The sequence below is a fragment of the Schistocerca nitens genome, chromosome 5, assembly GCF_023898315.1.
Source record: "Schistocerca nitens isolate TAMUIC-IGC-003100 chromosome 5, iqSchNite1.1, whole genome shotgun sequence".
NCBI classification, from domain to species: domain Eukaryota; kingdom Metazoa; phylum Arthropoda; class Insecta; order Orthoptera; family Acrididae; genus Schistocerca; species Schistocerca nitens.
This window is the reverse complement of record NC_064618.1, coordinates 688,849,675-688,921,763: the sequence shown is the minus strand read 5'-3', so window position 1 is coordinate 688,921,763 and position 72,089 is coordinate 688,849,675.

The window sequence follows — 72,089 nt, the reverse complement described above, 5'->3', positions numbered from 1 at the left end:
GTCAACTCACAGAGCAAAGAATTTGGTAATCTATGTGAAGTCATGGATGCTTTAAAGACTGAATAGTAAAGCAGAGGATTTGAAATTAGACTTAAGGAAAGAATTAAGCAATTCATTGGACATTCATGTAAATCAACTGTTCACTGACTTTAGTCAGAAACAGAATGATCAATTACAAGATTTAGCAAAAAAGTTAGAGTTTGATGAGGAAAAATGTAATACTGTAGAATCAGAAATCAATGAAAAGTTAAGATCATTTAAAAATGTATGCAATTTAAGTTTGATGCTGTAAAGCAGGGATTGCATACTTTAAGAGATAGTGTTGAAAAGCAAGATAAGTTAATGCCAACAATCCAATAGCAAATTACAGGTGTAAGTATGCGAGTGCATAATGTAGAAAGAAGCTTCCAAGAGAAGATAGCAAACCCTGATATATTAAATATAAATAGTTTGGAGGAACAATTTTAAGGGATCATAGATCGAAAAGTCACTGGAAGAATGACATCCGAGAATGTGTCACCTATTAGAGAATCATCACAAAATCTTTATTAGTTTCTCACATATACATATATCCCACAATTGTTAATTAATCTAAACACAGTGTAACTTCCAATTCAGAAATATGGTGGACTGTACAATGTAAAGAGATATTCTGTGTTTATAATACAGTGTGAAAAAGCAAAATTAAAGTTTATAGGATTAAATCTAACCTACCATACAAGACAAAATGTAAACAAAGATGCTGTGACTTACCAAATGAGAAATAGACACAATAAAAAACACACACACAAATTTCAAGGTTTCACAACCCAAGGCTGCTTCATCAGGAAAGAGGGAAGGAGAGGGAAAGATGAAAGGATGTAGGTTTTAAGGGAGAGGGTAAGGAGTCATTCCCATCCCGGGAGCAGAAAGACTTACCTTAGGGGGAAAAAAGGACAGGAATACACTCGCGCGCACATACACACACACACACACACACACACACACACACACACACACACACGCATATCCATCTGCACATACTGGCCTTACCTTAGGGGGAAAAAAGGACAGGTATACACTCGTGCACACACACACACACACACACACACACACACACACACACACACACACACCTATCCGCACATACTGGTCTGTATATGTGCGGATGGAAATGTGTGTGTGTGTGTGTGTGTGTGTGCGCGAGTCTATACCTGTCCTTTTTCCCCCCCTAAGGTAAGTCTTTGTGCTCCCGGGATAGGAATGACTCCTTACCCTCTCCCTTAAAACACACATCCTTTCATCTTTGCCTCTCCTTCCCTCTTTCCTGATAAAGCAACCTTGGGTTGTGAAAACTTGAAATTCGTGTGTGTGTTTGTGTGTTTTTTATTGTGTCTATCTACCAGCTCTTTCTTGTTTGGTAAGTCACAGCATAATAGAGGGAAACATTCCATGTGGGAAAAATATATCTAAAAACAAAGATGATGTAACTTACCAAACGAAAGCATTGATATGTTGATAGAGACAATAACAAACACAAACACACACACAATATTCAAGCTTTCGCAACCCACGGTTGCTTCATCAGGAAAGGAAGGAGAGGGAAAGATGAGAGGATGTAGGTTTTAAGGCAGAGTGTAAGGAGTCATTCCAATCCCGGGAGCGGAAAGACTTACCTTAGGGGGAAAAAGGGACAGGTATACACTCACACACACACACACACACACACACACACACACACACACACACACACATATCCATCTGCACATATACAGACACAAGCAGAGATATGTAAAGGCAAAGAGTTTGGGCAGAGATGTCAGTCGAGGCGGAAGTACAGAGGCAAAGATGTTGAATGTCAGGTAAGGTATGAGCGGCGGTAACTTGAAATTAGCGGATGTTGAGGCCTGGTGGGTAACGGTAAGAGAGAATATATTGAAGGGCAAGTTCCCATCTCCGGAGTTCTGATATATATATATATATATATATATATATATATATATATATATACATACACTCCTGGAAATGGAAAAAAGAACACATTGACACCGGTGTGTCAGACCCACCATACTTGCTCCGGACACTGCGAGAGGGCTGTACAAGCAATGATCACACGCACGGCACAGCGGACACACCAGGAACCGCGGTGTTGGCCGTCGAATGGCGCTAGCTGCACAGCATTTGTGCACCACCGCCGTCAGTGTCAGCCAGTTTGCCGTGGCATACGGAGCTCCATCGCAGTCTTTAACACTGGTAGCATGCCGCGACAGCGTGGACGTGAACCGTATGTGCAGTTGACGGACTTTGAGCGAGGGCGTATAGTGGGCATGCGGGAGGTCGGGTGGACGTACCACCGAATTGCTCAACACGTGGGGCGTGAGGTCTCCACAGTACATCGATGTTGTCACCAGTGGTCGGCGGAAGGTGCACGTGCCCGTCGACCTGGGACCGGACCGCAGCGACGCACGGATGCACGCCAAGACCGTAGGATCCTACGCAGTGCCGTAGGGGACCGCACCGCCACTTCCCAGCAAATTAGGGACACTGTTGCTCCTGGGGTATCGGCGAGGACCATTCGCAACCGTCTCCATGAAGCTGGGCTACGGTCCCGCACACCGTTAGGCCGTCTTCCGCTCACGCCCCAACATCGTACAGCCCGCCTCCAGTGGTGTCGCGACAGGCGTGAATGGAGGGACGAATGGAGACGTGTCGTCTTCAGCGATGAGAGTCGCTTCTGCCTTGGTGCCAATGATGGTCGTATGCGTGTTTGGCGCCGTGCAGGTGAGCGCCACAATCAGGACTGCATACGACCGAGGCACACAGGGCCAACACCCGGCATCATGGTGTGGGGAGCGATCTCCTACACTGGCCGTACACCACTGGTGATCGTCGAGGGGACACTGAATAGTGCACGGTACATCCAAACCGTCATCGAACCCATCGTTCTACCATTCCTAGACCGGCAAGGGAACTTGCTGTTCCAACAGGACAATGCACGTCCGCATGTATCCCGTGCCACCCAACGTGCTCTAGAAGGTGTAAGTCAACTACCCTGGCCAGCAAGATCTCCGGATCTGTCCCCCATTGAGCATGTTTGGGACTGGATGAAGCGTCGTCTCACGCGGTCTGCACGTGCAGCACGAACGCTGGTCCAACTGAGGCGCCAGGTGGAAATGGCATGGCAAGCCGTTCCACAGGACTACATCCAGCATCTCTACTATCATTTCCATGGGAGAATAGCAGCCTGCATTGCTGCGAAAGGTGGATATACACTGTACTAGTGCCGACATTGTGCATGCTCTGTTGCCTGTGTCTATGTGCCTGTGGTTCTGTCAGTGTGATCATGTGATGTATCTGACCCCAGGAATGTGTCAATAAAGTTTCCCCTTCCTGGGACAATGAATTCACGGTGTTCTTATTTCAATTTCCAGGAGTGTGTGTATATATATATATATATGGTTATAATAGAGGGAAACATTCCACGCAGGAAAAATATATCTAAAAACAAAGATGATGTGACTTACCAAATGAAAGTGCTGGCAGGTCGACAGACACACAAACAAACACAAACATACACACAAAATTCAAGCTTTCGCAACAAACTGTTGCCTCATCAGGGAAGAGGGAAGGAGAGGGAAAGACGAAAGGATGTGGGTTTTAAGGGAGAGGGTAAGGAGTCATTCCAATCCTGGGAGCGGAAAGACCTATATATAAACAAAGATGATATGGCTTACCAAACGAAAGTGCTGGCAGGTCGACAGACACACAAACAAACACAAACATACACACAAAATTCAAGCTTTCGCAACCAACGGTTGCTTCGTCAGGAAAGAGGGAAGGAGAGGGAAAGATGAAAGGATATGGGTTTTAAGGGAGAGGGTAAGGAGTCATTCCAATCCCGGGAGCGGAAAGACTTACCTTGGGGGAAAAAAGGACAGGTATACACTCGCGCACACATGCACACATCCATCCGCACATACACAGACACAAGCAGACCAATTAGGATAATTTTTCTTCGTGGCAAAGTGATATTTCCAACAGAGAGTACAAGTGTAGGACAGTAAATGTTTGACAAGGGCTGTTTAGTTGAATCTGGGAGTGGGGCTAAAGGTGAGGCCTTTGGATAGGACAGAGGTTTCGGATTGGGAGAGAGGTTTGGAGGAAAGGTTAACTACTGAATTAGGGTGTTGTGGTTCCAGATTGTGTTGATTGGAATTTTGAGGTTTTGGAGGGAGTGGAGCTGGAAGTGGGAGATTGAGTAGATGGGAGAGACTGGGTTTGTGTGCAATGAGAGGAGGTTGAGGTTTGCTGGAAAGGTTGTGAAGGGTGAGTGAGTTGCCTTTCCGGAGGAGGGAAACCAGGAGATTGGATAGTTTTTTGAGGTGGAGGGTGGCATGCTGTTCTAATTTGCGGTTGGCCTGTAGGAGGATGCTCTGAACAGCCAGTGTGGATGTGGGAGAGGAAAGATTGAGGACTTTTATTAAGGATAGGAGTTGGCGGGTGTGTTCATTGGCTGAGTTGATGTGTAGGTGAAGGATTAGGTGGGTGAGGGCAATGGATTGTTCAGTTTGTAACTGGTATAGGGACTGATGGAATGAAGGGTTGCAGCCAGAGATGGGAACTTTAAGTGTGAGGCCTTTGGGAGTAATGCCAAATGTCAGACAAGCCTGAGAAAATAAAATATGGGAGCGTAATCTGGCTAGGGCGAAGGCATGTTTGTGGAGGGAATGTAAATAAAACTTAATGGGGTCGTTGTGCGGGTGTTGTGGGGGTGACATGGTATTAGAAGGTGGAAAGTGTAACATGAGGCTGAAATGAAAATGAAAATAAATAAATAAATATATATATATATATATATATATATATATATATATATATATATATATATATATATATATATATATATAACAACTTATGCGTTTCATCGACCACATAGCCGGCGTAAAATTCTCCTATTTCATAGCAAATATTAAATTTAATCTTAATATCAAGGAGTAAACTCCTTAAATGTAATAACTTGTATGCAGTTAATAAGAGAGAAGAATGCTCCTAGACTGTTCTTCTCTCCCCTACTCTTTGACTGTTTCTAGTAATAGGAACCAGACATATTGTACCACAAAAATAATGTAAGCATTTGTAATCTTAACTTTGTTAATATAGTATGTGTTTTGTGAGGTGTGCTGTTGCTGATTCTGTGCTTTTCCCTGCTTGAAATCCAAACTGGTCAACAGACAGTAAGTTGTATTTATTTAAATAATTCATTAGCCTATCTTTCATAATAGTTTCTAATATTTTTGCAATGTATGAGAGTAGAGTAATTGGCCTATAATTTTCAATTTTTCCTGCATCACCTTTTTTGAAGAGAGGTAGTAATTTAGCATATTTTAAATAGTCTGGAAAGTAGCCCTGCTTGAAAGATTGATTCATAATATCTACTAAAGGTGGAAGTAGGCTCTTGATACAGTCCTTAATTATAAAAATGGGGACTTCATCCAGACTAGCTGAGATTTTGTTTTTCAGTTTGCTGACTGCTTTGTAGATTTCTTCCTGTGCTGTAGAGAATAACACCACTGAGTGTGATACACCATTGTTTGGCTTTTTGACCTGAGGAGCTGTTAGAAAATTTTCGTGTAATTTTATTCCTATGCTACTAAAATAATCATTTATACAGTTTGCCAAATATATTGGTTGTTTTATTAGAGTCCCTTCCTCTTTGATTTTCAAGTTTGACAGATTCATTTTCCTGGTACCAGTTTCCTGCTTTACAGTTTTCCATACTGCCTTATTTTTATTTTCAGCAGAGAGCACCAATTTGGAGTTATGAGCTCTCTTTGCTGCAAGCAATATTTTCCTATAAGTTTTCCTATATCTTTTATAAAACAGTTAGAAAGCAGGATTAGTTTGGCTGTGTTTTATGGAGCTCAGTTACTTTAGTGTTTCAGACAATTTTTTGATGCCTTTTGTGACCCACTTGTTTTTTCCTGCTGTTGATAATGGACGTAACAAAATTTCTTCAAAATTGTGCCAGGAGGAGACCCCCCCCACCCCTCCCAAGAGGGATCATTGCCGATAAAATTTTATTAAAATAATTTTTTCCATTCATAATGTACTGCTGTATCCGGCTTGGGTATACTGTGGTGGAAGGTGCTGGCTGGAAGACCATGGTCGGCACATTCCTGCCACGTGCTCCTTGGTCAGGCTCTAGTCCCACGGGTTGGTTATGCTGACGAGCGTATGCTACTAGCAAGGTGCGTTGGCGGAATCAATCCTCCAATCAGAGACTAGTCGTGTGATTGCATGGGGACACTGCCGGGAGCGGCGAGGGCAGCTTGGAAACAGCTCCGCTCTCTCTTAGCTTCAGACCTTGGCCCTGAGTAGTAGCTCCTCTAGCCTCTGCCTCTCTCCTCAAGCCTCCTGATGAAAAGACGGCAACCCCTCTTGGGGCTGCTCAGCCCTATGTAGACACCCATATACCATCTTTACATGAATAAATACTTTTAATTATTCCAGTGCCAAGAGACAAGCAATTCATACAATGTTTTGGATAGCTATATGTGTCTTTCAACAAGTGGACAGTGAAGTGTGGTAACATTAACATACATGTGCAATTAAATAATTTCTGAGTATTGTGTCTCACAATGCCTGATGGGTCAATAAGTGAACTGTAGTTATTCGAGACAATACTTACCTCATCAATGGATGCTGTTGGCCAGGATTGTCTCTACTGAAAATGTGAGTGTGATAGGTAATAATGATGCCCAGACTGTCAGAACGGAGATCTTCTGCCACACTGTCAGATTTACAACAATAAGCACACACCCACTGCACCCAGAATGAAGGCAAATGACATGACAATTCTTTAATGTGTAATACTCATGTGGAGGTGTGACTCTCAATGTGAAATCAACACTAAGAAAATGAGTGCATGCACGTGCAATGGTAGCAACTAGCATATTGACCGTTAGCGTCTCATGCTTAGCCGTCAAACCTATTAGTGCAGAAGTGCAAAACCCTGCAGCAAGGCCAAAGCCAACTGAACATTATTGTCAGTGTACTAAATTCAAATATGTAATGAACTATCATATTATGCATATACTCTTACAATTTCTAGTAGAACTTTAACATACATAGGATAAGCTGACATATCCATTCCATTGAATAAAAGAGAAGCCAACAAATAAAGGGCATCAACCATTATCAAAAAATGTAAATATAAATATGTACATGCAAAAACACTGTACATCTCCATACCTTGGCAATGTACAGTGTGGGGGGTAATTGTGTAGTTACATGGTGAAGACCCCCTGGGTATGGTAAAGTTAAAATTGATTAAAAAAAAAAAAGAAACAGCGGTCATTCATAAGTATTGCAAAGACATTAATTATGAATGCGCAGTAAGGCACAGACAAATGAACAAAAAAATCATTCACTTTTCTTTGTACACAATTTTGTTTCAATCTCTCTCATATATAGAGGGTTGGTTAAGATGTATTGCCCGAAGTCTTACCTGCTACAAGTGTTACATATTATATGTGATTCTGAATAAGAGAAGAGTAAACAACAGTATTAAGCATTTTTATTGAAGTGAAGTGGAGCCAAGTTGGGAGGATTTTCTTCATACTAGACTTTAATTTTTTCCATTTATATATATATTTTTATTTATTGTAATACATCTGTCCTAACAAAGGCAAAGTTGCACATGGCACTGTTGTAACAATCACCTGGGAAGCCAGCATCTGAAACATAGTTTGTGCACGTAATGTAGAATAAATGTCAGCATGATGAAATGCAGGAACTTTGCTCTCCTCATTATGATTTTCAGTATGCACGTGTTCAATGCATCTCACTTTAGAGGCAAAGCCAGAGTCTGCAGTCACATGTTGCACTGTCGAGTGGCGAAAGTGTTGACTCCAGGTGGTGGTGAAGGGATGAAATGTCCCATTGTAGGCGCAGGAGTTTTGATATTCAAGTGCTGCACAGCAGGATATATGGCCAAGCTGAACAAATCAAGGCATGAACAAAGCTGGTGCCCGCAAAAATACTTGCACTACGAGGAAACGGTGCACAGATTCTTACTCAGGGTCACCACTGTGGAAATTCAGTTGAGTTGTAGCCCAAGGAAACACATTCATTTCTGTAAGACTCAGTATATTTCATTACAGATGCCCACATTACAACAAGTTGTACAGCCAACTCAACAAGCAAGATGCCATGGGCCAGTAGGTTAAAAATGTCAAAGAAATTGCGATGGCAGTGATATGTTGTTCATACTTGTCGATGCCACATGCTAAAATCTTTGGCCCCTGAAAATTTCACTGGCATGTCTTCTATTATAGGTGGTCTATTTCTTTCAGGTACAATTATTTTATTAACTGTCTTCACCTTTAATACTAGTCTCTCTGTTCCATCTGGTTTATTAACTACTACTAATGGATTGTTACCACAATTATCAAAGGGTTCAATGATATTCCACTCAATCATGCAGTCAATTTCTATTTGTACTAATATATTAAAAAAATATGCTGCCACTTACCAAACGAGAGAGGGCTGTTAGATAGACACAATAAAAAACACACAAACACACACACGCTTCAAGCTTTCGCAACCCACAGTTGCTTCATCAGGAAAGAGGGAAGGAGAGGGAAAGACAAAAGGATGTGGGTTTTAAGGAGAGGGTAAGGAGTCATTCCAATCCCTGGAGCGGAAAGACTTATTTTATGGGGAAAAAGGGGCAGGTATACACTCGCACACACATGCATATCCATCTGCACATATACAGACACAAGCAGACATATGTAAAGGCAAAGAGTTTGGGCAGAGATGTCAGTCGAGGCAGAAGTACAGAGGCAAAGATGTTGAATGACAGGTGAGGTATGAGGTGCGGCAACTTAAAATTAGCGGAGGTTGAGGCCTGGTGGGTAACGGCAAGAAAGGGTATATTGAAGGGCAAGTTCCCATCTCCGGAGTTCTGATAGGTTGGTGTCAGTGGGAAGTATGCAGATAACCCGGACGGTGTAACAGTGCCAAGATGTGCTGGCCATGCACTAAGGCATGTTTAGCCACAGGGTGATCCTCATTACCAACAAACACTGTCTGCCTGTGTCCGTTCATGCAAATGGACAGTTTGTTGCTGGTCATTCCCACATAGAAGGCTTCACAGTGTAGGCAGGTCAGTTGGTAAATCACGTGGGTGCTTTCACACGTGGCTCTGCCTTTGATCGTGTACAGCTTCCGGGTTACAGGACTGGAGTAGGTGGTGGTGGGATGGTGCATGGGACAGGTTTTACACCAGGGGTGGTTACAAGGGTATGAGCCAGGGGGTAGGGAAGGTGGTTTGGGTATTTCGTAGGGATGAACCAAGAGGTTACGAAGGTTAGGTGGATGGCGGAAAGACACTCTTGGTGGAGTGGGGAGGATTTCATGAAGGATGGATCTCATTTCTGGGCAGGATTTGTGGAAGTCGTATACCTGCTGGAGAGCCACATTCAGAGTCTGATCCAGTCCTGCAAAGTATCGTGTCACAAGTGGGGCACTTTTGTGGTTCTTCTGTGGAAGGTTCTGGGTTTGAGGGGATGAGGAAGTGGCTCTGGTTATTTGCTTCTGTACCAGGTCAGGAGGGTAGTTGCAGGATGCGAAAGCTGTTTTCAGGTTGTTGATGTAATGGTTCAGGGGTTCGGGACTGGAGCAGATTCATTTGCCACAAAGACCTAAGCTGTAGGGAAGGGACCGTTTGGTATGGAATGGGTGACAGCTGTCATAATGGTGGTACTGTTGCTTGTTGGTGGGTTTGATGTGGACGGATGTGTGAAGCTGGCCATTGAACAGATGGAGGTCAACGTCAAGGAAAGTGGCATGGTCTTCATGGCAAATGAATCTGCTCCAGTCCCGAATCCCTGAACCATTACACCAACAACCTGCAAAACAGCTTTTGCATCCTGCAACTACCCTCCTGACCTGGTACAGAAGCAAATAACCAGAGCCACTTCCTCATCCCCTCAAACCCAGAACCTTCCACAGAAGAACCACAAAAGTGCCCCACTTGTGACACGATACTTTCCGGGACTGGATCAGACTCTGAATGTGGCTCTCCAGCAGGTATATGACTTCCTCAAATCCTGCCCAGAAATGAGATCCATCCTTCATGAAATCCTCCCCACTCCACCAAGAGTGTCTTTCTGCCGTCCACCTAACCTTCGTAACCTCTTGGTTCATCCCTACGAAATACCCAAACCACCTTCCCTACCCTCTGGCTCCTACCCTTGTAACCACGACTGGTTTAAAACCTGTCCCATGCACCATCCCACCACCACCTACTCCAGTCCTATAACCCGGAGGCTGTACACGATCAAAGGCAGAGCCACGTGTGAAAGCACCCACGTGATTTACCAACTGACCTGCCTACACTGTGAAGCCTTCTATGTGGGAATGACCAGCAACAAACTGTCCATTCGCATGAACGGACACAAGCAGACAGTGTTTGTTGGTAATGAGGATCACCCTGTGGCTAAACATGACTTGGTGCATGGCCAGCACATCTTGGCACAGTGTTACATCGTCCGGGTTATCTGCATACTTCCCACTGACACCAACCTATCAGAACTCTGGGGATGGGAACTTGCCCTTCAATATATCCTCTCTTCCCGTTACCCATCAGGCCTCAACCTCCGCTAATTTCAAGTTGCTGCCCCTCGTACATCACTTGTCTCTCAACATCTTTGCCTCTGTACTTCCGCCTCGACTGACATCTCTGCCCAAACTCTTTGCCTTTACATATGTCTGCTTGTGTCTGTATATGTGCGGGTGGATATGTGTGTGTGTGCGCGAGTGTATACCTGTCCCTTTTTCCCTCAAGGTAAGTCTTTCCGCTCCCGGGATTGGAATGACTCCTTGCCCTCTCCCTTAAAACCCACATCCTTTCGTCTTTCCCTCTCCTGAGATTTACTGTAAATTTCTTTGTTTCATAGTGTCCATTCTATTTCAAATATCATTGATCGACCTTTTATTTCATCAATAATTGATGATAGTGCTTTGGTATCCATATCTGCAAAATATCTTTACTTTTCACTAATCCCTTTTTTTAAGTTTAATCCTTTGAGTTAAATTGTCATGGTCACATTTGATCTTATGTACATGTTCTATTTTACAGTCTAGCTTCTGTTCAATGTTTCCTAGTCATTCACCTATTTCTGCAACATGACTGAATCCTAGGTCTAATCACTTTTTCAGCCTACTCATCTATGGTTACGTTGGGAAATGAAAATTTTTAGTGTACTATCTATGGGACCTAATGTGATTTGATCCTTTCCAAATTGTTATCTGTTTCTGTCAATCTGTTATTCATTTGAGAAAACCGGTGTAATACCAACTGCTTATCACCTTTTATGAAAGCCATGTTACATTATTTGATTTTGTAGCTAAATCTAAAGTGTAGAAATAACTATGCATGTTACCAGTTATCTATAGTTTGTGATTAACCTTCATCTACCTCTTGATATCAATTTGTGATTAACATTTCTGGTTCTTCATGTAGCATTTTGCTGTCATTGTGCTTATGATAATAATTCTCACACCATGTATTTATTTGCACTTCAGATCTCATTCCTTGTAGCAGTATACTTCACTAACTGGCCACCATGTGTGAGTTCCATGTGTATCACAAAATCCCCTTCTGATAAGAAATCACTACACCTCAAACTTTAAATAAAAATTCATCCACTGGTCTTAAGTCACAGTGAACGTGTTCATATTGTTTTGCATCATGCTGCATTGCCAACTGCCACAGCCACTATGTAGCATAGCTGGTGCTTTCCTTTTGCTGCTGTCTTGTGGTGAGGCACCATCATCCAAAACCACCGACTGCCAACCAAAGCTGATATGCTTGAAACATCAGAAGCACAAATTGAACTTGTTATCTCTTGGGTGATGAGACTGTACAGTTATGAGTGTAGCACCCTTTCAGTGTCCTCCGCCAATCCCACCTGATAAGGATCCCACACCGCGCAGCAATATTCTAACAGGGGATGAACGAGTGTAGTGTAAGCTGTCTCTTTAGTAGACTTGTTGCATCTTCTAAGTGTCCTGCCAATGAAACACAACCTTTGGCTCGCCTTCCCCACAATATTATCTATGTGGTCTTTCAAACTGAAGTTGTTCGTAATTTTAACACCCAGGTACTTAGTTGAATTGACAGCCTTAAGAACTGTACTATTTATCGAGTAATCGAATTCCAACGGATTTCTTTTGGAACTCATGTGGATCACCTCACACTTTTCGTTATTTAGCGTCAACTGCCACCTGCAACACCATACAGCAATCTTTTCTAAATCGCTTTGCAACTGATACTGGTCTTCGGATGACCTTACTAGATGGTAAATTACAGCATCATCTGTGAACAACCTAAGAGAACTGCTCAGATTGTCACCCAGGTAATTTATATAGATCAGGAACAGCAGAGGTCCCAGGACGCTTCCCTGGGGAACACCTGATATCACTTCAGTTTTACTCGATGATTTGCCGTCTATTACTACAAACTGCGACCTTCCTGACAGGAAATCAAGAATCCAGTCACACAACTGAGACAATACCCCATAGGCCAGCAGCTTGATTAGAAGTTGTTTGTGAGGAACGGTGTCAAAAGCTTTCCAGAAATCTAGAAATACGGAATCAACTTGAGATCCCCTGTCGATAGTGGCCATTACTTCGTGCGAATAAAGAGCTCGCTGCATTGCACAAGAACGATGTTTTCTGAAACCATGCTGATTACGTATCAATAGATCATTCCCTTCAAGGTGATTCATAATGTTTGAATACAGTATATGCTCCAAAACCCTACTGCAAACCGACGTCAATGATATAGGTCTGTAGTTCGATGGATTACTCCTACTACCCTTCTTAAACACTGGTGCGACCTGCACAATTTTCCAATCTGTAGGTACAGATCTATCGGTGAGCGAGTGGTTGTATATGATTGCTAAGTAGGGAGCTATTGTTTCAGCGTAATCTGAAATGCACCTAGTTGGTATACAACCTGGACCTGAAGACTTGCCCGTATCAAGCGATTTGAGTTGCTTCGCAACCCGTAAGGTATCTACTTCCAAGAAACTCATGCTAGCAGCTGTTTGTGTTTCAAATTCTGGAATATTCCATTCATCTTCCCTGGTGAAGGAATTTTGAAAACTGCATTCAATAACTCCGCTTTAATGGCACAGTCATCGGTAACAGTACCATCGGCACTGCGCAGCAAAGGTCTTGACTGCGTCTTGCCACTTGTGTACTTTACATATGAGCAGAATTTCTTTGGATTTTCTACCAAATTTCGAGACAATCTTTCATTGTGGAACCTATTAAAGGCATCTCGCATTGAAGTCTTGTAGTCCATGCCAAATTTCACGTGTCTGTAAATTTTAGCCAATCTTCGGGATTTCGCTTTCTTATGAACTTTGCATGCTTTTTCCGTTGCCTCTGCAACAGCATTCGGACCTGTTTTGTGTACCACGGGGGATCAGTTCCATCTCTTACCAATTTATGAGGTATGAATCTCTCAATTGCTGTTGCTACTATATCTTCGAATTTGAGCCACATCTCGTCTACATTTGCATAGTCAGTTCAGAAGGAATGGAGATTGTCTCTTAGGAAGGCTTCTAGTGACACTTTATCTGCTTTTTTAAATAAAATTATTTTGCGTTTGTTTCTGGTGGATTTGGAAGAAATGGTATTGAGGCAATTGGTTTTTGTTGTACAATTTTTTTTTCAAACAGATTCTTATATTTTTCTCTAAAATTTTGCATTTTTCTTCTATAACTCTTGAATTATACAATATTGTTTTACAACTTGTTATGAAAATGAAGGGAAAGAAGTAAACAATATTGTGTATAAATTTCATTGATTTACTGTCAGCAGTTTTTGAGAAAATGTTCCTCAAAGATGAAAATTTGAAAGTTAAGGGAAATGGCTTCCTAAGTTTTTTAATACATTCCCACCCCATATGATGGATTATCAGCATCCTCTTCTTTTTCCTGTGTTAGTTTGCTTTTCACTGGTCTTTTCTTCCCTTTTGCTGCATGTTGTAAACTTTTGTCTCTTCTTCCTGCACCTCTTAGTCTTTCTTCGTCAATTAGGCGCATTGTGGAAATGGTGGTGTGTCCTGGTTGGAAACCTAAACGTTTCAGCACATCATATTTGCTAATGTTTCCTTCATTGTATGTTGCCACTGCATCATACACACCAAAATGTAATGTTTTTATCTGTACAAACACTCTTTTGGGAATCCTAATCCAAATTAAATTATTTACACTTTCATTTGGATTTTGTGTTTTCCCATGTAAACACTTTTCCAATGAACTTGGCTGTGATAGATCTCTGAATATGGGCTTAATTACATCAATTACAGTATTTGGCAAACTGTTTTTATGGGCGTATTACTTTTCTGATTAGTACTTACACCATGAGTCATCACCTGTGTGGCACAGTGCATGTTGTGGGTGCTCATTTATTGATGCAGTATGAAAAAATAATGCCCGTACTGCTCTCCTCATATGCTCAAGCTTCTTTTTGCCTAATTGCCTAATTGCACACCCATAATACCTCTGCAATCTATCAATTGCTTCATCTGTCAATCTTCCTCTTCCTCCAAGGGTCTTACCATCACTAAGCTTCTGGGATCCTAATGTCTGCTTTAGTTTGTGCGTGGGAGCCCCCAAGAGCTTCTGCACATGTCCAATGCACTCCTGTTTTTTGATGTGAATTTCATTGCCATAAGGTTTAAGTTCCTCTACAGCTTTATATCCCTCAGAATCACCATCTCCTGATAGTTAGTGTATCATACATTATACCACTCCTGTGATCTAGAAAAAATTGCTTTCACTCCCTCTGCCTTCATTGCTCTGCTCGTGCCGTGAAAATTTGCTTCACAACTTTCACTATGTTCATCCTTGGTATTGACCTTACGTTCGCAGCTCGTGGTCTTGCGGAAGCATTCTCGCTTCCTGCGCATGGGGTCCTGGCTTCGATTCCCGGTGGGGTCAGGGATTTTCTCTACCTCATGATGACTGGGTGTTGTGTGTTCTTCATCATCATTTCATCATCATTGACTTGCAAGTCGCCGAAGTGGTGTCAAGTAAAAAGGACTTGCAATACAGCGGCCGAACTTCCCCGCAAGGGGCCTCCTGGCCAACAATGCCATACGATCATTTCATTTCATTGACCTTACATCTACAATGTTTTGAGAGAATAGCAACGTCAATTACTTTACAACTGTCTCCACTGCTAGCTGTCACTACTCCATTTAGAGATTTATGACCTCTACGTTGCCATGATACATCTAAGGCAACAGTTAAATCTCTACAATTCCTATTATCTGTCACAGCTTCTACCACTGCTTTCTTCATTGTTGCTTGAGTAACATCTTCAGCAGAAGATCCCACCAGTTCATTATAAAATCCAAACATGGTTGGTGGTTTGGCAAGTTCATAATTCCACATAACATTGTCCCTGCAGCAGTGCCCTTGTCAGTGCAATGCAAGCCATACACTAGCCTAACATTTATATCATATACCTCCTTTCTACTATTACCACAATGAGGAATACTGTTAGAATTAGAAAATGAAACTTCTGCAGCACATTTGTTACACTCCAATAACATTTTAGATTCCAAACCAATGTGTGAAGTTATTTTCAATTCCAGTCCTCTTTCTTTGCAAACTTGGCATAATACGTTATGTTTCAAAAAATTAGAGAGCAAGGAAATTTTAATTATTTCATTCACATCATTACTGCACTTTCATTGTTTCCAAATTTTTTGTTGTTGTCACAAAGTTTCTTGTTGGAAGTAGTTCTATCACATTCATTTGGAGTAGTCGGTGAAGCAGTCTGAGCAGCATCTCCCTTTGAAGCAACAAAAGATTTCTTCCTCCTCTCATTGTGCTGTTTCTTAAACACTCAATGGCTGAAATGGGGCATACTGATATCCACAAACCAAATACGTAAAACAGGCATGAGCAAAATTCATCAAATATGCAAAATTGAACAGCTAAACAACACAAAGCAAACACCACAAGTCAACACACATGGTATAGCATTTATGTTTAACAATATGAACAGTCACTTGTCACAGAGATAAATCCATACAACGTTGGAAAACAAAACACTCTCTAATTTCACAAAGATACCCTGCTTGCAACCAGCGAGCAGCACCGTCAGAGGTGACACACCAAGTCGCTACAACCGTTTATGTGGTGCATGATCTTTGCAGTGATAAAAAACACACTTAGGATTAACTTAGAAGGGTGAAACTTGATTTGTTTTATTCAGAAAACTCCAAATAATTTTCATCATTCTGGCTCCCCTTAAATGGTCATAACTTGCCAATAAATGTTTTTTAAAAGAAGTTTATGTCACTGCCGTGATGTTTTAATCATGGTGTCAAAATTTTGTGTTTTTTTGAAACTTACACACCTTTGGGTACTGTACTGCAGATGCACTTTCTGTGTTTTTTATTGATATTATTCAGTAGTGACTGACCGATGTCAAAACCTTGCTTGGTTCTCCATGTAGCACTTTGTTGTCACTGTTAATATGACAATAATTCTGACCTGATGTATTTATTTGCACTTCAGACCTCATTCCTTGTAGTAGTATACTTCACTAACTGGCCACCAAGTGTGAGTTCCACAGGTGACAAACACCTCTGTGTTGAGTAAAAGTCAATGGACCCCTGACAGATAATCCCTAATTAAACATAAGTTAGCAATTCTACTAAAAAAGTAGTCCAGTAACATGAAGATAGATGCACAATTTAATGTTCTTCTGAAATACAGTAACTGACTTGTACTGAGTCTAACGTTTAAGTGATCAAATAACATCATCACTAAAACATCAGTCTAGTTGACATTAATGTCCATCAGACGTTCAGGTCATCAATATTCCTCTGAGCAGTGCACAGTGCAGAGGTCTCTTTGCTGTACTATTAATGATGACTTCAGTCTTTGCTTGACTAGGTGTTGCATAAAGCCTGACAGAAATACCTTAGGTAGGCAAACAAACAACAACAGAATGCAATCTCAAGTAACATTAATTTCAAATAGAGACAACTTTAAATCTTGAAAATATGATACTATCCCACCTCACACAAGCTCAAATTTTGTCATGCTTGTTTATTTACATACTATGACTGTACGGAAGTTTTTGGTAAGTCCACCAACTTTAATCAGAATTATTACTGATGAAACCACAGAAAATCTTATATCCCTGATGAGCTTCTTGAGGTGTACATCAGCTTCTCTTTTTTTATTAATTTCACATCTAATTTCAATTCAACTTTTTAATCTCAGTTTGCCCAAAGTGTTTCTGCACACAATTTGCAGTGCTGTTGATTCCTTGGAGAATAATCCTACAAACTTTTTCATAATCTTAAATGCAGCTAACTTATCATTCACAAATTCCAGTTACTTGTTTGACATTATTCCACATATGTCTGTTATTGCAGACAGATTCTGTTCATCCCAAGTGTCCATCTTGTCTGGGCTCATTTCTGCTCTTGAAACCTGACAGCATTTCTTCATTTTCAGATAGATTTCCAGATACTTGTTCCAGTTCCCATAGTCTCTCCATCAGACACTGGTATTTTAATGTCAGCCATGTCCAATTTCACAAAGCACATTTGTTGAATAACAGTTTTCCTTGTAGTTCACAAGTGAGCACCACTTTTCTTAATATCAGTTTTCTTTTATTTAACAACTGCAAACTGCTACCAAGTTTAGAATAATTATTAATGGCAAGCCAAATACAATGCACATCCATCTTTCCACAAAGAACACATTCATTGCACAGAATGTACTAAATGTTGTATACACATACATATATACTCATTGTTGAGATTCCTCTTAAAATGGTCCATGTTATTGATATAAATGTTCCACATTCCAACAAAAACAATAACTGAATAATTTTGAAAATGATTTCCTCAGTGAAAATTAATGTTGGACCTATGTATAACAAAAAGGTCAATAGCTTTTAAAAATATTACTGGAAATTGACAGTTTAAGATATTTCATCACAGAAGTGAGAGACAATACAATAATACAATCACAAATGCTGCTTTAAATTTACATTGCCCTGTGAGTGGTAGGAGACTATTTCTGGCACTGTAAACTGTATCACAGACTAGCTCACAGCTTCAACTTGCCACTGGCTACTGCCTGTTCTTTCCAATCTCTCCCAACAAGGGGCGTTTGAAAAGTCCATGCAAAGTCCGAGAGATGGCACCACCGGCATGTATTGAGGTCATGTTTAGTTAGTAGCATCTTTGGAAAGAATGCACACCAATTTTCAGCGATATTGGTCTATTTCTTTGCGTTTGGCATTTGTGTGAATCAAGGAACTTGAGTGATTGTCAAAAAATGGATGAAAAAGGATTTCGTATGGTGACTAAGCATTACTTTATGAAAGGCAAAACGCCTCAGGAGACTAAAGAGAAGCATTATAAACATTATAGTGACTCTGCACCTTTGATTAGAACAATTTACAAGTGGTTTCAAAATTTTCGGAGTGACCATATGGGCACAAGCGATGCTGAACAGTCTGGATGCCCTGTGGAGGTTACGAATCCATAAATCATTGACAAAATCCATGATATGGTGGTGGATGACAGAAGAGTTAAGGTGCATGAGATTGCTAGTGCTGTGGGGACTTGAATGAATGGGTACATAATATTTTGCGTAAACATTTGGACACGAGAAAGCTATCCACAAGATGGGTTCCGCGATCGCTCACGCTTGACCAAAAATGGAATCATGTGAACTGTTGCAAGGATGGTTTGCAGCTGTTCAGGAAGAATCTGCAGGACTTTAACCATCATTTTGTCACTGTGGATGAAACACAGATACATTACTATCCTCCTGAGACCAAAGAACAATCTAAACAATGGTTTATCAAAGGAGAATCTGCAGCAAGAAAGGTGAAGACCATTCCTTAAGCCGAATAGGTTATGCCAATGGTCTTTTGGGATTCGCAAGGGATGATTTTCAACCAAGCTGCAAGAAAAATGCCAGCGATTGGACTGCAAAAAAGTCCTTTTCGATCACGACAATGCACCAGCACACACCTCAACGGTTGTGGTCACAAAATTAATGGAAACAGGATTCCAACTCATTTCACATCCCCCCTATTCTCCAGACTTGGCTCCCTTGTACTACTATTTGTTCCCCAATTTGAAGAAATGGTTGGCAGGACAAAGATTTTATTCAAACGAGGAGGGGATTGCAGCAACTAATAGCTATTTTGCAGACTAGGACAATTCCTATTATTGGGAAGGGATCAACAAATTAGAACAGCATTGGATGAAGTTTATAAGGCTAAAAGGAGGCTATGTCAAAAAAATAAAAAAAGGTTTATTTTTGCACGGATTTTTCAAATGCCCCTCGTAAGTCTCTGTGAAATGTGTGCTTTGAGTAAGAGTCTGAGGCATGCCCAGTTAAGGCACTGGTAACACAGTAAACATATAAAAAGAAGTATCCTGGTCTAAGTCCCAGTCCAGTGTACAGTTTGCAATTGTCACATTTCACCACACACTCTACAAAAGAGGTGAAAGAGTTTATTTTTCTAAATTACAATTTTTCTGTGTTCTCTTTCACTGACTTTCATAAACTACATGTTTTTTTAATCCAACACCACTATCAGTTTCACTGATATGTAAATCAAACTGAGACACAATGAAATGGGTGACCAATTGACTTTTCTTACTCTGTTTTACAGAAAGGATATATATATATGAGTGAAAATCCTCCTTTCTGTATTCATTCACTAAAACTGAGATTCTCAGTTACTGATAAATGTATTACATTTCAAACTACATGGTAATGACAAAAAAGATAGAAGAGAAACATAAATACAATAGTACAAGTCTCAGAGTGTATCATCTTTGCAGTGGAATGGCTATGGTGTGGAGTCCATACTCATGAATTTTTCTTTGCGACTCACATATCAGTGTGGAACACATTTGTTTTGCTTTATGTGTACTGACACACAACATTAATGACCTCACCTTTCTATAGGGTAATTCAACACAGAAGATTTCCACATACATTGTGTTCAGAAACTCCTGCTACAAACTTTCAAGGACTTGTACAGGGGAGTGAGTACATAGTATTCTGAATAGGAATCCCTGACCAGAAATGTCATCCAACAATGCTACAGAATGTCGAAGATATAGGCACCAGCACCTGTAAATGTATGTATATACAGAGTAATTCCATGATGATGTTATAAACTTTCAGAGATAAAGGAGGCAGATAAATGTGTCAATCTGAGGTCAGTGTTCCTGTAATGGAAGCAAAGAAGTTAAAAATTGCAAGTGAAAATCATACTGATACATCTGACAGTGGATAACATGTATTGCTACTGTTGCTGTTAAGAATGTAAGGTACGCAACTTTTAGAGGTGGTGGTATGGACCAAAACAAGAATAAATGCCTGGTAAATATGGGCACTAAAATACATACCTGAGAAGCTATGAGCATTTGCTCATCTTCAATAGTGCGAAGCACATCTACTCTATTAAAAAAATACTCATAGTTCTTAAAATATGCATTTTAGAGCTCGTGTTTACTTGACATTTTTTTCTTGTTTTGACCCACAGTGCTACCTCTGAAAGTTGCCAACCCTACAGTCTTACCAACAACTGTACCAGTACATGTATTCCACTGTCAAAGGTATCAGAATGATTTTCACTTATCACTTGTCTGGTGCAGGGACCGTCACTGAAATTGATCCATTTATCCTTCTCCATCATCCCAGAAGGTCAGTAACATCATCAAAGAATCATCCTGTATATACCTACATTTACAGGTGCTTGTACCAATAACTTTGACACTCTGTAGCATCACTGAATGATGTCTCTGGTCATGGTTTCTTACTCAAAATATTATGTAATCATTCCCCTCTACAACTCTTACAAGTCTGTAATGGGAATTTGAAAACATCTTGTATACTTGGTGTTTCAGATAAAGTGATTGCCTCTGTAACTTATTAAATAATAGGTGACAGTATTATTTATTGAGATTGGTCAACATAAGAAACATTACACAGTTTGAGGAAGAGCAGTAGCAACAGGCAAAGACCAATGAGAAGTGAAGAGATGGTAGTGTTTGTTTTAGCTGCAACACACCATGACACTCTCTTTCAGCTTATGAGAAATTGCTGCAATCACTGGCATCAATCTTGCAGCTGTGTAGCATGTAGTGCAGTGTAAAGTTTTACCTACACCACCTCATGCAGAAGGTGCATGGGAATGATGTCAATTGGAGAGTTACTTTCTTTGAATCAGACATGTGCAATTCTGCCCACGATACTTTACAAAGTGATATGTTTTCCTATAAATCCACTTTCACAAATCATGGTGCTGTGGACCATCATAATGTGCCCTACTGGAGCACAGAGTGTCCTAAGTGGGCACATCTTGTCAATTGTCACAGGAGGTGATCCATTAATGTGTGATGTGGAATCTGTGGGGATGAAATTATCAGTTGACATAATTTTGTACATTCACTGGCAGGTGAGATGTCTAAAGGTTTAATCATCAACAGTTTACGAGCTCACCTTGAAAATGTCCATTTAGGCATTAGATGCCATAGTTGGGTGCACCATGATGGTCACCCACCCCATTCTGTGTGTGATGTAGTGCAAGAACTGAACAACAGATTTTCTGGAATGTGGCTTGGGCACCATGACTGTCAGGAATGGCCCACAAAGTCACCAGATTTAATATTGGTAGATTTGTTTTTCTGGGGATATCTAAAGAATTGTGTTTATGTCACTGAAAACACAATCTCAGATGCACATCAAGGAAGCTAGTTGCTCCATGACACTGGAAATACAACATGTTTCCCACAGGTCATTTAGAAGGTGCATTATGTTGTGCATTCAGGAATATGAGCACACGTTTTCAACACCTCATTGATACCAACATTCTGCCACCAGAACATCAATCGGCACACATACAAACATTATGTACAGTATGTTATATCCAGCCCAATCGCTTTGAAGGTTTCTAGTCATAGAAATGTGATTTAAATCAATTTGTACATAGTTCATTTAAATACATCAGCTAAATGACAAAAAATCTAATGTCCTATTCAAAAAATTGTATCCCATTGCTGTAACACAATAAATGATGTTCATAACCCTGCAGAAAATGTCATGTTTCTTATGTGGATCTGTATCAATAAAAATTCTTTTCACCTATTATTTTGTACATCACAGAGGCAAACATCTTATCTGAAACCACTTGTATGTATGAAGAACGTATAATTTAAATAGCACCTTAAAATTCTATAATACAGGTGGAAACATGAATTATCACTGTTTCCACCACTATTGGCTGTATATGTACCATTTCTCTAAATTGCTTGAGCTTTTTCACTTTAACTTCACGGTTTGTCCGTGCCTCTCATGCAAGCAGGCCCAGGTTTGATTCCTGGCCGGTTTGGAGATTTTCTCTGCTCGTGGACCGGGTGTTGTGTTATCCTCATCATCATTTCATCCTCATCACTGGCATACAAGTCACCCAATATGGCATCAACTGAAATAAGACTCACAGTCAGGGGCCGAACTCCCTCGGATGGGGTCTCCTGCCCAGCAATGCCACATGATCATTTCATTTTTTGATACTGCTACCGGTCATAACTCTCCCACCCAAACTGATGGGGATTGTTAGCTTTCAGTGTAACCAATCCAGTTATCTCTGCACTCCTGGAGAGTGAGTATGTGTTCTTACAGAACCTGTGTTTGGTGGTACAGTTCCAACCAAGATACTATGTTCTCTTTAACAACAGTACAAAATCAAATTCTGAGTGTAATGTGGGAAGACTGTCAACAAAACATTTCAAATAATTGCATGGGTATTTACAAATGCATGTCTGATGTTCCAGTGCCACAGTGTATTTTTGGAGTGCCGGAATGACACTGATGACAAGACTCATTCTGAACAACCTTCAACTTCACCTTGTGTCTCGTGTGCAGAAACTTTTCAACACAGACTGTGGAATGACTAATTATCTTATGGCTCAGACTCTATATATACCTCAAAAAAGCTGAAAAAAGGGCTGCATGCATTACATCATGCACCTACAGTTTCTAGAAACTCTGTCAAGACAAAGGACCTCTCGAACCAAACATTATTTATTATAAATACAAGGTGGGGAGAAGTAAAAAGTTCTGCCCCTCCAATAAGGCAATTACTTTTATCCTGTGAGTAGCTTTATAACACTCTTTCATATTATATAGATAACGAAGTGAAATATTATGTCAAAATTGCTAATGCCTAATTGCTTTATCTTGTTTGTATTAGCACTTACCTTTGCCATCATGAGTAGCTGTGATGAGGATCAGAAATAGGTCTAAAACGTATATTACATTTACAAACATGGTAAAAGGTGCAAGTGATGAAGGTATTCCACCAGCCACACTTGTGTAGAAGGGATAGATAAAAGATACTGCAAGCACTGTCAAAAATACCAGACGAGACCACCAATGTAGAAACCAGGACTGCGGCTGCAGTATAAATGGCATCCCAGTTGAAACAAAGGCAGGATCTGCCTCCTGCTGTGTCACCTAATGACAGAAATGAATGGCCAATAGTACACACATACAAAGTTGAACACTTTTGGAGCTATATTTGAAAAAGCAATACACAATTAGTTAAATTATGATAACAGCAAATATAGATACATTGAGACACTTAGTGATAATTTATTATTTGCATGATCCATGAATCGTAATTGAAAAAACTTGTTATGATGCTTAAATTTTTCAGCATACTATTCATGATATACAAATTTTACATTTGGACTAGGAACAACTTCCATAAGCAGTAAATGTACTGGTAATTGAAAGTAAGCATTCAGGGGGCCAAGAAGAAAGCTCTCCAATATTTGTGGTTATTAATCTTTTTCTTACTTACATAATATTCTTATTTTTAAATTAATTTACTTGTGTTTCGAGCTGTATTGGTACAAAATTTAAGTTCACAACATAAGTGGGAAATGCCAAATAATGTAGCACCCATTTCTTTTAACTGACACATTGTTAGATAATTAATTGAAAATGTATAATACACCGTCTGGAGAACAGAGAAGTGTCAGATACCATCTTGTGACCTAACCTCAACAGCCAAGAAGGCTGCACATAGACAATACATTTTAATTGATTTATTGTCCATAATGTACCATCAATGCAGTGAGCAAGTGAGAGAAAGGTATTAGGTCTTCTTCAATAACACATACATGGTATCATATATACATATGTTATTTTATGGAAGTAAAAACCGTCACATTTTAATGTGACTGCAGCCATTTGTGCAATGGCCGAGAAACCACTATGCAAATTTGTAGCCCTGGGCTCACATTAAACATCTCATGTAAACTACATAAAGTTTTAAATATAGACAAAAAAATGCGCTGAAAAGATGGAGGATATGAAGCAGCTTTTGATTGATACTGTTAAAGCCTAAGGTTGAAACTAGGAATTGAAACTCTCACAGGAAACTAGACATCTTGTGCCATTAACAAATAATTCTGATTTTTTGGACTCTTTGCTCTTACACATACCTTGGTAATAAACATACTTTATTCTCAATATTAACAGAAAAAATATGACATACTTGAATTAGTAGGATGCAGTTATATAGTGCAACAGTACTTCACTAATATTTACCATTAATTATCACTTCAAATGGCACATTGAAGAAGTTTGTTGCACCATGACATCACTGACATTATGTACATTGAGCCTAAGGATAATCAAATGAATACGAGACAGATGGAAAAATAGTAACTGAACTGTTTATTTCAAAAGTAATTGACATAACTGTTAATACATTTATCCCAATGTCAGAAAAGATGTTCAGTGCCTCAATGGAGATATGTCTGCAGTTACCTATGGAACCATAATGGTACAGAGGCATGCATCTCTTTCCCCAAATAAAATCAACAGCTATAAATGTCTTACTTCAGGGTACCATAAATATAGAAATTGCAAGGCAAGAGACCAGGATTGTATGGAGCATACGCAAGGCCTTCCAGCAAAACTTCTGCAACATAGTTGAAACACCCTTGGCAACAGGTGGGTGGGCATTTTGTTGGCAGACTGTTTCCACTACACTGCAGAAGTTTTGCTGGTAAGCCCTTACATCCTCCATACAGTTCTGACCTCTACCCATGTCATTACATTTTCTGAGCTCTGAAAAAAGGCATATGTGGCTACAAATTGCTTCAGGTGGTGAGGTGCATGCCTGGGTACAACAATGGTTTCATAGTATAATGAATGTAGTTCAATCAGAAACTTTGCTCGATTATTGAACAGTTTGATACCATCAAAATTTTGGCCAGAATTGAGTTGATTTTCTTACATAAATTATATAGTCCTTCCCTCTGGATGTTCATAGAGATTACTGACTGTGAAATACAATTTTTCAATGAATATGTTGTTAGATATTGATCTTACACCAACAAAATTAGTAGTCACAGTTTTAAAAGTACAAAAGGTACAGTAAAGTTTATGCTTCATTCTTATGTGAAAACAAAATATCTGTCTCCACTTATAATTTTACTTATTTTATGACTGATAATGAATTCGATTTTACAAAATAACAGAAAGTTTTTACTTTTTGTATTTTCAAAATTTATAAACTTTAATATTAGCCACTAGGATATAAATTTTCACTTAAATAATTATTTTTTAGTGTGGCCTCAGTTACCTAAGGCTGCAGTCATGTGTGCATGAGTTGTGCTTATGGAGTGTGTATGTGTGTGTTTGTCATCTAATTTTGGTGAAGGCTTTATTGGGCACATCTCTGACAGTCTTTTTTTTGTGCCTATCTGCGATTCACCTTCTCCCCTATATAGTGAGTAGCAGCTTTTCTTTTCATAATATTGTTACCTTCCATCCTGGATTTCTCATTGTTTTATTATTTTCAGAAAGCAATATACAACTTAAAACTGATAAACAGCTTCAATAACAAAAGCTATCTTACTGTTAATTTGATTTGTTACCTATTCTCAAAATTTCTGGAATATGTATATGTATAACTTTTTTTGTGCAAAGTGAGTCAGTTTGGTACTGGACTTCATGAGATGATCCCAAAATTCTCACAGTTTGCCATCAGTCAAAGGTCTTTGAAAGACATGAAAAAAGTATATTTTCTAATTAGTGTGTTTGAAAAAATGTTTGTAGTAATTTCAGAAGTAGGTATGCTCAAATTTTAAGGAACAAATAAACACTGATTGCAGACAGAAATTGTTGATTTTCCAGGCAAAGTGAGTGGTAAAAATATATCAAATATAAATAATATATAAAATATAAAAAAATATATAAAATTGTATAAAATTCAATGCAGCAGCAGCAGAGACCTAGAAGCTGAAGCTATCTTGAAAGGACAAGTACAATATCTCCAGTTAAAATAAAGTGAACTACCTTTAACAGAAAACTCATTGCTACAACATGAGAAACATTTCTTAGCAATGTCATTAATGAAGAAATAATACAACTTATTTATTGTGATCATCTAAGGGTGGGTTCATTACAGTTGTGAGAATCAGCCAGGATACGCTATGTTAATTAGGAAGGTTAAAGGATGGGTTTATTACAACAGGCAGCTGTAAACATTTTTCCATAGAGGATTGATGATCTTAACTCACAGTGGGACAAATGTTTTAACAACTGTAGTGATTACTTCTGAAATAATAGACAGTTTCCTTACTTTTTAGTGTACCATACCTCTTATCGGTAAGAAAGGAACCCATATAGGATCACACTGTTGTCCATATACAGATCTGTCTGTCTGTACAGCTGTTCAAAATCCTTTTTCTCAGGAATGGGTAGATGAACCAATTGAAATTTATGTCACACATTAAGGTCTACGGTCCCTTGCTGATGAAAAAAAGTAAGGCTTCTGAGTCAATGCACTCAAAATAACATCCATTTCTGTCATGTATTTTGATAATTTCAGACTAACTCACTAAAATCTGCAGGGTACTTCCCTTGATGTACAATCATGACATTTTCCGAGTGGTAAGGATTTACAGTATAACCAAAGGAACAAATCCTAAAATGGATGATTTTAATTATATCACATGATGTAAAAATTTTTAAAAATGGAAAATGCAGGATGGAATGCAACAGTATTATGAAAAGTAACAATACCAGAGAAGGAAGGTTGCTATTCACAATACAGCGGAGATGCTGAGTAGTGATAGGCACAATAAAAAGATTCACACACACATAGCTTGTGGCCATTAAGGCCTTTGTCAGCAGTAGACACACACACAACACACACATACACACACACACACACACACACACACACACACACACACACAGACACACACACAAACACACACACACAAATGCAGCGTCTTATGTTCACATTACTCCCACCGATATAATTAAGCCTATACCTTCAAACTGATCATACTCCCTGTGTCAGTTCTCATATTTTTGCGTGTTATCTCCCGCACTTTTCCGGTGCCACACGATCTTACATCTCTAACTACGAATCCCTCCGCACACCCCAAACTTTTCCCGTTCTTCCCCTGTTCGGACCCACTAAATCCACCTCATCCAGTCACATCTACCATCCCCCTTCTTTACTCTTATCCGCCCTAAAACCTGCTATCCACAGTAATATACATATATTTATTAATGATTAGTTATTCTCTATTGTCACATTTGTAACTTCTCCCAAAATTTTAGTATTTTCACCTTCCACTATCGTTTGTCTTCCTGAGATTGCATCTCTTTTCTTCCCTGTGCATCCATTTCACTCTTTTCGTACTTTTCACACGTATTTGGTTGTATTTTTGCGTAATTTTTCGGGCATAATTCTACTTTCTTCTGTAATTTTTTGCATTTTTGCACCACCATGGATCCTTGCTTCTTCCATCTGCATCAATGCAGAAAAATTTCCTTATCTCTAACCAGATCCCAGTCCCACATACTGTTCCTGCATTGTTGCTTGGCTCATGAAATCCCCCCTTACCATCAAATTACCCAACTCTGGTTGCCACCCCTCCTTCCACAATGACCTGCACCTGTTCAGATTCCACCAATCCTTATCCCTCACCGACATAGTCCTGCAAAACCATATCAACCAAGCCCAATCCTCCCTGCAGTACCTGCTCTCCATCCACAAACTTCTCCTGCTATGTAATTCCAAATTCATGGAACCCACAACACACATTGAAACTCCTGCCCTGCAGGAACTTGAGCAACATGCACAATGCCACCTCAAAAAGCTCTCCATTCTACTCACTTCCTACTCCCGCCTCAGAGTACCACTGTCCACCACTTCTACAACAACCTTCAAACCTTCCCCACGCCCCCTCATAGCTGACAAACCCTGACTTGTAGATCTACTACACTTACCCCACCCTCCAAAACTTCCTCCCACCACCACACAGAACCCGAAACCTAATCAGACCAGCAAAACAGTCATGAACCTTTCCTCCAGAAGCCTTAGTCCAACAGAAATATCAGTCCTTTCCAAAGGCCTCACCTTTTGCCCCACTCCCAAATTCAACCATGCAGGACTAGTTAAAGAGCTTCTCTCGTTCTCCCGGTCCCTACAGTGGAAACACTTTTTCACCACCAACCCGACCAATCAGACTCAACCAAAGACCATTATTGAACCTTGCCTACCTCAGTTCACTCCTCCATCCAACCGTGATCGACCCCCACTGCCTCCAAACCACTCCTTATTAATGTTCCAGAATTTCTTGTCCTCGAACCTTGCTCACCATCATTCCCCAAATCCCTCAACATGCATAATAACATTACATCCACAGAAAAAACCAGAGTCCACCACCTAAAAAATGATCCTGATCATATAATCCTACTTCAGACAAAGGCTCCACAACTGTTGTTTTGAACCGCAAGGATTACATGGCAGAAGGACTCCGTCAGCTGTCAGATACTTCCACCTACAAACCATTCCACAGTGATCCCATTCCAGCAGTCCAGCAGGATTTTCACTCACTACTCAAATCCTTAGGCCCATCCCAGAACCTCTCCCCAGAGTCAATCTCTCTATTTACCCTTACCACTCGCCGCACTCCCACCTTCTACACGCTTTCTTAAGTCCATAAACCCAACCACCCAGGATGCCCCATTGTGCCCGGTTACTGTGCTCCCACTGAGAGAATCTCTGCTCTCAAAGACCAACACCTTCAACCTATTACCTGGAACCTATCCTCCTATATAGAAGATACCAACCATTTCCTCAGCCGACTATACACAGTTCCTTTCCCTTTACCACACGGTGCCCTGCTTCTCACTATTGATGTCAGCTCTCTGTACACTAACATTTCTAATGCCCATGGTCTTACTGCTATCGAACACTACCTTTCCAGACTCCCTATGGATTCCAAACCAACAACCTCCTTCCTAGTCTCCATGACCAACTATATCCTCAACCACAATTATTACCTACAAACGAATCTGCATTACGGCTATGGGCAACCGCATAGCACCATCCTATGCCAACCTATTCATGAGCCATCTAGAGGAAACTGTCCTAAAAACTCAGAATCCTAAACCCCTCACCTGGTTCAGATTCATTGATGACATCTTTGCTATCTGGATTGAAGGTGAGGACACCTTATTTACATTCCTCCATACAGCCTAACCACCTGTGGTCATCGCATCTGCAGTGACAAGCAGTCATTCTCTAAATATACCAAGGGTCTCACTGAAGCCTTCAATGACCGTATCTATCCTCCCATCCTTGTACAAAAACAAATCTCCCATGCCTTATCTTTCCAGTCTGGCACCACCTCGCAAAGTCCCACAGTCTCGCCACAGAGGAACATTCCCCTCATAACTCAGTACCATCCGGGACTGGAGTAACTGAATTACATTCTCCGCCAGGGTTTTGATTACCTCTTGTCGTGCCCTGAAATGAGAAATGTCCTACCCACTATCCTTCCCACCCCTACTACCATGGTATTCCACCATCCACCGAACCTACACAATATACTCATCCATCCTTACACAACCCCTGCTCCCAATCCCTTACCTCGTGGCTCATACCCCTGTAATAGACCTATATGCCAGACCTGTCCCATACATCTTCCTACCACCACCTACTCCAGTCCGGTCATTAAAATCACCTGTCCCATCAAAGGCAGGACTACCTGTGAAACCAGTCATGTGATTTACAAGCTAAGCTGCAACCACTGTGCTGCATTCTATGTAGGCATGACAACCAAGAAGCTGTCTGTCCACATGAATGGCCACTGACAAACTGTGGCCAAAAACAAGTAGACCACCCTGTTGCTGAACACGCTGCCAAACATGATACCCCTCATTTCAATGACTGCTTCACAGCCTTTGCCATATGGATCCTTTCCACCAACACCAGCTTTTCTGAATTGCGCAGGTGGGAACTTTCTCTGCAATACATCCTATGTTGCCATAACACTCCTGGCCTCAACCTTCATTAGTCACTGTCCTCTGCCATCCAGCCCCCTCCCTGTTCCCATTCCAGCACTATCCAGCCGTCATTTCACCACCACACCCAGTCTTTTAATTTAATTTAATTTTTATTTCTCTCCTTTCTGCTACTTACACCTTCCCACCACCGCACCTTCTCTCCTGCCCTCCATCTAAACTGCAACACTTCACTGTCCGTTTCAGCTCTCTGAGACTTTAGATGTGTGTGCTAGTTGCATTTGTGTGTGTGTGTGTGTGTGTGTGTGTGTTTGTGTGTTTACTGCTGACAAAGGCCTTAAAGGCCGAAATCTATGTGTGTGTGAATCTTTTTATTGTGCCTATCGTGACTCAGCATCTTTGCTATATGGTGAGTAGCAACTTCCTTCTCTGGTATTGTTACATTCCATCCTGTATTTTCAATTGTTTAATATTATGAAAAGTAAAGTTGCTACTCGCCATATAGCAGAGATGCTGAATTGCAGATAGAAACAACAAAAATTTCCTTTCCTTATCCCTACCCAGAACCCAGTCCCACATACTGTTCATGCATTGTTCCTTGGCTCATGGAATCCCCTTAATGGCCTTACTATCAAATTACCCACCTGCAGATGCCACCACTACTTCCAAAATAACCTCCAACTATTCAAATTCTACAGTCCTTAGACCTCACCAACATAGTACTACAAAACCATATCAACCAAGCCCAAACCTCCTTGTAGTACCTTCTCTCCATCTGCAAAATCCTCCTGCTATGCAATCCCAAATTCCTGGAATCCATAACACACATTGAAACTCTTGCCCTCCAGGAACTAGAGCAACATGCACAATGCCACCTCAAAAAGCCCTCCACCCTGCTCTCTTCATACTCCCATGTTGGAGCACCACTGCCCACCACCTCTACAACTATCTCCAAACCTCCAGCCCGCCCCCTCATAGCTGACAAACTTTGTCTTGCAAATCTACTGCATTTATACCATCCTCCAAAACTCCCTCCCACCACCACACTGACTCCAGAACCCAAACACACCTGAAACACAGTCATGAACCTTTCATTCAGAAACCTCAGACCTAGAGAAATATCAGTCCTTTCCAAAGGCCTCATCTTTTGCCCCATTCCCAAATTCAGTCATGCAGGACTTGTTAAAGACCTTCTCTCCATCTCCCAGGCCCTACAGTGGAAGCACTTTTTCACCACCTACCCCACCAATTATACTCAACCAAAGACCTATGTTGAACCCTGCCGAACTCAGTTCATTCCTCCATCCAACCGTGATCCACCCCCACTGCTTCCAAATCACTGCCTAACTTTTCAGAATTTCTTAACCTTGAACCTTGCTTCACCGTGATTTCCCAAACCCCTCAACATGTAAACTAACCTTACATCCACAGAAAGAACCAGAGTGCATCATCTAAAAATTGATCCCGACCTTATAATCCTACCTGCAGTCAAAGGTGTTGTTTTGAACCAGAAGGATTACCTGGCAGAAGGACTCTGTCAGCTGTCAGGTACTTCCACCTACAAACTTTGCCACAGTGACCCCATTCCACAAATCCAGCAAGATCTCCAGTCATTCCCCAAATCTTTAAGCCCATCCCAGAACCTCTGTCTGGAGTCTATCTCTCTGCTCACCCCCACCACTGCCTGCACTCCTACCTTCTATGTGCTTCCTATAGTTCATAAACCCAACCACCCAGAATGCCCCATTGTGGGTGGTTACTGTACTCCCACTGAGAGAATCTCTGTTCTTGTAGACCAACACCTTCAACCTATTACCAAAAACCTACACTCCTATATAAAAGATACCAACCATTTCCTCCACCGTCTCTCCACAGTTCCTGTCCCTTTACCACATGGTGCCCTGGTCATCAAATTGATGCCGCCTCCCTTTACACTAACATCACTAATGCCCATGGCCTTACTGCTATTGAAATCTACCTTCCCAATACTTGAATTTCAAACCAACAACGTCCTTCCTAGTCACCATGACCAACTATATCCTCACAACAATTACTTCTCCTTTGAAGGCATTACCTACAAACAAATCTGGGGTACAGCTATGAGCACCTGCATGGCACCACCCTGTGTCAACTTATTCATGGGCCATCTGGAGGAAGCCTTCCTAAACACCCAGAATCCTAAACTGCTCACCTGGTTCAGATATATTGATGACACCTTTGTGATCAGGATAAAGGGTCAGACCACTCTATCCAAATTCCTCCAGAACCTCAAAAATTCTCCGCCAATTGCTTCACCTGGACCTACTCAACAGAACAATTCACTTTCCTAGGTGTTGACCTCCACCTCAAAGATAACTACATCAACACCTCTGTCCATATCAAACATACTAATGACCAGTAATTCCTCCATTTTGATAGTTGCCATCTGTTCCATAGCAAGAAGTCCCTTCTATACAGCCTAGCCACCCATGGTCATCGCAACTGAAGTGACAAGCGGTCCCTCTGAAAATATACTGAGGTCTCACTGAAGCCTTTACAGATCACAATTATCCTCCCAACCTCGTATAAAAATAAATCTCACATGCCTTATATTTTCAGTCTCCTACCACCACCCAAGATCTCACCATCTGACCACAGAAGAACAATCCCCTCATAACTCAGTACTTTCCAGGACTGAAGCAATTGAATAACATTCTCTGCCAGGGTTTTGAGTACCTATTGTCATGCCCTGAAATGAGAAATGTCCTGCCCACTACACTTTCCACCCCACCCACAGCGGTATTCCGCCATCCACTGAACCTACACAATATACTAATTCATCCCTACACAACCCCTGCTCCCACATCCTTACCTCATGACTCATATCCCTGCAATAGACCTAGATGCAAGACCTGTCCCATACAGCCTCCCACAGATATCTATTTCTGTCAATCCACAAACATCACCTATCCCATCAAAGGCAGGGCTACCTGTGAAACCAGTCATGTGATCTACAAGCTAAGCTGCAACCACTGTACTGCATTCTATGTGGACATGACAGCAAACATGCTACCTGTTCGCATGAGTGGCCACCGACAAACTGTGGCCAAGAAACAAGTGGACCACCCTGTTGCTTAGCACTCTGACCATCACAACATCCTTCACATCAATGATTGTTTCACAGCCTGTGTCATATGCACGCTTCGCACAAACACCAGCTTTTCTGAGTTGCGCAGGTGGGAAATTTCCCTACAATATATCCTGCATTCTCGTAACCCTCCTGTCCTCAACCTTCATTAGTCACTGTCCTCATCCATCCAGCCCCTTCCCTGTTCCCATTCCAGCACTTTAAAGCCCTCGCCATCACACCCAGTCTTTTTATTTCTCTCTTTCTCCGAAAACACCAAGAAAGCCCAGAAGCTGTTGCTCACGGGAACAAATAGAAGAGGTGCAAAATGTTTTAACCAACAGTCCAAAGCACTATTTAAGACAAATTACAGCAGCAGTGGGAATATCCAGTTATAGAGCACACAGGATTTTATGGAATGATTTAAAATTGCAACCATACAAAATACAGGCTGTGCAACAATTAAATGAAAGTTGTTAGGAAAAGCAAATGGCTCTGTCCTTTGAAATGTTTACTGAAATCAGAAACAATGAAGGCTTCTTAAATTTGCTGGAGATGAATGACAATGTACATATTCATCTGAGTGGTTATGACAACAAACAAAACTTACTGGTGTGAGGATAATTCTCATGAACCCTATCAATGACATTTATAAATCAACAAAGTTACAGTGTGGTGAGCTGTCTCTTCAATGGGCATATTTGGCACCTTCTCCTTTTTGAGGATCTACATGGATGAGCAACCAGACTCACATATCAGTGCCATGGTTGACACATTCCTCACACGTGAACTTTAACAGTTTTCTGCAAATGAACACTGGTTTCAACAAGATGGTGCTACATTTCATAGCACACAAATTTCTATGGCAGTAGGGTGCAGAATGTTTGGTAAGCAAATCATTTCAAGGAATGGGGACATTTTGCGAGCTCCCAGATTTCCCAACTTATCAGTCTGTCTCTTCCTTTGGAGGTTCCTGTAACATAAGGTGTATGCTAGACATCTATGCACTATTGTAGAACTGAAAGACACTATTCACAAAAAAATCTGAAACATTCCTAAACAGATCCTTGAAGGTTCTCTGAATGATTTACACTGCTAATTGTCTGAGTGTCAATATAAAAGACACTATTTTCAAAACATGACTGTTTCATGAAATGGCAATACAGAAGCATTTCATTATTGTTACTGAACATGCTTGCTCCATCCATTTCAGCCCATTTTTCTGGCACTTCCTATATTTCTGCAGCAAGAAACTAGCATGTGATGGTACCTGTAATTACGTGAAAAATAATTTGTACATATTCAGTTCCTGATAGTATTAGAGTAAAAGAGATTTAAAATGAACTGGAATAGAATTAATAGAAGAAAATTTAGCAATTATTTGCTTATAGAGAGTACCAGCAAATGATACATATGCTGTTAAAGAACCCTGAATATCCATTTCACAATTTGACCAAAGGAAATAAAATCCTATGGTTTCAACGTTGATTTTCAAAGAGAATGAAAAATGCTCTGCTAAACCTCTTTCTGACATTCAACTTGAAGTCAACTTTAGATGGAGCAGTATGGATTAACAACTGCCTCAGTAATAACCACTGACCAGATATTTACAAATACAATGAAGATGTCATGCAATTAGTCATTTCGAGTTTAGGGGGCCATTCTGTACAAAAAATTTTGTTTGAATTAAATGTTCACATGCATTTTGGAATTACTATGTAACTAACTCTGTAGAAAACTACAGTCATCAGAGCATAAATTCAGCTGTGTAGTGTAACATGAGATTCCTTGGGATAGCATGCTTCACTGTTATTCTCTTAGGCCAACAAAGCATTCATGAGAGTTAAAGACATTTTTTTAGATATTTACTAACTGGAAAACATCCCAGTGAATGCAATTTTGTGTTGAAATATATGCAGGGATAATGAAAGAATCATGGCATAGGGCATTTCAAAGCACAACAGTGAACTAGCATCTCCACATGCTGCAAAGGAGCTGCTTATGATTTGGTGTCATTTGGCAGTGCTTTGAGAGGCAGAGAAAAAGAGGCAAGGTCTACACTGCCAACAGATAAACAGACTATTAACATTTTCTGTTCTTGAATGTCCTTTTGAAACATTCTCTTATGTGAGGCTATGGAAGTCACTTAGTTTATGTTGTTCTGACATGAGAGATCTGTTCACCTAACTGTGTGATTAAATATTGGAGCAACAAAGTACAGAAGAGTCACTGAAAAGAAATTAACATCATTTAGAAACCAGTTGTCATAGACTTCATTTTTTCACAGGCCTCAGATTACTGCAGAAGGAGACATTGTCAAAACAGCCATGGCCAGTGGAACAGACAGGACTAGTGAAACTGCACAGTAGATCCACAGCATCAAGAAAACTAGAAGAAGGTGACTGCAAATATTAAATAAGGTAGAAGTGATTGCTTGAAACTGCAAGGTGACAGATCAATCATCAAGTGCAAAGCAACATAAAAATTGCATTTCATTTCATATGATGATGACACATGTAACAGGTACCAGAAATAAGGGCACATTTAGGAAATTCATGGCAGTTGTTAAGAAACAATGAATAAACATATGACATTGCTTAGAGTAACAAAGGTAAGCAATGAAGAAAATACAGGCAAACATATACAGTAGTGTCACACAAATGTAAGAAGAAATTACACTGAAAGGAAAAAATCCAACACCAAAAATAATTAATGTAGAGTGATGAAATTTTGGGAATACATTTGTCTAAGTAACATATCTAAGTGATTAACATTACAAGATCAAAAGTTAATATAAGCAGGTGATAGGCTGCTGGAATTGTGGAATGCTGGTACATTAATAACTGGTGTAACTGCCAGAATGTTGAATGCAAGCATGTAAATGTGCATGCATTGTGTTGTACAGGTGCTGTATGTCAGTTTATGGGATGGAGTTCTGTACCTGTTGCATTTGATGTTCAATACAGAGACAGTTAATGCTGTCTGTGAATGACACTAGAGTTGTTGACTGATAAGGGCCCAGTGTGCTCAATTGGATACAGATCTGGCTATCAAGCAGGCCAAGAGAACATGTCAACACACTGTAGGACTTGTCGGGTAACAGTAGTGGTATGTGGGCTAGTGCTGCCTGGTTGGAAAACACTCCCTGGAATGCTGTTTATGAATGGCAGCACAACAGGTCAAATCCACAGACTGACATACAATCTTGCAGTCATGGTGCATGGGATAACCATGAGTGCTCCTGCTGTCATACAAAATCACACCCCAGACCATAACTCAGGTGTAGGTCCTGTGTGTCTACCATGCAGACAGGTTGGTTGTGGGCCCTCAACTGGCATCCTACTAACCAACACATAGACATCACTGGTGCCAAGGCGGAACCACGTCTCATCAGAAAACACAACAGACCTCCACCCTGTCTGCCAGTGAGCTCCTGCTTGACACCATTGAAATTTCAAATAGTGGTGGTTTGGGCTCAGTAGAACACACACTACAAGGCACGTGGCTCGGAACTGTAACAGTTCGCTGTGTCAGTGTAGTGTCAACTGCAGTTCATATTGCTGTTGCAGAGGCAGTACAATGCACCAGAACCATACACTTAACATGATGTTTTTCCCTATCAGAAGTGCCAATAACCGGTGGAGCCTGGTCTTATTGCAACCACACATTCTCATGACCACCACTGCCAGCAAAAATGTAAAGTAGCTAAGTTTTTGCCAAGCCTCTGTGCAATGTTGCAACCAACTTCTTGTAGCACTGTTACATGAACTCATTCAAACTCAGTGAGGTCTTGATAAAGGTGTCTTTGTTGCCTTAAAGGCATTCTTGACTAACATCAACTCACCATGTCCTCTCTCGAAGGTAGCTAACACAACAATTACAGTGTTTATTTAAAGCAAAACTGATTTGCAGCCTCATAGTGGCACTACCAGCATCATTCTTATGCAACTGGTGCAAAATTTGAATATATATTGTAGTGCCTCGATAATTTTGATGCTTTCCACCATCTCGGAGAGTGTCTACCTCGTGCCGGTTTTCTGTGTGCGCAAGGGGGACACGTGTCAAGAGAATGCCACAAGGTGAATTGTTGACCAGTGTTGGCAATAGGTTGCCTTGTTCATCCCAGATGTTACATGACCAGCACAAGGAGCAAGCGAGCATTACTCCATGATGGTGCTACGTCAGTCAATATTGTGACCAGCTGAACTGTGTAAAAGAAAAGAAAAGACACTTACTTTTACTTACTTACTTACTGACTCTCTAGAGTTGTGGATGGTGGACTTGTGAGAACCTTGAGAGATTTTTGGAACTGTGTTTATTGTAAAAGTAATCAATAGTTTCTGACGGACTGGGAGCCATTGCATTTACAAAATATGATTCACTGATGTGAAATTGTTATGTGGTGTACTGTTTGTAGAAGTGAAATATAGTAGGGTTGATTTAAAAGTCTCCTGAGTGTATGGAATCATTTTAATAGTAGAGCAAATTCCTCCAAATAGAATCATATCTTTGGAGAAGAAGTTGGGTAGATCATAGGAGCCGGCTATCCTGAGAAGAAGATCGGCAAAGCACCTCCAAGTAAGTCCAGTGATGAAGGGGACATGTGAGTCTTGCACACCAGCAGCCCATTGCTTCCCCTAGTCACCAGAAACCGCCAGAATATCATCATTCAGATCTATGAACATGCCTTTCAACTTTCATTTATGTTGCATAGCTTCTTGGCGTTGTGATTTTTTTTTTTTTTCCGCCAGTGTATCTGGTGACTTGATATAAAACCAAATGAATGTGATTTAACACGTCAATAACAACAAATAACTTGAGTGTCAAAGTAACTGTCAATGTGAGATTGAAGAAATAGTTAGTCTAGAAGTCTGAAGATTTCCACACTTTGCTTCTGAACCTATGTAGGTAGCAGCACTCTGTGAGAGCATCTCTACTGCAGCTGACCTAGGAACAACAGGAAAATTTTGCTTCATAGGGCAGTGGACAATTAGCTGACCACATGACCAACGCACAGCGGTTCACAAGACATCACATTGCATCAACACAATTCATCACCCGTGCAGTGCAACTAGCAGTCATGCTGATTAGGTGAACTGTTATCAACCCTAATTAATTTCTTATTGGTAGTGATTCACTTGTGGAGTGTAGCAGATAAATGATTCAGTGATTACTTACGTTGATGTCAAAACTAAATTGTGGGATAGGATGTGTTGTTGCTGCATGCCTGTGACTAGTTGCACCATGGTGAACTGTCTAACTGAAACACTAGAAAAAGTCAAAACAGTGGATGTGATTCCAACAGTGTTAAGAACCTTCAAACCAAAGGGGAAGAAAACACTGTTGAATTATGAAATAGCATCAAAATCAGTAGAGTAGAGTTAGCTACAGAAGTAGAGGCTTAAAAGCTATCTTAGCTAATTTATCTCAGAAGTTACAACCTGAGCTAGAGAAATCTTCGACTCATAATTTCAAAAGTGTAAATAATCAAATCTCAGATATGTGGGAATGTGAAGAGACATTAGAATATAGTGCAGAATTTTTTGAAGTAAATAAGGATCCTATTTCTTAAACTAGTTTGGAGGAACAGAAATAGAGATTAGTTGAGCAGAATGTCCAACAGGAAGTTGACCTTTTTCTCAATACACCTAATATTTTGACAAATATTGCAAATATACTACAGTATGTGACTATCAAAAACTTACATTCGAAAAATATTTTGTATTGTAGTGAAGAAAGTGAAGAAATGATTTTTGATTTCAATACATATTTATGAAGTAGACATAGAAGTAAAGATATTCTCAGGTACACTACATTTACATTTTTTGGTAATATGTGAGGAAAAGCAAATGAATATTTAAAAGAAAATTTAAGTTATAGTAAATTTTTACATGAAGGATTTAGCTTTGAATGTAAGGTAGAGTGGCAACTGAAAATTCCTGAGTATTAACTAGTTTTAAGCTTTATTTCAGTAGGCACATGACTTTTCAGGAATATATAGGTGGACTATTCAGTTGTAAATATTTGTTGAGTAAATTTCCAGGTCATTTGCTGTTTGTTGAGTGATTTAAACTTATTGCTGTGAGACTCTTTGTAGTATCTGGCATCCTACTTTATGTACATGTACTGTAGCTTGAAGTGAGGATTGTACTGGCTAATGGATTGATGAGAGAGATATTGACAATCAAAACACCAGTGTTTATGTGACCTATTAAGTGCACATAGGATCACTGATCTTGTAGCTGTGGTGTCAATACCTCACATCGACCACACAAATTACAATCTTTGGAACATTAACTGCTCTGACAAGCTGCCATGTTTAATTCAGTCTGCCTTTGTACTTCATGCAGTGTTCACGTGTATTAGTCTTCATGGTGAAATGTATGTGTATATAGAAAACTTGGGAACTGTTTATTACATACATTGTGATTGATATCCAGAATCCCATATAGTGTTACTCAGGAAATCCATGTCTGTATGAAAAATGCTTTTGTTTTGTGAGCTAATTATTGAAATTTGATAATTTTCAGTGTTGTAATTACTTACCTATGTGGAAGAAAGCCCTGTCTTATTATTTATGGATTTCTAAGTGGAAAATAATGTAGAGGTTTGCATATTTATATAACATAATAAAGTTATTATGTATTTATCTGTTTGCATCTGCAATAGCATAAAGTTAATGTTATTGCTGGTTCAGAAATGTAGCATAAGCTTGAAGCAGAAAAAAGTTTTTGCAGGTGCTAAGGCTTATCTGTGGATTATATTTGGTAGTAAATTTGTTATAACTGAATATTAAAAAAGTATTATAAATATTGCAGATGAATAGTGGTAGTGAATAAGTCGCTTTTTACATAGGAGTTCCGTGATAGTGCGCAATATTCATGGTATTCACTGTCTTGTGGAGGATATCACATAAATGTTAGAAATGCTATAAAATATTACATTTCACTTATCTTCCTACTGATTTCCAAAGGTATACATTTTTTGTTAGTAAGAAAGTCAACACTTTCCTTCCCACATCAAAAATATCAGTAGTTACATCAGCAATTTTCTGATCAGTCTTCAGATACTGAATACTACGATTATTTACTTGCAGTGTATAAACAATCAATTCAGTATTATCATCATCACCACCACATGTATCAGAATTTTTATGCATATTTGACTTGCATTACCTCCACATCCTCGACTTGATTAATCATTTCATCTAAAACTTTGGCACATTTATTTTCAAACCACTCACACTACTATTTACTAAGTAAAGAACATTGTTCATTACTTCTGAACACTCTGCCTCAACATCCACACAGACATTATTATCTCCTTGTTCAGTAAGACCATCCCTACTGGCATCTCAGTTTCACACACATCTCTACACTGATGGTCAATTTTGCTTTCTTCTGCTTCAGTCATTTGGGACTTAGTTACATTACTGCTATTTCACAACATTACACATCCTTTCCTCAACATCCTCATCAGTCTTGCTGATCATTTCATTTAGTACTAATTTATTTATTTTATTTACACATCAAGTTCCATAGGACCAAATTGAGGAGCAAATCCCCAAGGTCATGGAACATGTCAGTACATGAAATTGCAACATAAAAGTAATAATAGATAAAAATAAAATGTTTATGAATTGAAAAAAGTCAGTCCATAAGTTTAAGTAAACATAATCAACAATACAAGAACAATCAGCTTAATTTAACAAGGAACTCCGCAACAGAATAGAAAGAGTGACCATGAGGAAACTCTTCAGTTTTGATTTGAAAGCACGTGGATTACTGCTAATATTTTTGAATTCATGTAGTAGCTTAATGAAAATGGATGCAGCAGTATACTGCACACCTTTCTGCACAAGAGTTCACGAAGTCCGATCCAAATGCAGGTTTGATTTCTCCTGAGTATTAACTGAGTGAAAGCTGCTTATTCTTGGAAATAAGCTAATATTGACAACAAGAAATAACAGTAAGGAATACAAATATTGAGAGGCCAATGTCAACGCCACTTACTGCCCAAACCACCCGTTTCTGAGCCAAAAATATTCTTTTCGAACGGGAAGAATTACCCCAAAATATAATACCATATGACATAAGCAAATAAAAATAATCAAAGTGACTAATTTTCACATCAAACAATAACTCACTTCAGATACCATTTGAACAATAAAAATGGCAGCATTAAGTCTTTGAGCAAGATCCTGAACCTGTGCTTTCCATGACAGTTTACTATCTATCGGAACACCTATAAATTTGAACTGTTCGGTTTCACTAATCATATGCCCATTCTGTGAAATTAAAACATCAGGTTTTGTTGAACTGTGTGTTAGAAACTGTCAAAACTGAGTCTTACTGTGATTTATGGTTAGTTTATTTTCTACAAGTCATGAACTTCGGTCATGAACTGCACTATTTGAAACCAGGCCAATGTTGCCCACATCATCCATTACTACCAAGCTAGTGTCATCAGCAAACAGAAATATTTTAGAGTGAACCATAATACTAGAGGGCATATCATTTATGAAAATAAGGAACAGGAGTGGCCGCAACACTGATCCTTGGAGCATCCCCCACTTGACTGTACACCACTCAGACCCCACATCACAGCCATTCTCAGCATTGTAAAGAATGACCTTTTGCTGTCAGTTGCCAAAGTAAGAGGTGAAGCAATTGTGAGCTACTCCCCATATTCCATAATGGTCCAACTTCTGGAGCAATATTTTGTGATCAACGCAATACAACACCTCAGTTAAATAAAAAAAATATACCTAGCATTCGAACCCTTTATTTAACCCATCCAGTACCTCACAGAGGAAAGAGAATATAGCATTTTCAGTTGTTAAATGACTTCTAAAGCCAAACTGTACATTTGATAGTAAATCATGTGATATAAAATGATCTTTTATCCTTAAATATGCAGCCTTTTCAGTAACTTTAGCAAACACTGATGGCATAGAAAGAGAACTAAAATTGTCTACATTATCCTTTTCTCCCTTTTTATAAAGTGGCTTTGCTACTGAGTACTTTTATCGTTCAGGAAATTACAAATATGGATAAATACAGGGCTAACATGTGCGTCACAGTACTTTAATATTCTGCTAGGCACTCCATCATATCCATGAGAGTCCTTAATCCTCAGTGATTTAATTATTGACCCAATCTCCCCCTTTTCTGTATCACAGAGGAGTATTTCAGACATCAATCTCAGAAGTTATCTGATTCCCTGTATAAACTAAATTTTCATTTAACTCACCAGCAATGCTCAGAAAATTATTATTAAATATTGTACATATATATGATTTGGCAGTAACATAAATATTTTTACTACAAACTGACTTTATATCATCGAACTTGTGCTGCTGTCTGGACACTTCCTTCACATCTGACCATATGGTTTTAATTTTATATTGTGAATTAGGTATTCTGTTTGCATACCACATACTCTTAGCCTTCCTAATAACATGTTTAAGCACCTTACAATACTGTTTGTGATGGGCTACTGTAACTTGATTGTGACTACTAACATTTTGATATAATTCCCACTTTGTTCTGCATTATATCCTTACACCACTAGCCAGCCACCCGGGTTGCCTATTACTGCTAGTACCCGGTTGAGAACATTCTAATGGAAAGCAACTCTCCAAGAACATGAGAAATGTGTTAAGGAAAGCATTATATATATCATCTATGTTCTCAGCACTATAAAGAACCTGCCAATCTTGTTCCTGAACAAGGTTTAGAAAACTCTCTATTGCTGGTTTTTCTTGCACTATCACATACAAAATTTACATTGAAGTTGCCACATACAACTAATTTCTGGTACTTCCCACAAAGTGAATCAAGAACCCTGAGCAGAAATGCTGTGAACTTAGATTTAGGGAACCTATAAACAACAACACTCAGAAGTTTAGTTTCACTAAATTCAACTGCCCCTGCACAACATTAAAATATCTGTTCAGTGCAGTGCTGTGATATGTCTATGGGCTCAAATGGAATACTGTTTCTTAAGTACATAGCCACTCCCCCACCCCACAAAGAACTCCTTGAAAAACAGCCAGATAATCTGTATCCTGGTAAATTAACCTGTTTCCATTACTACATCTATCTTTGTCTCAGTCAAGTCTCCTCATTTACATCATTATTAATTACCAATAAGTCACCTTCTCCTTTGTCATTAGCTTCCTGCTCCAAATCATTTACTTTTCCAACAGCTTTCCCATTATCTGAACACTCTCCACTTAAGTCTCACTCAATTTAGATTCATGTGCTCACATTTCGTTTACATCTATGGCATTAATTACTAATTCACACATGCTTTCATTCTGAGAAGCACTCCCATATTCTTCCATGGCATCATGAAAATTTGTCTGCTCATGTTCTGCATACATTTCCTTCCATTTCTCATCTAATTTCTCCCATGTCTTTTTAATCAAATCACCTTACCACAGCTGGTATTTCCTTAGAATATTCATTCTTCAACTGCTCATACTCCACTTCCACTCTTCCATATCCCTATCTGTGAGTTCTCTATTCCACCACACCCAAGATCCTTCCCAATAATCATTGTGTATATCAACATCATCTGGACATTCTGTTTTTTCTTGATCTAATTCCAGCTCTTCACTACTAACAGTATCAATCTGATCTGCATTGAAAATTATTTTACTACTGTCAGAACAACAAATTATCACTAATCCAATTTAATATACTGATAAGAACAAACAACTTTTATTCCCTTACTACCATTTGTGTTTTATTACATATTTATTTTAAAATTCATTAGTGACAGCAGGATCTACAAATTATACATCAGAATTATAATTTTGTGTTACATCTTCACTAGCTTCCATAATTTCATCTAATGACATTAATTTAAACCCATCAAAATACTCTTCCGCTCTGCACCAATTCCCACAATAACCTCATATAATGACCTTATTTTGTTGATCACTATATAACACTTAATAACATTAGCACTTTTAACTTCAAATAATTTCCTGTCATCTGTTGCTGCTGTGTTCTGCTTAGTTCTCCAGGTTATAATCTTGACATCAGTTTACTGAATTCTTTATATCCAGTCAGCTGGTAACATTGGCCAAGCTCATGCCATTGATCATGAACTCTCATGCTGATTGCCTGCTTGCCAAATGCAGTAAAATTTATGATGTCAGCAATACTGCATTTCTTTTGGTCAACCATTTGTAATGGTTTCTGCTTCTTTCCATCCTAGACATTTCTCTGGGCACTGTATCTTCAATACCCAAAGTAATTCTAGTTCATTTGTGGCAACAATCGCTTCACCACTGTGAATAAATAGTTCATTGTCCAACAAACAGTTCACTGCTTTGTTATGTGAGTTCTTCAAGATGATACTTTCACTATAAAGTAATAAGAAACCATAGGGCAACAAATATAGCCTAGTCATTACTGTACAAATATATCCTCTGTAGCTCCACCTCCATTGAACCTGTCTGGAAAGTTGGTGGTTGAAAGATGTCTATTATCAATGACATAGTCTACACCAAAGTTGCAGTTCAAACTCTTTACTGCACTAAGATGTTAAGTAAGCTATGGTTTATGGCCAGATAAAGTGTCATCTATTTTAAATTATGTGCAGATGAATTTATAACCACATAATGCAGTGATATCCTGCAATATTGTTTGGGACCATTAACCTAACACTGAAGTAACTATTCACTAAAGTTCAAGTGTGGCAAATTAACACATAACACAATCACAGAATTATATTCTTGGTACTGTCTTTTGGACCTGACACTCAAATTGGTATGAACATTACATGCACAGTAATTATTATTTAGAAATAACAACATTAATAGTCTGAGGAAATACCACCATTCATAGTCTGATCCTGTTCTCACAGTTTGCTTGAGCTATTATTGTATTATTAACACAGTCCATGAAATTAATTAAATGTTCACTCCTAGATGTGAAATTTTGGTAAAACTTGGTACATTTTGTGAGTTGTAATTCACTTTACATCATCTGTGGTACATTTTCCAATATTGGTGGACATAGATTTTTTGCCCTTTCAAACTCATCACACACTGACATGACATATCTTCTGACAAGCTTCTTTCATAACTTTACAATAATTATAACTACAGTTAGTTATTATCCTTTATTAAATTTTCATAAATTACAATTAAAATTTCACATTTCTGAGAAACTGAACAGTGAAAAGAGTTTTGTTGTAGTACGAACTTTCACACAGAGAAATGATTTCTACTGCATTATGCTGGATATTTTGCATAAATATTGGATTTGTTGCATTGACAGGTATAAATGATATATCTCCACCATCACATGTTCTTTGACTGTTAACCTAATGGCCCATGCCACCTTGCTTGTTCAGTTGGCTGTATGATTTATCATAATATGGACATCTGTTTGAAACATACAAATTCTTACAGAAATGAGTGTGTTTCCTTGGGCTACAACCCAACACAGTACCCACAGTGATGACCACAAGTAAGAATTTTCATGCTGTTTCCTTGCAATGGAAGTGTTTTCACGTCTACCGTGCCATCTTTGTTTACACCTTCATTTGTTTTGCTTGGCCATGTATCCTGACACACAGAATGTGGATATCGAAGCACCTACATCTACAACAGAACATTTCATTGATTTACCACCACCTGTATTCTCCGACATATTTCCTGCAGTTTTGGCGCCTCAACACTTTTGCCACTTGACAGTGCAACGTGTGACTGCAGTCAGGCTTTGCCTGTACAGCGAGTGTGCATTGACACCTGCATTTCAAAAACGATAACAAGGAGAGCAAAGTTCCTGCATTTCGTCATGTTTATTCTGCATTTTGTGCATAATCTATGTACCAGACGCCGGCCACCCAGGCGACCATTACAACAGTGCCATGTGCAACCTTGCGTTTGTTAGAACAGACCATGTGTATTGCTTGTGCTCCAGTGACACCCGAGTGTTTTACTGCTTCGTTGGTTAACAAAGTGGACAACACCCAGTGTATATCAAGAACATTTCCAGGCCAGTTTCCGCCCCCAGTGCCCATTTGGCCCCTCGGTGAACTTTATGGGCCTGGACCTGATGTGAACAATGTGATGCATAGTGATACTAACTGTGGTTTCTGCGCCTCCGAACATAGCCTGGCTTGTCATGTCAACAGTCCAGAGGGAACATTTTATTGTGCTGCTTTGCAAACATCCACTCTTCCAATCCCCCCCCCCCATTTCCACCACAAGTAAACGTGCAGGGGGTTTCAGCTGCAGTCATTCACCTGCCAACTTTTCACATGGTGCCGGCCATGCATTCTGTGTTGGACTTCTGCACTGCAAATATTGCATCAGACAGTTCCACAGCATCATTTCCTAGGATTTCAGTGCCATTTTCATCCACTCCAACAGACTGCTCGCTTGCACCCAATGTAGCATCATCTGTTTCGACTGCTCCGGACTAGCATCCATGTCATACAAATGATACGAAGGACTCAGATACAAAACTAGCTGCGTCTTTGTCACCACCTCCAGGCTGCTTACTGACCCTGCTCCCACTATCCAAGGACAACCCAGCAATGTGGTTTGCACTGATAGAGAACTTATTTGAGCTGTACCACATCACCAAAAACAATTCAAAATTCCTGTGCCTCATGGCTCAACTGCACAGGCACTCAGACATGATCTGTGACCTACTTCTGATGCCGCCGCTAACTTCAAAGTACGATTTTGCAAAACAGACTATCATCGAGATCCTTTCGCGCTCCCCACAAGAGGTTATTCTGCGAATACTGTACAAGGAACATCTCAGCGATCACACCCTGTCCATACTTTGGTGATAGCTACACCTCCTGGTCAGCAAGCAGATGATGCCAGATGAAATACTGTGGTTGGTGAGGTTATCAAAACTAGCTACAGATCTCCAGGTTCATTTCCTCCCACAAGCCCTGGAATCCATGGTTTTGCATATGCAGATAGCTGACCAGATCCATCCACTCACACACCAGTGCCACCAGCAGGAACTCGCATAACAGGTTGACATTCCTGCACTGATAGCTTGCCTGGCCACGGGCAGGGGCAGTCCGCGCACCACCTCCCAGACTGCTACACCACCTGGCACCCAGCACCCACACTCTCTGCACACTGAGCCACTGCACATGATGCAAAAATGTGCCACTCTCGTGCAAGAATCCAAAAAGCCAATTGTCCGATAGGCACCAACCCATGCTACATTCTGTCCACGCCTCCATCTCACCAAATGGCCACCTTCATGTCAAAGACTATTCTTTGAGTCCCAACTTCCTCGTGGACACCCTGGTGCTGACATCTAAATCGTACATAAATTGAAGGTCACATGCCCTCTCACATGCACACACTCTCTCCTGCAAACTTTGAACTACACTCCAGACCTGTGGCTCTGTCTCGTTTCAACTCCACCTCTCTAACAGCCTCTTCCTCCCCTGGATCTTCCACATGGCACACATCACAGAACCGATCCTGGAAATTGACTTCTTATCACACCACCACCTGTCTCCAAACATCGTTCGAGGTTCTCTGTTTCATCACACTTCTAACTCTCACATCCTGTGTGACCGTGCTCCACTACCTGCTCTGAAAGCAAAGGCCCTTAACTGTTTAGTGGATCAGTGCACTGCTCTCACGAGCAAGACTTGTGCAACCATGAATAGAATCCTGGCAGAAAGTGCTAAAACATGCATCCTCTGCTGTGAGAATACCATTTTGAAATATCGCATTGCATGTGCTGAGGATGAGCTTGCTGTAATCACTGCCCAAATCAATTCACACTGCTTGGCAGTGACGACACCTGAGCCTTCATCCACCGCACATGACAGCTCTGTTAGAAACAGCACAAAGGTTAGCAACACCACACTTATCTCATGAGACTCCAGCCTCACCTACACAGTGTTACCCCCACCCCCAACAAGTCTATTCCGCCCAATCTCTCTCTCATCAGTTTCGCAAACTGACACTTGCACGTTTCATGACAATCCAGCCATCTGGGCTCTGATCAAGCCCCCTGCTGCCACGTGCTTTCCCCACCCAGTGTCTTGATAAAAATTCCCCCATCTCACGCCTCCTCGCATGGCTCGTTCCATAGCTCCACATGTGCCAACAGCGCCGCCACCACCAAGTGAGCCTTTCTCATGCACTATGGACAATAGACAGACTCTACACACACTGCCCACATCCAAAACAATCTCAGCACTCATTAACTGCCATCTACACTGGTGTAGACATAACAAAAATGTGACTTTTTCGTTGCCATTCCCCTCTCAAGCAGAAAACTATGCTGTTTCCAAGCCATGCACCCCTAATAAATCAACAAACACCATGCCCTGCCCATACGCCATCATCGAACATTTGGTTTCTACCATCACAAACAGAAGTGGTCATTGCATCATCATGTCCAAGTGCAACAGAGGGGAAGTCTGTTGTGACTCTTCCACCGGCTCCCTCTGACCCCTCATCCCCACCCCATCTGCTGTTTAGAATTGGCACACTATATTCTCTAGCACACCTTGGAATTAAGTCATTGACATGCCTCGTGTCTGAACAATTTGTATGGTGAGACATAAAGCTCGACTGTCAGACCTGGGCCCAGAACTGCATCACCTGCCAGTGCAACAAAGTCACCGGGCACACTGTTCCACCTCTCCACAAATTCAACATTCCATCTGGCTGCTTTTGTTATGTGCACCTGGAACCCATTGGCCCCCTTCCCCCTTCAGAGGGCTTCCATTATGTTCTTTCTGGCATCGATCATTTATCTTGGTGGGTAGAGGCTGTACTTCTCACCAATATTACCACCGAGACCATGACTAAGGCTTTTGTTTCTTCTTGGATTTCCCAACTCGGTTGCCCTGCTACCATCACCACTGGCCAGAGCCAGCAGATTTAATGAGTACTCTTTGCTCTACTCTGCCAGCTGTGTGGTATTAACAAATGTCACGCGACTTCCTACCACCCCCAAGCAAATAGGCTGGGAGAAAGGTGTCATCACACTTTCAAGATGGTACTGCAGTGTCATGGCAGTTTTTTGGACCGAGGTCTTCCCATGGGTTCTCCTCAGCCTATGCATCATCGTACAAACCAAATATCAAGGACACCATGAGAGAGTTTGTCTATGGTGAAAACCCTGTCCTCCCTGGAGAGCTGTTACAATGTACATCCCCCGACAATCCCACCCCCCTTCCTGACTTCCTAATCCAGATCAGAATGCATTTTGCAAACAGTTCCCTGAACCCCCATGTAGCCATACTTTCCTCCGCTCCTACATGCCCTCTGATCTCTTTTTATGCAAGTTAATTTTTTTCCGTGATGACACCGTCCAGGCCCCACTTGCCATAACATACTCACGCCCATACAAGGTCATATGCCACACCACTAAAGCAATGGATATCTGGGTTATAAGATCGCCACTCACTGTTTCTCTCCACTGCGTGAAACCAGCACACCTCGACCCAGCATCTTTCATGCATCACGACGTTAAGCAGACTCCCAACACTGAAGACTCGCGCTCGAGCTATGATCACTCAGAGCTGCCACTGCAGCCCTTACCCGAACGTGCATCTGCATCACCATCAAAACTGTTCTTCAGGTTTTTGGCCTCTCACTCTACCTCCTCCCACCCTAACTGCTCTAGAGCTTCTGCAAACTGGCGTCCCACCTTAATGAGTGGAGGATGTCACCATCCTCATCGAAGACAACCACATTTTCATCCTACTGCAAGACAACTTGCCCCACCCGATCATGGACCTGGTTCATCAGTTGATCGCTAGTTTCTTCCCTCTCCCATGCGGGGTTAACCACATGCTCCTCTGAGCTGCAGTAACCTCCCAAGGGCAGGTTATAGTTCGAATGCTGCCAGCCACTGGCCACATAGCTCCATATTCACGTTTGGGCCAATGCCTAATCCACCTACACCACCTACAGGAGTTCCATGTTGACCTCCCAGCATGGTCCCTGCTGCAACAACCTCCAGAGATGGACATCCCCATCACATCACTGCTGTCTCCATCATTGGCTTCACCACCAGACACCCCCCCCTTCCACTGCATTCAAACCATGCTCCACACTGTGGGATGGGGGGGGGGGGGGGAGGCTGTTTGGTATCGACAAGTATGAATGATATATCTTCATCATCGCAAGTTCTTTGACTGTTAACCTAATGGCCCCCTGCCATATTGCTTGTGGAGTTGGCTGTATGACTTATTTAATGTGGACATCTGTTTGAAATATACCATGTCTTACATAAATGAGCATGTTTCCTTGGGCTACAGCCCAACAGACTACCCAAAGATTCTATTACAGTAATAATCTTTTTAATAAGGATGTTCATTATTCCAGAATTAAATGACCCCAAGTTTTACAAACATATTTTTGTCATTAGCTGTAATGTTACCTACATTACCTAATTATATATCTTTTTCATGTACTTTATTGAGAAATTAGTAGCTAGATATATGTTTACAAATGAAAAATGACTACAAAATCTGATTAGATTAGATTAATACTAGTTCCATGGATCACGAATATGATATTTCGTAATGATGTGGAACGAGTCAAATTTTTAAATATGTGACTTAATTAAGTTAATTTAACAACATACTTAAGTTAATATAACAACTTTTTTTTATTTTTTGTGTTTTTTTTAAATATTTTTTTTATTTATATCTAAAAATTCCTCTATGGAGTAGAAGGAGTTGACATTCAGAAATTCTTTTAATTTCTTCTTAAATAATTGTTGGTTATCTGCCAGACTTTTGATACTATTTGGTAAGTGACCAAAGACTTTAGTGCCAGTATAATTCACCCCTTTCTGTGCCAAAGTTAGATTTAATCTTGAATAGTGAAGATCATTCTTTCTCCTAGTATTGTAGTTATGCACACTGCTATTACTTTTGAATTGGGTTTGGTTGTTAATAACAAATTTCATTAGAGTGTATATATACTGAGAAGCTACTGTGAATATCCCTAGATCCTTAAATAAGTGTCTGCAGGATGATCTTGGGTGGACTCCAGCTATTATTCTGATTACACACTTTTGTGCAATAAATACTTTATTCCTCAGTGATGAATTACCCCAAAATATGATACCATATGAAAGCAATGAGTGAAAATAGGCATAGTAAGGTAATTTACTAAGATGTTTATCACCAAAATTTGCAATGACCCTTATTGCATAAGTAGCTGAACTCAAACGTTTCAGCAGATCATCAATGTGTTTCTTCCAATTTAATCTCTCATCAATGGACACACCTAAAAATTTGGAATATTCTACCTTAGCTATATGCTTCTGATTAATGTCTATATTTATTAATGGCATCATACCATCCCCCCATGAACCATGGACCTTGCCGATGGTGGGGAGGCTTGCGTGCCTCAGCGATACAGATGGCCGTACCGTAGTTGCAACCACAACAGAGGGGTATCTGTTGAGAGGCCAGACAAACATGTGGTTCCTGAAGAGGGGCAGCAGCCTTTTCAGTAGTTGCAGGGGCAACAGTCTGGATGATTGACTGATCTGGCCTTGTAACATTAACCAAAACAGCCTTGCTGTGCTGATACTGCGAACGGCTGAAAGCAAGGGGAAACTACAGCCGTAATTTTTCCCGGGGACATGCAGCTTTACTGTATGCATGGAGAGCTGCATCAAACCAGTCTCAGGACTGAAGACCACAACAACAACAACAACAACAACATCATACCATACACAATACGGAACTGTATGTACTGTGTCATATCAAAATTCAGTGAGAGTCCATTTACAAGGAACCACTTAGTAATTTTCTGAAAGACAGTATTGACAATTTCATCAGTTAATTCTTGTTTGTCAGGTGTGATTACTATACTAGTATCATCAGCAAAGAGAACTAACTTTGCCTCTTCATGAATATAGAATGGCAAGTCATTAATACGTATATATTAAGAAGAACAAAGGACCCAAGACTGACCCTTGTGGAACCCCATTCTTGATAGTTCCCCAGTTTGAGGAATGTGCTGATCTTTGCATATTATGAGAACTGCTTATTTCAACTTTCTGCACTCGTCCAGTTAGGTACGAATTAAACCATTTGTGCACTGTCCCACTCATGCCACAATATTTGAGCTTGTCTAGCAGAATTTCATGATTTACACAATCAAAAGCCTTTGAGAGATCACACAATATCCCAATGGGTGGTGTTCGGTTATTCAGGTCATTCAAAATTTAATTGGTGAAGACATATATGGCATTTTCTGTTGAAAAACCTTCCTGGAAACCAAACTGACATTTTGTTAATACTTCATTTTTACAGATATGTGAAGCTACTCTTGAATACATTACTTTCTCAAAAAATTTGGATAAAGCTGTTAGAAGGGAGATTGGACGGTAATTGTTGACATCAGATCTATCCCCCTTTTTATGCAAAGGTATAACAATAGCATATTTCAGTCTATCTGGGAAAATGCCCTGTTCCAGAGAGCTATTACACAGGTGGCTGAGAATCTTACTTCAATTCCATGTGAGTTTTTGCTTTTAAGCAAGTTTATTATTTTCCTAATTACAGAGGGAGAAGTGGGTGAGATTTCAATTGTATCAAATTGCATAGGTATGGCCTCTTCCATTAACAGCCTAGCATCTTCTAATGAACACCTGGATCCTACTATATCCACAACATTTAGAAAATGATTATTAAAAATATTTTCAACTTCTGACTTTTTGTTCATAAGGTTTTCATTCAATTTGATGGTAATACTGTCTTCCTGTGCTCTTGGTTGCCCTGTTTCTCTTTTAATGATATTCCAAATTGTTTTAATTTTATTATCATAGTTGCTGATTTCAGACATGATACACATACTTCTGGATTTTTAATAACATTTCTTAATATAACACAGTAGTTTTTATAATGTTTGATAGTTTCTGGGTCACTACTCTTTCTTGCTGTCAGATACATTTCCCTTTTCCGGTTACAAGATATTTTTATACCCTTAGTAAGCCATGGTTTGTTACAAGGTTTCTTACGAGTATATTTAACTATTTTCTTGGGGAAGCAGTTTTCAAATGCATTTACAAAAATGTCATGAAATAAATTATATTTTAAATTGGCATCAGGTTCATGGTACACCTCATCCCAGTCTAACTGCTGTAGGCTTTCCCTGAAATTTGCAATTGTTAGATCGTTGACTGAATGTACTACTTTGGAGGACTGTTTAGTATTGATGAATGGAGCTATGTCACATATTGTAACTAGCTGTAGCTGTGCACCATGATCAGAAAGACCATTCTCAACAGGCTGAGCATTTATCTGGTTAAACTTATCTTGGTCTATAAAGAAGTTATCTATCAGTGAGCTGCTATCCTTTACCACCCAAATAGGAAAATCAATAACGGGTGTCAAATTGAAAGAACCGAGTAATACTTCAAGGTCATTTTTCCTATTACCCTCTTTCAGAGAATCTACATTGAAGTCCCCACAAATAATTATTTGCTTCCCCCTGTCTGACAGATAGCACAACAAGGAGTCCAAATTTTTCAGAAATAGATGAAAATTTCCTGATGGGGACCTATATACAGTTACAATTATAAATGTGCTTTTATTTAATTTAAGCTCACAGGCACATGCTTCTGTATGTTTCTCTACACAAAACTTTTTTGTTTCTATATTTTTTGCACAATGATAACTTTTGACATATATGGCAACTCCTCCTTTCTCCATATTTTCTCTCATTACATGTGCAGAGAGCTTATATCCAATTACATTTACCTTAACCATATCAGTAACAATGTGATGCTCAGACAGGCATAGTATATCTACACTCCTGGAAATTGAAATAAGAACACCGTGAATTCATTGTCCCAGGAAGGGGAAACTTCATTGACACATTCCTGGGGTCAGATACATCACATGATCACACTGACAGAACCACAGGCACATAAACACAGGCAACAGAGCATGCACAATGTCGGCACTAGTACAGTGTATATCCACCTTTCGCAGCAATGCAGGCTGCTATTCTCCCATGGAGACGATCGTAGAGATGCTGGATGTAGTCCTGTGGAACGGCTTGCCATGCCATTTCCACCTGGCGCCTCAGTTGGACCAGCGTTCGTGCTGGACGTGCAGACCGCGTGAGACGACGCTTCATCCAGTCCCAAACATGCTCAATGGGGGACAGATCCGGAGATCTTGCTGGCCAGGGTAGTTGACTTACACCTTCTAGAGCACGTTGGGTGGCACGGGATACATGCGGACGTGCATTGTCCTGTAGGAACAGCAAGTTCCCTTTCCGGTCTAGGAATAGTAGAACGATGGGTTCGATGACGGTTTGGATGTACCGTGCACTATTCAGTGTCCCCTCGACGATCACCAGTGGTGTACGGCCAGTGTAGGAGATCGCTCCCCACACCATGATGCCGGGTGTTGGCCCTGTGTGCCTCGGTCGTATGCAGTCCTGATTGTGGCGCTCACCTGCACGGCGCCAAACACGCATACGACCATCATTGGCACCAAGGCAGAAGCGACTCTCATCGCTGAAGACGACACGTCTCCATTCGTCCCTCCATTCACGCCTGTCGCGACACCACTGGAGGCGGGCTGCACGATGTTGGGGCGTGAGCGGAAGACGGCCTAACGGTGTGCGGGACCGTAGCCCAGCTTCATGGAGACGGTTGCGAATGGTCCTCGCCGATACACCAGGAGCAACAGTGTCCCTAATTTGCTGGGAAGTGGCGGTGCGGTCCCCTACGGCACTGCGTAGGATCCTACGGTCTTGGCGTGCATCCGTGCGTCGCTGCGGTCCGGTCCCAGGTCGATGGGCACGTGCACCTTCCGCCGACCACTGGCGACAACATCGATGTACTGTGGAGACCTCACGCCCCACGTGTTGAGCAATTCGGCGGTACGTCCACCCGGCCTCCCGCATGCCCACTATACGCCCTCGCTCAAAGTCCGTCAACTGCACATACGGTTCACGTCCACGCTGTCGCGGCATGCTACCAGTGTTAAAGACTGCGATGGAGCTCCGTATGCCACGGCAAACTGGCTGACACTGACGGCGGCGGTGCACAAATGCTGCGCAGCTAGCGTCATTCGACGGCCAACACCGCGGTTCCTGGTGTGTCCGCTGTGCCGTGCGTGTGATCATTGCTTGTACAGCCCTCTCGCAGTGTCCGGAGCAAGTATGGTGGGTCTGACACACCGGTGTCAATGTGTTCTTTTTTCCATTTCCAGGAGCGTATTTTAAGTATTTTATTACTGTAGACAGACATACCACCATGTTTCATATTTGCTGTGTAGTAATCTGTACCAATTCATAGCCATTTAGTACACTTAATTCTGATTCTCCACATGATAGTCAGTGTTCATTAACCATAAGCATACCTCACTTTATCTTTTCCAGCAGAAGTTCCAGAAGTTTATTTTTTAGGGACTGTACATTTACACAAAGGAACATTAGACATTTTCATTGCAAGTTAGCATTAATGATTATACTTCAGAATTATCAGGATCACATACTCTACTTATCAGTTCTAGCTGTTATATATGATTTTCTTTTACATATTGCTGTGTGCTGGATATGGACCCACTAAAGAGTGAACTGGTCCATTTATAGAGTAGTTTCTCAGCACGGTCAATCTTTATATTTAGCCTAAAACAAATTTGAGATGTGACTGTTGATCCCAAAATCACAATGGTGCATGAGCCTAATTGCTACTGCAGTGAACACCTTCTTAATTATAAGATATTTTCTCATCCCATTTAAACGTAAGTGTTGGCAAGTGTGACATCTGTGACCAATGCCACTTACATTTATTAAACTGACATATTTGGAATGTGTAAATAATTCTCTGAACTGTTGGTTTGCTGTATTTATTTCTTACTTGTCACATTGACATGAAATGTTGGCTTCCAAAATATTGACATGTGTCAGCAGGACCAAAGGTTTCTTCAATTCCCAACATACTACGGAAGTTTTGTTCCTGTAAACATCATTTGAGCTGCTCAAAAGTCACATAACAATCAGTTATTGAAAGCAGAGTAGAATATAAGATTATCAGACAGTTAATTATTGAAAGTAAAGAACAGTGTATCCATTCATCATCTGTTACTATCAATCAGGCTATTAATCAAAAACTGGATGTCATGTCAAACGAAATTGGCAGTTTTGAGAAAATTTTAAACAATGATACAGTTACAGCACAATCAGCAGAAATGAAAGTGGGTAAGTAGAATCTAGACTGAGCAATGAAATGAAGCTAATAATAGAAGAATCAGGAGCAGGCTGAAATGATTATAATATTAATTTAGCAAATGTTTATGCCAAAAGTAAAAATGTAACATGGCAAGAATATATTTTGTAAGCTGAAACTAACACTGTAAACAACATTGAAAACTTTGATGAGTCTGGCGTAGCTGGTAGACAGGTGTACATAATTTCAGGCAATGATGCAGAAGATGATGTGAATGAAAAGTGTTTAAAATCTAAGTTTAACTGTGTGGTGAAAAAGATTATACAAATTTACTAAACAAACAAAACTTAACTACTAGGAAAAGTATCTGAATGAGTTTTGTGAACAGTTTAAAAGCTGTTCAAAATAATTTTGTATTTCTAATGTAAATAACATTGCTTCAAGTGAAACGTATGGTTCTGAAGAAAAATTTTGTGATGTTGATCTGTCAGTTATATGGTGTATATGAATGATAAGTTATGTTTTTTTTTTTTTTTTTTTTTTTTTTTTTTTTTTTTTTTTTTTTTTTTTTGCATGGAGCCATCAATATGATGGCTTTTGCAAACTTCAAGTACAGTTGCAAACATAAAATACATTTAGATCACATCTTACACATATTAATACCACCTATTATTTTTTTATACATTATTTTACAGTTCTTAAACTTAACCATTTAAAATTTGTCAAATGAATAGAGATACATTTCAACTAAGAATTCTTTTAATTTTGATCTGAATTGCTTTTGATTACTGTTTTCATGGACCCTGGCACTTTATTATACCGTATCAGTCCATTAGTATATGGGCTCTGGTCCATCATTTTAATCTTGTTCTTTGTTGCTAGAAATTCTCTTTGGATTGGGTGTTGTGGTCATGTAAATCACTACATTTAGTTACTTGTGCTTTCTGTGTGACAAAAAAAGTAATTAATTTATAAAGATACAAAAATATACGCTGAAGTACTTGTGTTGTCTGAAAACATCATGGCAAGAGTCTATAGCCTAGTCCATGTATAATCCTTAACCCTTTTTTTTGTGCCAATAGTACCATACCCTGTTAAGGTAAGTGTCTGCAGCAGAGCACCATATTTCTATACATTAGCTAAGATGGGGATATATTGTCCCATAATACACAGTTTTAAGTGTGTGTGTGGGCCCATTTTTGACAGTTGGTTAAGAATATACAGCCTATTGATGACTTTTTTACATACAGCATTAATGTGGCTAATCCACCGGAGGTTTAAGTCCAGATGGACCCCTAGATATTTACATTCATTTGCTTCCTCTGCCACTATTTACATACCTCATTTATGCTTGAGTGATGTGAGCTGCCAGTTGTAAATTTTAGCCTCTGGTATTTATTTACATTCAACTTTAATCCTTATGCATGAAAATATGAACTTAACTCTAGTATCCCATTACTTGCTGAAAATTTCAGTTCCTCAGAACGTTTACTATGGAGTAAAACTGAGGTGTGATCAGCGTAATTTACAATGTGCAACTTAATGGGGTGTTCAATGTCATTAATACGTGCTAAAAAAAGGTAAGGTCCAAGAATTGAGCCTTGAGGGACTCCCTGTGCCACTGGTTCACTTGTAGATTTAAAAGTTAAGATCTTATTGTCTATTTGATGTGTAAGTTTGGTAAACTGTTTCCAATTCTCCAGATAGGTGGATAGAAGTTTCATTAATATATCACTGATATTGTATGCCCACAGTTTTTCTAAGAGAAGCTCATGGTTTACTGAGTCAAAAGCTTTGTTCAGGTCAAGGAAAGTTCATGCTGTGTCCATACCCCATTCCATATTGCTATATACTTCATGGAAGAAATTGGTAACAGCAGTGGCTGTGCTAAGGTCTTTCCTAAACCCATGCTGGGATTTGGTAAGCATTTTGTGTCTCGAGAAAAATGTTGTTAGTTCTAATAGGATAACTGTTTCAAATATTTTACTGAAGGTAGGGATTAGTGATATCAGAAGTGAATATAAAAGAAGTGCTTGTAGAAGGTCAATTTACATCAGTTCTGTCTCACAAGATGAAGTACCTAATGCAATAAAAGTACTAAAATATTCCCACCTCCTGGCATTGACGGCATCCTGCAACAATCTTAAAGAAGAGTCCATCAAACCTAATTGCAATACTAATTATTTAGGAATAAAGAAGAAGACTCACTTAAAGGCAGAAGTGCTGCATTGTCAATAGGTACACAAACAAAAGGTACAGAGATTGGCTAGCTTTCAAAATACATTCCCTTTTCAAAGCCTGTAGGAAAAAAATGCACACACACACACACACACACACACACACACACACACACACACTCACATGCACATGTCTGTCTCCCAGCATTGGGCTCAGTCGATTGCTGGCTCTTTCCTGGCCCATGGTGAATGTAATAGGGAAGGGGGGGGGGGTTAAGGTGGGGTGGGTTGGGGTAGTGTGAGGTGGGGTGAGGGATGGAAAGAGGTGAGAGGCAGGAAGGGAGTTTGGAGGGGGGGGGTAAGCATCTATCAGCTTGTGAGAGAGATGGGAGCTGTCTGGTGCTAGCTAGGGGTGGATGTGGTTGGGGCAGATGGCTGGACATGCAATTTCATAGACTAGGGCATAACTATCTGATGTGGAGAGACAAATTGGGTGTGAATAATGGGGCTGGGGTGGTGTGTGTACACACACGCACGCACACGCACACACGCACGCACACACACACACACACACACACACACACACACAACACAACACAAAAACACACACTATTTGGGGGGGGGGGGGGGGGAAGAGTTACCTTAGGTTTATTCCAGGAAGTTTACAGGAGAGAGGGATACACTGTAAGGATAGCTCCCATCTACGCAGTTCAGAAAAGCTGGTGGTGATGGGGAGGATCCAGATGGCATGGGTTGTGAAGCAGCTTTTGAAGTCTCACATTTTGTGCACTGCTGCATGTTGTGCCATTGGGTGGTCCACATTGTTTTTGGCAAAAGTTTGATGGCAGCCACTCATTCTGGTTGACAACTGGCTGATTGTCATATCAATGCAAAACACTGTGCAGTGGTGGCAGCAGAGCTGGTATATAACATTGCTGCTTTCACAGGTGGCCCAGCCTCTGATGGGATAGGATAAGTCTGTGACAGGACAGGAGTAGAAGGTGATGGGTGGGTGGATTGGGCAGGTCTTGCATCTGGGTCTTCTACAGGGGTATGACCCCTCTGGTAGGGGATTGGGGAACAGAGTGGCATGGGGATGGACTAGGATGCTGTGGAAGTTGGATCGTTGGCAGAACACCACTTTGAGAGGAGGTGGAAGTATCTTGGGTAGGATTTCTCTCATTTCACAGCAAAATGACAGATAATCAAATCCCTGACAAAGGACATGGTTCAGTCATTCCAGTCTGGGGTGGAATTGGATGACAAGGGGAGTGCTTCTTTGTGGTTGTTTCTTGTGATGGATGTGAGGATCAGGTGTGTGTGAGGATATGGCATGTGAGATCTGTTTGTGAATTGGATCCAGATCTGAGAGTGCAGCAGTTCCATATTAAGCCTGATGGACAAGAAACAGGAATAAGTAGGAGTATTTATTCGCCTGTCAAAAGCTCTTGATATGGTGGACCATAACATTCTGTTGTCAAAGGTTGAAACATATGGTATTTGAGGTATGTCCAACAACTGGATCAGTTCCTTCCTGAGCTGTCGTAAGCAGGCAGGATACATCATGCACACAGATACCCATCTAAAAACTGTATCTGAATGCTACCAGACTGTAAACAAACTGAATATGGTGTACCCCAAGGTTCAGTAATGGGACCCCTTCTGCTCCTTCTGTATATAAATGATCTCAAATGTGGATGCAAATCATAGTTTCAGATGGCACTACAATTAAACATTGTCATAAAACAACTTAGCAGCCGGGCACAGGATAATCAGCTTGTAATAAATAGTAGAAAATTCATTGCCCTAAAATTCCACAATGCTCCAGACAATGGCATGTTTATCCCATTGGTTTATATCAATGATGAACTAGTTGGTAACAATACTTCAGAATTGGCTGCACAGCAATGTAATATGGAATAAACACATTGAATACCTTAATGCAGAACTGAGCAAGACATGTTACCTTTTTTTCTCACTAAAATCATGCTGTAGTGAGAAAACAATAATGAATGCACATCATGCTTGTGTCCATTCAAGCCTTAAATATGGAGTCACTTTGTGGTGAAATTCTAAAACAGCTGATATCACTTTCAAACTACAAAAAAGGGCAGTTAGAGTCTTGTTTGGATGCAAACCTAGAGACTCTTGCAAATCTCTGTTTAAGATATCTGGTATTACTCCATTACCATGGGTATACATTATGGAAATCCTTGCATTCAAAATAAATGTAATAGGTAAGGACTGTAGACTGCAAAAAGCTATGGTATACATGAACACTTTACAAGACAAAACAAAAATTTATATATAACACAAATCAAACAGCTCTGTACCAAAAAGGTACTTTCCACATGTTTGATAAAGTTTATAAGAAGCTTCCTGAAAACATAAAAGCTATTACTTAGATCAACACTTTTGGAAAATCTTTGTATTACTGGGGTCAAAACCTTCAGAAAATTAAAGTCATATTCGTTTTCTGTGTTATATTTTTCATCTTCTATCTGTTTGTCAAGGTTTTCTCTATCAATGCTATCTACATCCATATCCTCCTGTTACATTTGCAAATAGATTAAGGGGAAAATGACTATCTAATTTCTCTTATCTTAGGCAAAATGTATGATAGCAGCAGTAGACTCATTCTGCAGCTAGCTTCAGATGACAATTATCTAAGTATTTCTTGACAGTGTTCCACAAAAACAATGTCATCTTCCATACAGGGATTGCCATTTAACCTCATAAAAAACCCCTGCAACACTTACATTGTGACTGAATGTACCAGTAACAAATACAGCAACATGCTTCTGAAGTGCTTTAATGTCTTCCTTTAATCCAAGCTGGTAGAAATCCCAATACTTGAGTAGTACTCAAGAATGGGTCACACTAGTGTCCTATACATGATCTCAATAATTTCCTAAAGTTTTCCCGATAAACTGAAGTCAACTATTTGCCTCCTCTACTGCCATTCTGATATACTCATTCCATTTCATATCACTTTGCATCATTATGCCTAGATATTCAATCAACATGCTGCTCAAACTGTCCATTGTATGATTTATGTAAATAGAGAATAAGAGTGGTCCAATCAGACTTCCCTGTGGCAGTCTTGATGATATAATTGTCTCTGAAACTTTCCGGCAGATTAAAACTGTGTGCCCGACCGAGACTTGAACTTGGGAACTTTGCCTTTCGCGGGCAAGTGCTCTACCATCTGAGCTACCAAAGCACAATTCACGCCCGGTCCTCACAGCTTTACTTCTGCCAGTATCTCATCTCCTACCTTCCAAACTTTACAGAAGCTCTCCTGCGAACCTTGCAGAACTAGCACTCCTGAAAGAAAGGATATTGCAGAGACATGGCTTAGCCACAGCCTGGGGGATGTTTCCAGAATGAGATTTTCACTCTGCAGTGGAGTGTGCGCTGATATGAAACTTCCTGGCAGATTAAAACTGTGTGCCCAACCGAGACTCGAACTTGGGACCTTTGCCTTTCGCGGGCAAGTGCTCTACCATCTGAGCTACCAAAGCACGACTCACGCCCGGTCCTGACAGCTTTACTTCTGCCAGTATCTCGTCTCCTACCTTCCAAACTTTACAGAAGCTCTCCTGCCAAACAAAGGAGATGAGATACTGGCAGAAGTAAAGCTGTGAGGACCGGGCGTGAGTCGTGCTTCGGTAGCTCAGATGATAGAGCACTTGCCCGCGAAAGGCATAGGTCCCGAGTTCGAGTCTCGGTTGGGAACATAGTTTTAATCTGCCAGGAAGTTTCATATCAGCGCACACTCCACTGCAGAGTGAAAATCTCATTCTGGACAATTGTCTCTGCTAAACACTCACCATCAATGACAATGTACTGGGTTCTATTGCTTAACAAGTCTCTGAAACACTCATGTATCCAGAAGTCTCTTTCATATACTCATACCTTGGCTAACATGTTAAAAGCTAACCATGTTAAAAGCTTTCCAGAAATCTAGTAATATAAAAGCTGCCTTGTGCCCTTCACTGGTGGTTTCCAAGATAACATGTGAGGAAATGGCAAGCTGAGCTTCACATTAGTGGTTCTTTCCAAATCTATATTGTTTTGTGGACAGAAGCTTTTCCATCTGAAGGGAATTTATTATATTTCAAATCAGAATATGTTCAATAATTCTGCAGCAAACAGATGTTAAAGATATTGGTCTGTAATTTTGTGAATCCATCCTTTTACCCTTCTTACACACACATCAAAAAAAGTTTTGCATCATCCCGGTTCCCAGAACTCCTGAAGATAGACATTGACTGTGGATATTGTATCACAGACACAGTCCCTTTGACTGTTCAGAGATATCACTAAACCTGCCCAAAGATGTAAACAACCATGCATGAGCAGCGCCTATTAGACGGAGGAGTCTGGCAGCCAATCAGTTCCAGTCATTCCACCAGGAAGGAGGTACACAGCTCATGTTGTCTGTAATTCAACCATGCCTAGACAGTCAATACCACAGTGTGATTGCATCTGCATTGTTACTTTGTGCCAGGTAGGGCTCACAACAAGGGAAGTGTCCAGGCATCTCGGAGTGAACCAAAGTGATGTTCGGACATGGAGGAGATACAGAGAGACAGAAACTGTAGATGATATGCCTTGCTCAGGCCATCAAAGGGCTACTACTGCAGTGGATGACCGCTACCTATGAAATATGTCTTGGAGGAACCCTGACAGCAACATCACCATGTTGAATAATGCTTTTCATGCAGCCACAGGACTTCATACTATGACTCAAACTGTCTGCAATATGCTGCATGATGTGCAACTTTCACTCCCGATGTCCTTGGCAAAGTCCATCTTCACAACCATGACACTATGCAGTGCAGTAAAGGTGGGCCCAACAACATGCCGAATGGACCGCTCAGGTCAACTAGACAATCGTCAGAGACGTGTTTGAAGGCCTTAGATACACGGTCCAACGAGTGCAGCAAGATGGAGGTTCCCTGCTGTTTTGGGGTGGCATTATGTGTGGCCAATGTACACCACTGCTGGTTATGGAAGGCACCATAATGACTGTACAATATGTGAATGCCATCCTCCAACCAATGGATGACAGTTCGCATAACCATCATGCACATCTTGTGAATGACTTCCATCAGGATAATGACATCACTCAACTAGATGGCCAGCTTGTTCTGCAGACATGAACCCTATCGAACATGCTTGGGATAGATGGAAATGGGCTGTTTAAGGACAATGTGACCCACCCAACACTCTGAGGGATCAAAGACAAATCACCATTGAGGAGTGGGACAATCTGGACCAACAGTGCCTTGATGAACTTGTGGATAGTATACCACAACGGACACAGGCATGCATCAGTGCAAGAGGACATGCTACTGGGTAGTACAGGTACCAATGTGTACAGCAATGTGGACCACTACCTCTGAAGGTCTCACTGTATGGTGGTACAACATGCAATGTGTGTTTTTTATGAGCAATAATAATGGTGGAAATGATATTTATGTTGATCTCTATTCCAATTTTCTGTACAGGTTCCAGAACTCTCGGAATGGAGGTGATGCAAGACATTTTTGATGTGTGCATATAGAAGTCACCTGCACTTTTTCCATTTGCTAGGGCGAAAGATTTGTGATAAATGCCAGCCAAGTAATTGGTCAGCACCATAGAATACTGTCTGTAAAACCGAATTGTGATTCCATCAGAACCTGGTGACTTCATCATTTTCAAATCTTTCAGCTGCTTCTCTATTTCTCTGTTCTCCATACTGGCATCTGTGGGATGGTAAAGTGATAGAATGGAAGTGTGAATGAGTGATTTGATAGAAGCCTTCAACCCATTTAGTGATTCTGTGTAGAACCAGAATTTTCTTGGGTTCTTGACAGGGTCTTTTGCCAAAGTATAATGATGGCAGTAGTTATATGACTTATGACCACAGCAGTTGAGTCCCATAGTGCTCAGAGCCATTTGAACCAGAGCAGTAGTTATATGTTTTGCACATCAATCTTTTTACAGATGCATGAATTTCCACTTACTTTTGCTTATCAACATTTCTGCTTTCTCTTTTGAAACAAGAGCGCAACAGTTTGCTTCCTCAGCATTTTCCAAATTTAATTACTAAACCATGGAGGGTCTTTTGAGTCCTTAATCCACTTACTGCACACATATTTCTCCAGAACATATCTTAGAATCCATTTAAACTTTGTCCATAAGCCCTCTATGTCCATTACATTCTAATTAAATGATATCAGTTTATTGTCTAAGTGAAATGCTAACAACTGCTTATCTCCTCTTTCCAAAAAAAAATCTATCCTTTTTACTGATGTTGATAAGGTCAGGCCTGTCTGTAGTTACAAGGTCTAAACTGTTTCCATTTGATGTGGGCTGTTGAACTATCTGCTCATTCTTGGAAAATCTGTGCATACCAACAGCAATGAATCCATAGATATCCCAGTCTATACTCAGTAGGCTCACATCTTCTTCAACTACTACTGCACAATCTGGGAATTTTCGCACTACAGAACACAGACTTTCTTGAATGATTCTAAAGCTGCCATGATGCAGTCAGGTGGCCAGTAAAAAGATTCAGTAATTAACTTGAGTTCACCTAAGAATATGTGCAGATAACTTCACATTCATACTCAATTTCAACCTCCACAGACACAATATTTCTGTTGACTACAATGAATACTGCTATGCCTGTGCCATCTAATCTGTCTTTTGGATATATGTTCTGTGCCTTGCTAAATATTTCAGATCTTTCTCCTTTGGATTTCAGCCAGCTCTCATTTCCAAGAATAATTTGTCCATAAGAGTTTTCCTGGAGGACTATACATTCAGGAATTCTCTTATAAATACTTCGATATTTGCTGTTATAATTTTGACCATCAAAATGTCATTACTTTACACAAGGACTAGTTTCACTCTCTAAATATCAATTTGCAAAATTTTGTCACTCAAACAACCATCTACACTAATAATAATAATAATAATAATAATAATAATATAAAAAACCACAAGTATTCTGTTATTGGAGCAGCTGCTTTCTCTGTGTAGTGCACCCCTGACTTCTCAGTGGGAGTCTATAATTCTCCACCCAACTGCCATAAATCCACAGTCAGTACCACCAGGGAATCAATGGAACCTTTCACTGGACCCTCCACTTAGTTCAAAACCAAAGGACCTTGACTGATTCTGGTAATGATGCTATAAACTGCAAGGACTGATTGTAACACACACAAAAGACCAGCAGTCTCCACCACTTTTGTCAGGCACCCATATAAATCGAGAATGGCCTCAGGATCTAAGCAACAGGTGTCATTGGCGCCAAAATGAGCCACAACCTACAGATGGTTGCTTCCTGCATGCCTCATCGCCACAAACAGCGCCTCCACTTCATCTCAGATGAGGCCCTCTGGCACACATATCGAGTACACATTTGATCCCTATCCATCCCAGGATGCTATTTACTGATGGGCTCCATAATGTGCATAACACTGGAGCTCCAATAACTAGTGACCGTTCCCCCTATGTCCCTGCTCAGACCCTTGTGAAGGAGCAGCCACCAGTGCCTCACAGAGAGAATGGGCAAGGTCTGGCAGCCAGTCTTCACATTGAAATTCTCCCTTGAGCAATGCAAATGCATTACCACCAGCCACACACCATTGTTGAGGACAGATCCATTGCATCAGGTGCACTGCAAGGTCCCTTGCCAGCAGAGCCCTTGGGCGAAACAAGCAACAATGTCATGTCAGATCATCTCCCACTGCTATGATCCTGTACAGCAGCATGAAAACAGCTGACCATGGCCAGAAGCATCTTCAGCTGTTTGCAGAATGTGGCCAGTTCCTATCGTATCTCACCTAGCACTAAGAACTTCTATTAGTTGGAAATCCAGAGTCAAATATTATTATTAGCATCACTAAATACAAAACTTTAAATAATTACATAACTGAGAGAAGATATTTGCTGTATATCATACTGAGAGACAAGTATGGTACTGACAGGAACCAACGAATTTTTCTACTACAGAATATTATGACAGCTACTAAGGCTTACATTGTGCTATGGACATTGTTGAATAATGATGATTATTAGATGACTTGATTACTTAACTGTATTTTGATTATTCAATATTTTGTCCATACTATAACTTATACCACGAAATCAACCTGTTATGACATTTTGACAATTTTGATGCTTTGTGATTACCTTATCTTGACTTTCAAACTTAAAAAAGTTTAAAATTATTTCATTTTCGAAACAAATTGAAGGAAAGAAAAAAAATAGTAACTGAGTACTATACCCATGTCAAATGGAAGGAAGAAGTTGTATTTGGTGAAAATTACACAGAAATGAAACGGAAGTGTTGTCTAATCTACTGGAAATAACTGACATACTGTACTTAATATCTTTATCTAAGTCTTGGTTTCAGGTAAAGAAAAGTTTAAACAGAGTTTGAAAGCCTTTTTGTACACATCTCCTTCTAATCTAGAGATGAATGTCATAACAGGTACTGGTGGACGAGCTTAAGTAAAAATGTCTGTTGAATCTCAGTTTTGACAGAACTTGGTCAGAACAATCAAGATTATATATTCTGTAACATTATTATGAGAAGGGTAGTTACTGCTCACCATATAGCACGGATGCTGAATCGCAGATAGCCACAACAAAAAAAACTCAGAAAATGAGTTTTCTGCCATTGAGGCCTTTGTCAAAAATAAATGACACACACACACACACACACACACACACACACACACACACACACACACACACATGACCACAGACTCTGTCAGCTGAGTGTGGCTTCAGCTGTCAGACTGTGGTCATGCGTGTGTGGGTTGTATTTGTGTGAGTGTGTGTGTGTTTAATAATGATACACTATTTTCATGAAGCAATAGTGATTAGATTTTATTTATAGACTATTACATTTATGATGATGATGATCATAGAGATTAAATTAGGTTAGATTCAGTTTTCATTCCATAGACCCAAAAAATGAGATGTTTCTCATGTGTGTGGAACCTGTCATGAAATATAATATAAAAACATAAAACATTTGAATATAACACTTACTACCCTGGTCATTTGTCATGAGATTGTCGAAATAGGTGAATACAATACAATAAACTGAAACAACTAATATTTACAGAATTTACACACTGTCAGAAAGAAACATTGTTATGCACTATTAATAAATTTATCATACACAAAATACCTAATCTTGACTGTTGTGACCAAATGCAGTCAAAGCTGAAATCTAACAGACATTTTCACTTAAGCTGACTTAACAGTCTCTGTTATGATATTTGCTTATAGAGCAGAAGGAGTTGCCTATCAAAAAGTCTTTGAGAAACTCTGTTTAAACCATGCTTTATCTGAAACCAGGTTTTTAATGGTTGCTGGCAATTTACTGAAAATGTGTGTTCCTGAATATTGGGCCCCTTTTTGGACCAATGGACCAAGGTAAGTGATTTTAGGTCTTTATGCAGATTGTTCTTATTTGTGGTATTCGCACTATGTATTGAGCTATTGGTTGGAAGTAAAAATGAATTACTTGTAGCAATTTTCATTTAACGAATAAATATACTGAGAAACAATGGTTAGAATACAAAGTTCCTTGAACAGGTTTCTACATGATGTTCTTAAATTTACACCACAAATGATTCTTATCACATGCTTTTGCACCCTACAAACTTTTGCTTGGTTTGATGAGTTGCCCCAGAATATGATCCCATATGACACAATAGAATGAAAGTAAGCAAAGTATGCAATTTTTTTAAATATATATATATATATATATATATATATATATATATATATATATATATATATATATATATATATATATATATATATATATATATATATATATAAAAGAAAGAAAGTGATGAGACTTACCAAACAAAAGCGCTGGCAGGTCGATAGACACACAAACAAACACAAACATACACACAAAATTTTTTCCACGTGGAATGTTTCCCTCTGTTATATATCAACACCTTCAACCCATTACATGCAGTCTCCCATCCTTCATCAAAGACACCAACCACTTTCTCGAATGCCTGGAATCCTTACCCAATCTGTTACCCCCAGAAACCATCCTTGTAACCATTGATGCCACTTCCTTATACACAAATATCACAAATATTCCGCACGTCCAGGGCCTCGCTGCGATGGAGCACTTCCTTTCACGCCGATCACCTGCCACACTACCTAAAACCTCTTTCCTCATCACCTTAGCCAGCTTCATCCTGACCCACAACTTCTTCACTTTTGATGGCCAGACATACCAACAATTAAAGGGAACAGCCATGGGTACCAGGATGGCCCCCTCATACGCCAACCTATTCATGGGTCGCTTAGAGGAAGCCTTCTTGGTTACCCAGGCCTGCCAACCCAAAGTTTGGTACAGATTTATTGATGACATCTTCATGATTTGGACTCACAGTGAAGAAGAACTTCAGAATTTCCTCTCCAACCTCAACTCCTTTGGTTCCATCAGATTCACCTGGTCCTACTCCAAATCCCATGCCACTTTCCTTGACGTTGACCTCCACCTGTCCAATGGCCAGCTTCACACGTCCGTCCTCATCAAACCTACCAACAAGCAACAGTACCTGCACCTGCATTATGACAGCTGTCACCCATTCCACATCAAACGGTCCCTTCCCTATAGCCTAGGTCTTCATGGCAAACGAATCTGCTCCAGTCCGGTATCCCTGAACCATTACACCAACAACCTGACAACAGCTTTCACATCTCGCAACTACCCTCCCGACCTGGTACAGAAGCAAATAACCAGAGCCACTTCCTCATCCCCTCAAACACAGAATCCCCCACAGAAGAACCACAAAAGTGCCCCACTTGTGACAGGATACTTTCCGGGACTGGACCAGACTCTGAATGTGGCTCTCCAGCAGGGATACGACATCCTCAAATCCTGCCCTGAAATGAGATCCATCCTTCATGAAATCCTCCCCACTCCACCAAGAGTGTCTTTCCGCCGTCCACCTAACCTTCGTAACCTGTTAGTTCATCCCTATGAAATCCCCAAATCACCTTCCCTACCCTCTGGCTCCCATCCTTGTAACCACCCCCGGTGTAAAACCTGTCCCATGCACTCTCCCACCACCACCTACTCCAGTCCTGTAACCCGGAAGGTGTACACGATCAAAGGCAGAGCCACATGTGAAAGCACCCACGTGATTTACCAACTGACCTGCCTACACTGTGATGCATTCTATGTGGGAATGACCAGCAACAAACTGTCCACTCGCATGAATGGACACAGGCAGACAGTGTTTGTTGGTAATGAGGATCACCCTGTGGCTAAACATGCCTTGGTGCACGGCCAGCACATCTTGGCGCAGTGTTACACCGTCGAGGTTATCTGGATACTTCCCACCAACACCAACCTATCCGAACTCCGGAGATGGGAACTTGCTCTTCAATATATCCTCTCTTCCCGTTACCCACCAGGCCTCAATCTCGGCTAATTTCAAGTTGTCGCCACTCATACCTCACCTATCATTCAACATCATCTTTGCCTCTTCACTTCCGCCTCGACTGACATCTCTGCCCAAACTCTTTGTCTTTAAATATGTCTGCTTGTGTCTGTGTATTTGCGGATGGATGTGTGTGTGCGTGCGAGTGTATACCCGTCCTTTTTTCCCCCTAAGGTAAGTCTTTCCGCTCCCGGGATTGGAATGACTCCTTACACTCTCCCTTAAAACCCACATCCATTCGTCTTTCCCTCTCCTTCCCTCTTTCCTGATGAGGCAACAGTTTGTTGCGAAAGCTTGAATTTTGTGTGTGTGTTTGTGTTTGTTTGTGTGTCTATCGACCTGCCAGCGCTTTCGTTCGGTAAGTCACATCATCTTTGTATATATATGTGACATCATTCTCACTGCAAATACAGACTTGTTTAGGTGCTTAAGCAATTCTATGCTATGCCCTACTCAACTGAATTTATTATTGATTAGTAATCCCAGAAATCGAATACTGCCAACCTCTTCGATATGCATGTCTGCATATGTTATAGACATTCTGGAAGGAAATCTCTTACAGGTTCTGAACAGCATATAGTGGGTCTTCTCAAAGTTTAATGACAGGGAATTAACTTCAAGCCACTTATTAATGTCAGTGAAAATTTGATTAGCAGCTATTTCTAAATCTTTACTTCAGTTGCTACTTATTGCAATGTTTGTACCATCTGCAAACAAAACACACTTAGCAAATGTCAATGTAAGAGATGAGAGGTCATTAATGTACACAAGAAAAAGCAATGGATTCAATATGGAACCTCAAGAAACACCACATGTAATTAATTCCGAGTCAGATGAAGACTAACTACTTACTGCATAGGTATTTCTCAATGACACCCTTTGTTTCCTGTTAGGTAGATAAGACACACACCATTTCACAGCATTGCCAATGACACCATAATATTCTAATTTACTTAAGAGAATGATGTGATTCACACAGTCAAAGGCTTTTGACAGGTCACAGAAAATGCCAGCAGCCTCTAATTTATGGAGTATTATGGGAGATTATGAAATGTTATGTAAGGGATATGATGATGTGATTAGTGTCATGAAACACAGAGTGGTTCTTCTATACATGGATTTATACGGCAACATATTTATAGTGTGTTGTAAGTAATTCATGCAAATAATTCACAGTACAGTTGATGAGAAGATGGAATTTAAAATTGTATTGGTTATCCATTGGTTCTGTTAATGAGAAAGAGTAGAAATGTTTAACTGAAACAGTCACCATTATTTTTAAGAATAATGATATGGGATAGTGATTTTATATTGAACAACTAAATAATAAATAATCAGATTTCATGGTTACCACTAGTAGTGTATACCATCCAGTACAAAGTAAAAACAAACTGAACACTCAAATGAAGTACACAGCCTTCAAAATTCTGCCTGCAAATGCTCTGTTGTGCTGGGAGGTTAACATTAACTACAGTATATGACTTCAATGATGAAATAATTAATTAAGGATTATTTTTCAGTACTACATTTTCACATTGCACATTTCATATTGCATGTTTGTAGAAATAGTAGACACTTGTATTTAGAATGACACTTTTGCCTTTGAAGTTATGAGATCATTTCTATATCTAGTAATGTCTTTTAACTTCTCACTTATTACACAAAACACACTCAAACACCAGTAAAGCTTCTACTTCAGAACCAAGTTTGAAGATTACAGATGT